Consider the following 70,267-nt stretch of genomic DNA (forward strand, 5'->3'; position numbering starts at 1 on the left):
ATGCAACACGTCCTCCAGACATAGAGGATTGTGGGTCCTGGGTCAATCAGGCTTCAACACAATGTTCAGAAGGTAGACAGCAGCAGTGGTCGGCCTCCTACACAATGAGTAAATTATTCATGATCATGAGGCCATCCACCTCCTTAGCTTTCTGTTCCTTGGAATGCAAGCGCATGTATGTAGTAGCAGCTAGGCCTGAGGTGGTCAGCATTTTGGCGCATATTCTACCTCCTTCGAGGATTGCTGGATGTTTTCCTGCTACTATCCCAGTTCTATGACTCCCGTTAAAACAAAGCTTCAGGTGATGAATGATGGATGAGGTGGTGCAAAGGAGAAAGAGCAGGAGGAACAGGGACCATTCACATCAATATCAGGCCAGTCAACCAGATATGTCTTGTAGGATATATTTCTGTAACAAAAGGAGCTGTTCGGCTACACAGTTATAGGGCATACAGTGAGTGCAATGCCTACCAAAAATTTCGAGCCACTCCAATGCCCCTTGGAAATGACATGGAGGTCAGAGGGCGTTAACTAAACCTTTTTTTAGATTTATAGCAACTGGATCTCCCGTGCACTGTTGGCCTAAGCAGTGAATGGAAGGCTTTCCAAAAATTATGAAGAACTGCAATGCCCCTTACAAGAGCCATGTGGGGCACCCCAGGGGTCTGGTCACCACAGTAATAGAGATATTACGTCGGAGAGCAAGTGGGAGGTTTCCTGGTCAGGATCCCTTAAACATGCAACATCCTCCTGCCCCAGTCCTGGGAGGGGAGAATTCTGCCCTTATAAACTGGATCTGGGGCGGGGTTGAGTGAGTCAGAGAACAGTCAGAGTCAGAGTGAGAGCAAGGGAAAGTAACAGCAAGGAGCTCTGTAGGAGCTAGGAGCTAAAGACCAGGGGCTGGAAGCTGAGCAGAGCTCGCCCTGGCAGAAGACAATAGGAACCGGACACAGGAGTCCAAAGCTGTGAGTGTTAGAACCTTGCTGTTAGGTTTTTTTTCCTTTGCTGGTCACATGACCTTGTTGGCCTATTTAATCCTGCTCCGCCCTTCTGGCTTTGCTGGACTTCATTGTATATCTACTTTCTAGCTAGCCTGTGCTCTGTATCTAACTCTGTTAGTTTGCTTGGTCTACGGACCTCTAGGTTCTATCTATTTTGTTTGTTCGTCTGTCTGCTGCTATTTCTGTTAGGAGGTGTCCCATATTCCTCCCAGTCCTTAGTACTTGTAGGGATTCCCTCCCCAAATCTATAGGTCTCCGTACAGACTAGATTAGGACTTTAGCAGGTCTGATCGCAGGATCAGGTTACCTGTTACATCGTAGGGATTCAGCTGAGTCTTATAGTAGGGACAGATCTCCTCTCTTTCCTTAGCTTTGGTAGCAGAACATAACAGTAAGTCCAGCCTGTAAATTCTCTAAGGAAAGATTTTTTTTTGTTCCATCATGGTGTCGGTTCAGGATTTGGCTAAACACCTGCAGGGACTCTCTCTGGAAGTGGCCGAGCTCCGTCAGCACGTGAGTAACTGTCCTGGAGCATATTTCTTGGAGCCTAAGGTATGTTTGCCGGATTTATTTTTTGGTGAACATCGAGAATTTTTTTCATTTAAAAATGCTTGCTTATTGTATTTTCGTTTGAGACCCAAGTCCTCTGGGGATGAATCCCAGCGCGTAGGGTTCATAATGTCACTTTTGCGCAAAGAGCCTCAGGAGTGGGCCTTTTCTTTGCAACCTAGTGATACATGCTTCAGATCAGTGGATAGTTTTTTTTCTGCTTTAGGACTATTATATGATGATCCTGACCGTGTGGCATCAGCTGAGACTGAGTTGAGACGTTTAAAAGAAGGATCAGGTAATATGGAAAAATATTGTACACATTTTCGTCGTTGGTCCACTCAAACAGGGTGGAACGATTCTGCTCTGAAAAGTCTATTTCTTGCTGGGCTCAGTGAAAAGGTTAAAGACCTGCTAATTGCTTATCCTACACCTGAGGATTTGCAACAGGCTATGCAATTAGCTATACGGGTGGACAGAAGACTGCGTGCTAGGGTTAATGAGAGCAAATCCTCTGCTATGTCAGTTTCTGGTTATGATAATGTGTGTACTAACAGTGGTGAACCGATGGAGATTGGATCGGTGGCACCTCGCTCTCAAGAAAAACACCGTCGTTTTTCAGAAGGCTTGTGTTTCTATTGTGGAAAATCTGGTCATTTGATTAAAGGCTGTGAGCTTCGTATGAAGAAAGAAAAAAAAATGGTCAGTCACGCCCGTATTGCCTGTTTAAATTCCAAGGGTATATTTTTAGCTGCTTCCACGATTGCTCAGGAAAAATTAATGGAATTTCGGGTGTTTGTTGATTGCGGGTCTACACTGAATGTTATTGATGGGGGATTCGTGGAAAAACTCAATTTAAAACCTGAACCTTTATCATCCCCCATTGCTGTGGTTTCTGTGGATGGCTCCCCTTTGAAGAATATTACTCTCAAGGTCAGTGAATTTCCTCTCACTATTAATGGTGTTCACCATGAGAAATTGGATTTGGTAGTGTTGAATAACTTGCCTTCTCCAGTAATATTGGGTTTGCCCTGGTTAAAATTTCACAATCCTGTACTGGATTGGTCTACCAGTGAAATTAAATCCTGGAGCCATAAATGTTATGACAAGTGTTGTAACGGGCGTATTGCAGCTTTGGATAGGGGAGAATTGCCTGTTCCTATTCAGGATTTTTGGAGAGTTTTTTCTGAGAAAGAATCGCAGGTTTTGCCTCCCCATAGAGACTATGATTGTTCTATTGAATTTGTCCCTGGAGCGACTCTTCCTAAAAGTCGTTTATTTAACCTTACTATTCCTGAGAGGAAGGCTTTGGAGGAATACATACAGACAAGTTTGGCCGCCGGTCACATTAGGCCCTCTAAGTCTCCTGTGGCGGTTGGATTTTTTTTTGTAAAAAAAAAGGACGGCGGTTTACGTCCTTGTCTGGATTTTCGTGAGATTAACAAAATTACGGTACGCAATCCTTACCCACTGCCATTGATTCCTGATCTGTTTAACCAGTTATTGGGGGCCAAGTGGTTCTCTAAAATTGACCTTAAGGGGGCATACAATCTGTTGCGCATGAAGGAGGGTGATGAATGGAAGACTGCTTTTAACACTCCTGTGGGTCATTTTGAGAATCTGGTTATGCCTTTTGGTCTTACTAATGCTCCTGCATTTTTTCAGAATCTGATTAATGACATCCTTAGACCTTTGATCGGTAAAAATGTGGTTGTGTATTTGGATGACATTTTGATTTATTCGCCAGATCTGGAGTCTCATTGGCGGACCGTGCGTGAGGTATTACAGTTATTAATGGACAATTCGCTTTTTGCTAAGCTGGAGAAATGTGAGTTCGCTGTACAGAGAATTAGTTTTTTGGGCTACATTATCTCCAGCAAAGGTTTTGAGATGGATCCGGTTAAGGTTCAGGCTGTGCAGGAATGGCCTAGGCCTATTGGTTTGAAATCAATACAGAGGTTTTTGGGTTTCGCCAATTACTATAGAAAATTCATAAAAAATTTTTCTAGTATTGTCAAACCTCTGACTGATCTCACCAGGAAAGGTGCTGATGCGGTTCAGTGGTCTTCTGAGGCCATTGAAGCTTTTGTGTATCTCAAGGAGAGGTTCACCTCTGCTCCCATCCTTATGCAGCCTGATGTTACTAGGCCGTTTTTGGTTGAGGTTGATGCTTCCTCTGTGGGGGTTGGCGCAGTATTGTCTCAGGATAACGGGGATGGATTACATCCCTGTGCATTTTTTTCAAAAAAATTTTCGGAGACTGAATTGAATTACGATATTGGTAATCGGGAATTATTGGCTATTAAACTCGCATTTGAACACTGGCGCCACTTCTTGGAAGGTGCGGAATTTCCCGTTCAGGTTCTTACGGATCATAAAAATCTGATATATCTTGACGCTGCCAAGCGCCTGAATGCCCGTCAGGCTAGGTGGGCACTGTTTTTCTCGCGGTTTAATTTCTCCGTTACTTACATCCCTGGTACTAAGAATGTTAAGGCGGATGCCTTGTCTCGCAGTTTTTCTCCCATAGTCGGTGCTGAGAAAGAGGAAAACATTTTACAAGAAGGTGTTGTGATAGCTGCTTTAGACTCCGTTTTGGAAGATGAGATTCTTAAAGCTCAGGAGAATGCCCCATCTAACACTCCTCATGGGAGGTTGTTTGTGCCTGGGACCTTTAGGAGAGATTTGTTTGTTGAGTGTCACGAATCTCGGTTGGCAGGTCATCCCGGAATCTCTGAGACCAAGAGACTGGTGGGTCGCAGTTTTTGGTGGCCTGGATGGCAGAAGGAAGTCATTAAGTGGGTGCGCCAATGTACTATATGTGCTAGATCTAAGTCCTCACATACTCCTGCTGCGGGGTTGCTTTGTCCTTTGGAGGTCCCCAGTGCTCCTTGGACACATTTGGCTATGGACTTTATAACTGACCTTCCCCCCTCTGAGGGTTTTACTGTCATCTGGGTGGTCGTGGACCGTTTTAGCAAGATGTGTCACTTGGTTCCCTTCGTCAAACTGCCCTGCGCTAAAACTCTCGCTAAGGCCTTTGTCAAGGAAATTGTCAGACTTCATGGCGTTCCTACTGACATTGTTTCTGATAGGGGTCCTCAGTTCGTGGCTCGTTTTTGGCGTGCCTTTTGTGACAGGTTGGGAATTCATTTGTCGTTTTCGTCCGGATATCATCCTGAATCTAATGGCCAGACAGAAAGGAAAAACCAGGATGTTGAGCAGTTCTTGCATTGTTTTGTGGCAGACAATCAAGAGGGGTGGTCTGAGTTTCTGCCACTTGCCGAATTTGCTCTGAACAATCATACATCTTCTTCTGCTGGTTGTTCGCCTTTTTTTTGTTGTTCTGGGAGACATCCGTCGTTTGGGTCGTTCTCCAAGTTGGGATCTGCCGTGCCTGAGGAGGAGAATTTTTCCGGTGATTTGGAAAGAGTTTGGACGGATATGCGTGGTAATCTTCAGGAGGCCAACAGAAAATCTAAAGACTACTTTGATAGGAAACGACAGGAGGTTTTGTTCGCTGTTGGTGACATGGTTTGGTTGTCCTCTAGGAATCTGCGGTTGAGGATTCCTTCTAAGAAATTGGGTCCCAAGTTTGTAGGGCCCTTTAAGGTGCTTCAGGTTGTCAACCAATCTGCTGTTAGGTTGGAGGTTCCTACCTCCTGGAGAATTAATCCGGTCTTTCATGTCTCTCTGTTAAAAAAAGCTGTTGTGTCGGATGGTGACGCCTCTGCCTCTGTTCCTCCGGTGGTGGAGGACGGGGAATATGAAATTTCTCGCATCCTTGACTCTAGACGGTATAGAGGTAGTTTGCAGTATCTTGTGGCCTGGAAAGGTTTCGGACCCGAGGATAACTCTTGGGTGAGGTCAGATGATGTTTCCGCGTCCAGACTTATCAGAGCGTTTCACAGGAGATTTCCTGATAAGCCTGGTCCTAGGGGATCCGGAGGATCCTCTTAGAAGGGGGGGTACTGTTAGAACCTTGCTGTTAGGTTTTTTTTCCTTTGCTGGTCACATGACCTTGTTGGCCTATTTAATCCTGCTCCGCCCTTCTGGCTTTGCTGGACTTCATTGTATATCTACTTTCTAGCTAGCCTGTGCTCTGTATCTAACTCTGTTAGTTTGCTTGGTCTACGGACCTCTAGGTTCTATCTATTTTGTTTGTTCGTCTGTCTGCTGCTATTTCTGTTAGGAGGTGTCCCATATTCCTCCCAGTCCTTAGTACTTGTAGGGATTCCCTCCCCAAATCTATAGGTCTCCGTACAGACTAGATTAGGACTTTAGCAGGTCTGATCGCAGGATCAGGTTCCCTGTTACATCGTAGGGATTCAGCTGAGTCTTATAGTAGGGACAGATCTCCTCTCTTTCCTTAGCTTTGGTAGCAGAACATAACAGTGAGGACTTATATATCCAGCAGCAGAAACCAGCCGGCAGGGGATTTCAGGTCCTCTGGCCATAGAAGCCCGGAGGCTCAGTCACAAGCAAGGGATCAGCACCGCCATCGTGGAGTGGAGGCTAACAGAAGGCCCCAAGTCACCAGCCATACGGGTGAGCACTACACGGTACACTCAGGGACGTGGGCTACTTCTACCCGCTTACAGCAAGGTAGCCAGGAAGAGTGCAGACAGACGGGGAGGCCTACAACTCCACCTGGCCAGGGGAACTCCTGTTTGCTCACAGACTGACCAGGTCTCTTATGCTAGCCAGTACTCCCGGGAGGGTCTACCTTATATTCATCAGTAAAGACCCTGAACTGCACTGCAAAGACTCTGAGTCGTTCCTGCTGCGCTCTTGCACCATCACCCCCATCATCCACACTCACTGCCCTGAGGCTATACTCCTCCCGAGGGGAGTTATCCCATTCTATGATGCGCACACAACACCAGCCTCAGCGGTCTGCCTCGCAGCGGTGGTACTCCCTAACCGCAATCCACGGGTGGCGCAGTCGGACAATTAACCTCAAAACCTAAGAAAGACTGCCACTGGTTTGACCAGCCTGAGCCACGGGACCGGGTCAACGCCACGGAGACTACAGACCCCAGAGACCCGGCACCGGGTATCCCACACACGTGTAAACACGGCCCAGGGGGCGCGTCACATGCAGTACAGCATATTACAAACATAAGTCCCATTATTGGGGAGTGGGTGTCCCATAGTATTTGCTTATGCCTTGCAAGCAAAAGCTGCCAAAAATTAGGACGGAGCAACTTGCAATGCCCCTTACAAGAGCCATGCAGTACAGCATATTACAAACATAAGTCCCATTATTGGTGAGTGGGTCTCCCATAGTTTTTGCTTATGCCTTGCAAGCAAAAGCTGCCAAAAATTAGGACGGAGCAACTTGCAATGCCCCTTACAAGAGCCATGCAGTACAGCATATTACAAACATAAGTCCCATTATTGGGGAGTGGGTCTCCCATAGTATTTGCTTATGCTTTCCCAGCAAAAGCTGCCAAAAATTAGGATGGAGCAACTTGCAATCCCCCTTACAAGAGCCATGCAGTACAGCATATTACAAACATAAGTCCCATTATTGGGGAGTGGGTGTCCCATAGTATTTGCTTATGCCTTGCAAGCAAAAGCTGCCAAAAATTAGGAAGGAGCAACTTGCAAGGCCCCTTACAAGAGCCATGCAGTACAGCATATTACAAACATAAGTCCCATTATTGGGGAGTGGGTGTACCATGGTATTTGCTTATGCTTTCCCAGCAAAAGCTGCCAAAAATTAGGACGGAGGAACTTGCAATGCTGGCACCCTGGTGGTATAGTGGTGGTGGAGGCTGAGGATAAGGAGAAGAAGATTAAACAGCCAAAACGAGGAAGCGTATACCCATGTGTGGGAGTGAAGCGGTGCATGTGAATACACCTCCCGAAATAACACAGTGGATTTGACTTTATGTTACTCTGCTGTCATTTGGTGGTGATGAGAAGTCTAGCCCAATCCAGCCCTTGTTCATTTTGATAAGGGTCAGCTTGTCAGCATTGTCAGTTGACAGGCGAGTGCACTTATCAATTATAATTCCCCCAGCGGCACTAAAAACACGCTCCGATAACACGCTAGCGGCAGGGCAGGCCAGGACCTCCAAGGCGTACAGAGCGAGTTCATTCCAAGTGTCCAGCTTGGATACCCAATAATTAAAAGGCACAGAGGAATCACGGAGGACGCTGGTACGATCGGCAAGGTACTCCCTCACCATCTTTTGAAACTTCCCACTCCTTGTGAGAGTACCCCGCACCTCAGGGCCTGTAAGCTGGGGGGGTGTCAGAAAACTGTCCCAGAACATTGACAGTGTTCCCCTGCCTCTGCTGGATTGGAGTTGCATCTCTCTCGCCTGTACGCCTTGGTTGGGCAACGAACTGTGACCTCTGCCGCTAGCGTGTTCAGATAGGAATTTTTTTAAGAGTTCTGCAGCAAGGGCCTTCTGGTATTGCCCCATTTTTGCAGACCTCTCCACCTCAGGAATAAGAAAGTGAAAGTTCTCCTTGTAGCGGGGGTCTACAAGTGTCACCAACCAGTAATGACTGTCACCCAACATTTTGACAACGCGAGGGTCACGGTTAAGGCAGCGTAACATAAAGTCAGCCATGCGTGCCAGACTGGTAATGGGCAAGATTTCCGTGTCCTCACCAAGATGACGACTGACCATGCTCTCCTATTCCTCCTCCTCTTCCTCCTCCCCCCTGTCCTCAGGCCACCCACGCTGAACCGACGGTATGACACTTGTACAGGTACTACCGTCTACAAAGCATGATAGCAGCTCCTGTTCTTCCTCCTCCTCCTCCTCCTCCTTCTCTCCGTCATTGTCCCCCAATGCACGTTGGGATGAGATGAGGCTGGGCTGTGTGTAATCGCCCGCTATAGCTTCTTGATCCAACTCATCATACTCTGGCTGCAATGCCTCCTCTTTAATTCTCTGCAGAGAGCGTTGCAAAAGACAGACAAGTGGGATGCTGACACTAATGATGGCGTCATCGCCACTCACCATCTTGGTGGCCTCCTCAAAGTTTGTCAGGATGGTACATATGTCAGACATCCAGGTCCACTCCTGAGGTCTTATGTGTGGAGTCTGACCTGAATATCGACGGCCTTGTTGCAGCTGGTACTCCACAACTGCTCTCTTCTGCTCACAAATCCTTTGCAACATGTGGAGGGTAGAGTTCCAACGTGTGGGGACATCACACACCTGTTGGTGTGCCGGAAGCTGCAAACGCTGCTGCAACACAGCAAGGGCGGCGGAAGCTGTAGCCGACTTGCGAAAATGAGCTGACATGCGGCGTACTTTCACGAGCAGATCTGGCAACTCGGGGTACGATTTAAGAAAACGCTGAACCACGAGGTTAAGCACATGAGCCAGGCATGCTACGTGTGTGATCTCACCTCGCCTCAGAGCCGCCACCAGGTTACGGCCATTGTCACACACGACCATGCCGGGATGTAGGTTCAGCGGTCTCAGCCACAGATCTGCCTGCTCTTTCACAGCTGTCCACAACTCACAAGCAGTGTGAGGTTTATCACCTAAGCTTATGAGTTTCAGCACAGCCTGTTGCCGCTTGGCGAAGGCAGTACTGCAATGCTTCCAACTTGTAACTGACGTGGTGATATCTGAGATGGAGGCTGAAAATGAGGAGGAGGAGGAGAAGGAGGATGCGCAGGAGCTGTACACTGTGGGGGCAACTCTGATTGACATAGGGCCCGCAATCCTCGGTGTGGGGAGGATGTGTTCCGTCCCAAGGTCCGACTGGGTCCCGGCTTCCGCTATGTTTACCCAGTGTGCCGTCAGAGAGATGTACCGTCCCTGGCCACAAGCACTTGTCCACGTGTCCGTTGTCAGGTGGACTCTCCCAGTAACTGCGTTGTTGAGGGCACGGCAGATGCTTTGGGACACGTGCTTGTGTAGTGCGGGGATGGCACACCTGGCAAAATAGTGTCGGCTGGGGACCGAGTACCGAGGGACGGCCACCGCCATAAGATTGCGGAAGGATTCCGTCTCCACCAGCCTAAAAGGCAGCATTTCCAATGCAAGCAGTCGTGAAATGTGCGAATCTAGGACTGTGGCCTGTGGGGCGTTAGCTGCGAATTTCCGCTTTCGTTCAAAGGTCTGGGATATGGACAATTGAACGCTGCGATGGGACGTGGACGCGGACGTTGATGCTGTTTATTGATAAACTGCCATAACAAGTGAAGACTGAGAGGAGGGTTCATCTTTACATGCAGTATGGACAGGGGATTGCCTTGCACACACAACCGGGGGTTCTATTGCACGCACAACAGTGGAAGAAGCAGTGGTGACACCCGCTGACACTGGTCGTGGACCCTGGGTTTCGCCCCATAAAGTCGGGTGCTTTGCTGCCATGTGCCTGATCATGCTGGTGGTGATCAGGCTGGTAGTTTTGACACCCCTGCTGATGCTGGCATGGCAGGTGAAACATATGGCCGTTTTGGGGTTATCAGCAGAGTCTTTAAAAAAATCCCAGACTCTGGAAGACCTACTGGCAACGTCCCTCGTGTTGGTGTTACGGGGAACGGTTGCCTGCCTTCTGTCTGCGGCCACCACACTGCTTCTTCCTGCCTGTTGGGGTACTCTGCCTCCCTCCCCCTGTGTGCTGCTGGCCTCACTCTGCATGTCCTCCTTCCACGTTGGGTCAGTTACTAGATCATCCACCACCTCCTCCTCTTCCACTTGCGCACCACGATCCTCCTCCTCACTTCCTGGCAATTGTGTCTCGTCATCGTCCACCTCTTGTGACAGATTGCCAACGTCGACTTCCTGTGGCCGTGGCTGTTCAAATATTTGGGCATCGCAACATGGGATCTCCTCTTCCACCACTTCAAGCGTATCAGGCGAGGGGCCCAAATATGGAAATGGACCAGTGAACAGCTCTTCAGAGTGTCCAAGTGTGGGATCACTTGCTGTCTGACGACACTCGGCATGCTGGGAGGAAGGAGCATCAGGGTGAGGAGGAGTATGCAGTCGAGACTCATGGCTACTAAGAGTTGACCGTGTGGAAGACAGACCGGAGGTGGTGGTGCCCAGGTAACTGGAAGTATTGTCTGTTATCCAATTAATAACCTATTCACACTGATCAGTTCTCAATACTGGTGTTGCTCTGTGCTTCCCTAGTAATTCGGTCAAGAAGTGGGAGCGAGAAGATGTGGCTGTTGGTTGTGGCACATTTTCACCTTGGCCACGGCCCACCTTCTGCACGAACAATCACCAGAACGTTCACTTCCACGTCCCTTGCCACGTGCCTTGCCCATTGTAAATGAAGTAAAATAGCTTACACTTGCACTATCAATGGAAAAAGGGTAATAAAGAGTAGATTAGGACCGTGGAAGAGGAAAACCACAGTTATTGTTTACTGGGGTATACCACACTTTTTTAAATAGAGATATTTGCGGCTGAACAGTGAGCGACACACTCAAACTGCTTTTTTTTTAGATACCAAAGGCCCAAAAGTGGATAGTACAGCGATTTGACCCGTGGAACTGCGAAACCACACTGGGATGTCGGGCCTACACAAGACTATTTTCAACAGATATATTTTTGTGTCACAACAGTCAGGAGACACTACTGTTTTTCTTTACGGATAAAACTACCAAAACCTGAATAATAGAGATTTTTTACCATGGGATGGAAAAACCACAGTTATTGTTTACTGGGTATACCACGCTTTTTTAAATAGAGATATTTGCGGCTGAACAGTGAGCGACACACTCAAACTGTTTTTTTTAGATACAAATGGCCCAAAAGTGGATAATACAGAGGTTTGTACCGTGGAACTGCAAAACCACACTTGTATTTCTCGGGCCTACACCAGACTATTTTCAACAGATATATTTGTGTCTGAAAAATCAGGGAGACACTATTATTATTTTTTTACAGCAAAAAATGCCAAAAACAGGATAATAGAGATGTTTTACCGTGGAACATCAAAACCACAGTAATAATTTACTGGTGTATACCAGACTTTTTTAAATATATATATTTGCGGCTGAACAGTGAGCGACACACTGAAACTGTTTTTTTTAGATACAAATGGCCCATAGAACTGCAAGACCACACTTCTATTTCTCTGGCCTACACCAGACTATTTTCAACAGATATATTTGTGTCTGAAAAATCAGAGGCACACTTTTTTTTTTTTGGGGGGGGGGGGGGACACCAAAAGGTTAATAAGATGGGTATTTGTACATTGTGTAGGAGGAAAAAAAAAGAGGATTTAGATTAAAAAAAAGGATTTTTCCTGGCCCCCGGGACCTGGAGCTAAGTCCAGCAATTTCAGCAACAGGAGCAGCACACAGGACTGTAATGTAGCGTTTGCTGGTATAACCACTGCGTCTCCTATACAGCCTGCCTGCCTGCCTGCCTGATATACCTGGGATGGATATTAGTCCTGAGAAGGACTGCTTGTTTGATCTGGCAGCCTTTACAGACCCTACACTAACTATTTTGCAGGATATATCTCTCCCTAAATCAGCAGCGCTGTCCCTACACTGTCTGATCCGGAGCGACTGTGTCCAAGATGGCGGCACCCGGTTTTAAATACTCGAGGTGACGCTGTGCGGCAAGCCAATCACTGTAATGCCCATAAACAACATGGCTGCGGCATTACAGTGACTGGCTGGCAATCCCTGCATGTTCATTGGCTCTGTAAAGAGCGCCAAACATGCAGGGCGGAGACCCGAGCTCCCGCCCGAGAATCCCGGAAATGCTCAGTGCTCGCTGAACATCCTGAGTAGTGTGATGCTCGGGCGAGTACCGAGCAGTGTCGAGCATATTTGCTCAACACTAGTTCTAATCTCAGTGGAACCTGGGAAATTCATGCATTATGATGAAAACTGGTTCTAAAGCTTTTCTGCAAATGTATATCTAATACACATTGGTAAATTAATATCTCCTCCCTTTTCATTCCACAAGTGTGCTTAAAGTTCCATGATATCACAACAAGGACAGATTTAAAATGTTGATGAAATCTGGCTAATAATTAGCGTGCTGGATCTATTAGCTGCAAAAAGAGTGAGAAAAAAAGAAATTGCAAAACTTCTGCTCATCCAGAAGTCACTAAAGATTTTTCATGGTGTGCTAAAAGGTTCCATCGGAAAGATAATTCAAGTAGAGTTGGTGCAAATCAAAGTTCATATCCCAGTCCATCAGTCACGGCAGTGATCTGTGTTCGCTGGAAAAAAGGAGAATTTGCACCACATACCTGTTGGCACCCTCTGAGCTTAGTTTGATTGGTGGTGTAATGCACAAGTGACATCTCACCCGGCTGACTAATCAAAAGGAGATCTACAGATTCTGTTAAGCTGGTTCTACAAATACAATCCATAGATTACAGACCATTTCTGTGGGGGATAGACTTGGGAATGTGGAAATTGATCTACTCAGATAATTCGTCAAAATGTTGCATGAAGTTAAACGTAGTTGGCAGGATTTGAACCTACACGGGAAGAACCCAATGGATTTCTAGTCCATCGCCTTACCCACTCGGCCACAACTACTCAGACACTGTTTCATTCTTATGAGTTTCACACCTTTTCTTATAGCACCATGATCACTATCAGTGATTATCCTTCTGGAAGACATTTCAGAAAATGGAAGATTTCAATTGGAAACAAAATTCCAGGCCTCACTGAAATGTAAAAATCTGATTTAAAGGTATCATCAATTGGAACCTTTTACAGTTCAAGGTTTATTAAAATTCATAAGGCGGATTTAGAGTGACTTTGTTCCAAACACCTCCTGAAAAAGGCTTTGAAAATGCTCAATAGTTTGAACAGATTCATTTCCATGCAAAAAGACTTGCTGTTCATATGATCAGGTATTGAGCGTCTTTTAACCTCATTAAGTTTCCCAAAACGCCAAGCGGTTAACAGAAGTGAGCATATCATTTTTCAGGTATATTTTGCTTGCTTTATACTTGCTATACAAGTCAATGAGTAGGTTAGAAAGACCCCTGGAAGGTTCCTGAGTGACGTTCACAGCATTTTGCGAGCAAAAAAGAAACTTAAGCAAACTCATTTGATGCCCAAAACAATACTTAGAAAAACATCACCAAACTATGTTTACAAAAATGCTGGAAAACACTAAAAAGGGTGATTCAGGAAAAGAATCGCTGTCGTTTCTTGAGGCCGTTTCGGCTTGAAATCCTGGTCAGTTTCAACCATCTGGAAAAAGTGTCATGCGAACATTGGCACAAGTCATAGAGTACGATTGCTTGGTGTGACATAGATGATATGAGTTTTGCTTCATGAAGTCAAGTTTAACTTTTGAGTTAAACTTTCTTGATAGATCTTTTTGCCATGTGGATTTTAACTTTCTCTTTTTATGTTAAACCATGTGCATTGGCAAATTGAGTGTGAGCAGAAAAGATAAAACTGATATGCACAAAGAATTTCTCCGGTTCCACTGAGATTTGAACTCAGATCGTTGGATTCAGAGTCCAAAGTGCTAACCATTACACCATGGAACCACATGACCAATGAAGCTGGCTGGATTTTCTTTTGAAAACAGTAAAAGAGCATGTGTAAATAGTGGAAATGTGAGAAATTCACTCTTAATCCAGTGATCTGAGTTCTAATCTCAGTGGAACATGGGAATTCATGCATTATGATGAAAACTGGTTCTAAATCTGTTCCGCAAATGTATATCTAACACACGTTGCTAAATTAATATCTCCTCCCTTTTTATTCCACAAGTGTGCTTAAAGTTCCATGATATCACAACAAGGACAGTTTTAAAATGTTGATGAAATCTGGCTAATAATTAGCGTGCTGGATCTATCAGCTGGAAAAAGGGTGAGAAAAAAAGAAATTGCAAAACTTCTGCTCATCCAGAAGTCACTAAAGATTTTTCATGGTGTGCTAAAAGGTTCCATCGGAAAGATAATTCAAGTAGAGTTGGTGCAAATCAAAGTTCATATCCCAGTCCATCAGCCACGGCAGTGGTCTGTGTTCGCTGGAAAAAAGGAGGATTTGCACCACATACCTGATGGCACCCTCTGAGCTTTGTTTGATTGGTGGTGTGATGCACAAGTGACATCTCACCCGGCTGACTAATCAAAAGAAGATCTACAGATGCTGTTAAGCTGGTTCTACAAATACAATCCATAGATTACAGACCATTTCTGTGGGGGATAGACTTTGGAATGTGGAAATTGATCTACTCCGATAATTCTTCAAAATGTTTCATGAAGTTAAATGTAGTTGGCAGGATTTGAACCTATGCGGGAAGACCCCAATGGATTTCTAGTCCATTGCCTTAAGCAGTCGGCCACAACTACTCAAACGCTGTTTCACTTTTATGAGTTTCAAACCTTTTCTTATAGCACCATGATCAATATCAGTGATTATCCTTCTGGAAGACATTTCAGAAAATGGAAGATTTCAATTGGAAACAAAATTCCAGGCCTCACTGAAATGTAAAAATCTGATTTAAAGGTATCATCAATTGGAACCTTTTACAGATCAAGGTTTATTAAAATTCATAAGGTGGATTTAGAGTGACTTTGTTCCAAACACCTCCTGAAAAAGGCTTTGAAAATGCTCAATAGTTTGAACAGATTCATTTCCATGCAAAAAGACTTGCTGTTCATATGATCAGGTATTGAGCGTCTTTTAACCTCATTAAGTTTCCCAAAATGCCAAGCGGTTAACAGAAGTGAGCATATCATTTTTCAGGTATATTTTGCTTGCTTTATACTTGCTATACAAGTCAATGAGTAGGTTAGAAAGACCCCTGGAAGGTTCCTGAGTGACTTCACAGCATTTTGCGAGCAAAAAAGAAACTTAAACAAACTCATTTGATGCCCAAAACAATACTTAGAAAAACATCACCAAACTATGTTTACAAAAATGCTGGAAAACACTAAAAAGGGTGATTCAGGAAAAGAATCGCTGTCGTTTCTTGAGGCCGTTTCGGCTTGAAATCCTGGTCAGTTTCAACCACCTGGAAAAAATGTCATGCGAACATTGGCACAAGTCATAGAGTACGATTGCTTGGTGTGACATAGATGATATGAGTTTTGCTTCATGAAGTCAAAATTAACTTTTGAGTTAAACTTTCTTGATAGATAGATCTTTTTGCCATGTGGAATTTTACTTTCTCTTTTTATGTTAAACCATGTGCATTGGCAAATTGAGTGTGAGCAGAAAAGATAAAACCACTATGCACAAAGAAATTCTCAGGTTCCACTGAGATTTGAACTCAGATCGCTGGATTCAGAGTCCAAAGTGCTAACCATTACACCATCGAACCTCATGACCAATGAAGTTGGCTGGATTTTCTTTTGAAAACAGGAAAAGAGCATGTGTAAATAGTGGAAATGTGAGAAATTCCCTCTTAATCCAGTGATCTGAGTTCTAATCTCAGTGGAACCTAGGAATTCATGCATTATGATGAAAACTGGTTCTAAAGCTGTTCCGCAAATGTATATCTAACACATATTGCTAAATTAATATCTCCTCCCTTTTTATTCCACAAGTGTGCTTAAAGTTCCATGATATCACAACAAGGACAGTTTTAAAATGTTGATGAAATCTGGCTAATAATTAGCGTGCTGGATCTATCAGCTGGAAAAAGGGTGAGAAAAAAAGAAATTGCAAAACTTCTGCTCATCCAGAAGTCACTAAAGATTTTTCATGGTGTGCTAAAAGGTTCCATCGGAAAGATAATTCAAGTAGAGTTGGTGCAAATCAAAGTTCATATCCCAGTCCATCAGCCACGGCAGTGGTCTGTGTTCGCTGGAAAAAAGGAGGATTTGCACCACATACCTGATAGCACCCTCTGAGCTTTGTTTGATTGGTGGTGTGATGCACAATTGACATCTCACCTGGCTGACTAATCAAAAGAAGATCTACAGATGCTGTTAAGCTGGTTCTACAAATACAATCCATAGATTACAGACCATTTCTGTGGGGGATAGACTTTGGAATGTGGAAATTGATCTACTCAGATAATTTGTCAAAATGTTTCATGAAGTTGAAAGGATTTGAACCTACGCGGGAAGACCCCAATGGATTTCTAGTTCATCGCCTTAACCACTCGGCCACAACTACTCAGACACTGTTTCATTCTTATGAGTTTCACACCTTTTCTTATAGCACCATGATCAATATCAGTGATTATCCTTCTGGAAGACATTTCAGAAAATGGAAGATTTCAATTGTAAACAAAATTCCAGGCCTCACTGAAATGTAAAAATCTGATTTAAAGGTATCATCAATTGGAACCTTTTACAGTTCAAGGTTTATTAAAATTCATAAGGCGGATTTAGAGTGACTTTGTTCCAAACACCTCCTGAAAAAGGCTTTGAAAATGCTCAATAGTTTGAACAGATTCATTTCCATGCAAAAAGACTTGCTGTTCAAATGATCAGGTATTGAGCGTCTTCTATCTTCATTAAGTTTCCCAAAACGCCAAGCGGTTAACAGAAGTGAGCATATCATTTTTCAGGTATATTTTTCTTGCTTTATACTTGCTATACAAGTCAATGAGTAGGTTAGAAAGACCCCTGGAAGGTTCCTGAGTGACGTTCACAGCATTTTGCGAGCAAAAAAGAAACTTAAACAAACTCATTTGATGCCCAAAACAATACTTAGAAAAACATCACCAAACTATGTTTACAAAAATGCTGGAAAACACTAAAAAGGGTGATTCAGGAAAAGAATCGCTGTCGTTTCTTGAGGCCGTTTCGGCTTGAAATCCTGGTCAGTTTCAACCATCTGGAAAAAGTGTCATGCGAACATTGGCACAAGTCATAGAGTACGATTGCTTGGTGTGACATAGATGATATGAGTTTTGCTTCATGAAGTCAAGTTTAACTTTTGAGTTAAACTTTCTTGATAGATCTTTTTGCCATGTGGATTTTAACTTTCTCTTTTTATGTTAAACCATGTGCATTGGCAAATTGAGTGTGAGCAGAAAAGATAAAACTGATATGCACAAAGAATTTCTCCGGTTCCACTGAGATTTGAACTCAGATCGTTGGATTCAGAGTCCAAAGTGCTAACCATTACACCATGGAACCACATGACCAATGAAGCTGGCTGGATTTTCTTTTGAAAACAGTAAAAGAGCATGTGTAAATAGTGGAAATGTGAGAAATTCACTCTTAATCCAGTGATCTGAGTTCTAATCTCAGTGGAACATGGGAATTCATGCATTATGATGAAAACTGGTTCTAAATCTGTTCCGCAAATGTATATCTAACACACGTTGCTAAATTAATATCTCCTCCCTTTTTATTCCACAAGTGTGCTTAAAGTTCCATGATATCACAACAAGGACAGTTTTAAAATGTTGATGAAATCTGGCTAATAATTAGCGTGCTGGATCTATCAGCTGGAAAAAGGGTGAGAAAAAAAGAAATTGCAAAACTTCTGCTCATCCAGAAGTCACTAAAGATTTTTCATGGTGTGCTAAAAGGTTCCATCGGAAAGATAATTCAAGTAGAGTTGGTGCAAATCAAAGTTCATATCCCAGTCCATCAGCCACGGCAGTGGTCTGTGTTCGCTGGAAAAAAGGAGGATTTGCACCACATACCTGATGGCACCCTCTGAGCTTTGTTTGATTGGTGGTGTGATGCACAAGTGACATCTCACCCGGCTGACTAATCAAAAGAAGATCTACAGATGCTGTTAAGCTGGTTCTACAAATACAATCCATAGATTACAGACCATTTCTGTGGGGGATAGACTTTGGAATGTGGAAATTGATCTACTCCGATAATTCTTCAAAATGTTTCATGAAGTTAAATGTAGTTGGCAGGATTTGAACCTATGCGGGAAGACCCCAATGGATTTCTAGTCCATTGCCTTAAGCAGTCGGCCACAACTACTCAAACGCTGTTTCACTTTTATGAGTTTCAAACCTTTTCTTATAGCACCATGATCAATATCAGTGATTATCCTTCTGGAAGACATTTCAGAAAATGGAAGATTTCAATTGGAAACAAAATTCCAGGCCTCACTGAAATGTAAAAATCTGATTTAAAGGTATCATCAATTGGAACCTTTTACAGATCAAGGTTTATTAAAATTCATAAGGTGGATTTAGAGTGACTTTGTTCCAAACACCTCCTGAAAAAGGCTTTGAAAATGCTCAATAGTTTGAACAGATTCATTTCCATGCAAAAAGACTTGCTGTTCATATGATCAGGTATTGAGCGTCTTTTAACCTCATTAAGTTTCCCAAAATGCCAAGCGGTTAACAGAAGTGAGCATATCATTTTTCAGGTATATTTTGCTTGCTTTATACTTGCTATACAAGTCAATGAGTAGGTTAGAAAGACCCCTGGAAGGTTCCTGAGTGACTTCACAGCATTTTGCGAGCAAAAAAGAAACTTAAACAAACTCATTTGATGCCCAAAACAATACTTAGAAAAACATCACCAAACTATGTTTACAAAAATGCTGGAAAACACTAAAAAGGGTGATTCAGGAAAAGAATCGCTGTCGTTTCTTGAGGCCGTTTCGGCTTGAAATCCTGGTCAGTTTCAACCACCTGGAAAAAATGTCATGCGAACATTGGCACAAGTCATAGAGTACGATTGCTTGGTGTGACATAGATGATATGAGTTTTGCTTCATGAAGTCAAAATTAACTTTTGAGTTAAACTTTCTTGATAGATAGATCTTTTTGCCATGTGGAATTTTACTTTCTCTTTTTATGTTAAACCATGTGCATTGGCAAATTGAGTGTGAGCAGAAAAGATAAAACCACTATGCACAAAGAAATTCTCAGGTTCCACTGAGATTTGAACTCAGATCGCTGGATTCAGAGTCCAAAGTGCTAACCATTACACCATCGAACCTCATGACCAATGAAGTTGGCTGGATTTTCTTTTGAAAACAGGAAAAGAGCATGTGTAAATAGTGGAAATGTGAGAAATTCCCTCTTAATCCAGTGATCTGAGTTCTAATCTCAGTGGAACCTAGGAATTCATGCATTATGATGAAAACTGGTTCTAAAGCTGTTCCGCAAATGTATATCTAACACATATTGCTAAATTAATATCTCCTCCCTTTTTATTCCACAAGTGTGCTTAAAGTTCCATGATATCACAACAAGGACAGTTTTAAAATGTTGATGAAATCTGGCTAATAATTAGCGTGCTGGATCTATCAGCTGGAAAAAGGGTGAGAAAAAAAGAAATTGCAAAACTTCTGCTCATCCAGAAGTCACTAAAGATTTTTCATGGTGTGCTAAAAGGTTCCATCGGAAAGATAATTCAAGTAGAGTTGGTGCAAATCAAAGTTCATATCCCAGTCCATCAGCCACGGCAGTGGTCTGTGTTCGCTGGAAAAAAGGAGGATTTGCACCACATACCTGATAGCACCCTCTGAGCTTTGTTTGATTGGTGGTGTGATGCACAATTGACATCTCACCTGGCTGACTAATCAAAAGAAGATCTACAGATGCTGTTAAGCTGGTTCTACAAATACAATCCATAGATTACAGACCATTTCTGTGGGGGATAGACTTTGGAATGTGGAAATTGATCTACTCAGATAATTTGTCAAAATGTTTCATGAAGTTGAAAGGATTTGAACCTACGCGGGAAGACCCCAATGGATTTCTAGTTCATCGCCTTAACCACTCGGCCACAACTACTCAGACACTGTTTCATTCTTATGAGTTTCACACCTTTTCTTATAGCACCATGATCAATATCAGTGATTATCCTTCTGGAAGACATTTCAGAAAATGGAAGATTTCAATTGTAAACAAAATTCCAGGCCTCACTGAAATGTAAAAATCTGATTTAAAGGTATCATCAATTGGAACCTTTTACAGTTCAAGGTTTATTAAAATTCATAAGGCGGATTTAGAGTGACTTTGTTCCAAACACCTCCTGAAAAAGGCTTTGAAAATGCTCAATAGTTTGAACAGATTCATTTCCATGCAAAAAGACTTGCTGTTCAAATGATCAGGTATTGAGCGTCTTCTATCCTCATTAAGTTTCCCAAAACGCCAAGCGGTTAACAGAAGTGAGCATGTCATTTTTCAGGTATATTTTTCTTGCTTTATACTTGCTATACAAGTCAATGAGTAGGTTAGAAAGACCCCTGGAAGGTTCCTGAGTGACGTTCACAGCATTTTGCGAGCAAAAAAGAAACTTAAACAAACTCATTTGATGCCCAAAACAATACTTAGAAAAACATCACCAAACTATGTTTACAAAAATGCTGGAAAACACTAAAAAGACTAATTCAGGAAAAGAATCGCTGTCGTTTCTTGAGGCTGTTTCGGCTTGAAATCCTGGTCAGTTTCAACCACCTGGAAAAAGTGTCATGCGAACATTGTCACAAGTCATAGAGTACAATTGCTTGGTGTGACATAGATGATATGAGTTTTGCTTCATGAAGTTTTGCTTTCTTGATAGATAGATCTTTTTGCCTTTTGGATTTTAACTTTCTCTTTTTATGTTAAACCATGTGCATTGGCAAATTGAGTGTGAGCAGAAAAGATAAAACTGCTATGCACAAAGAATTTCTCAGGTTCCACTGAGATTTGAACTCAGATCGTTGGATTCAGAGTCCAAAGTGCTAACCATTACACCATGGAACCACATGACCAATGAAGCTGGCTGGATTTTCTTTTGAAAACAGTAAAAGAGCATGTGTAAATAGTGGAAATGTGAGAAATTCACTCTTAATCCAGTGATCTGAGTTCTAATCTCAGTGGAACCTGGGAATTCATGCATTATGATGAAAACTGGTTCTAAATCTGTTCCGCAAATGTATATCTAACACACATTGCTAAATTAATATCTCCTCTCTTTTTATTCCACAAGTGTGCTTAAAGTTCCATGATATCACAACAAGGACAGTTTTAAAATGTTGATGAAATCTGGCTAATAATTAGCGTGCTGGATCTATCAGCTGGAAAAAGGGTGAGAAAAAAAGAAATTGCAAAACTTCTGCTCATCCAGAAGTCACTAAAGATTTTTCATGGTGTGCTAAAAGGTTCCATCGGAAAGATAATTCAAGTAGAGTTGGAGCAAATCAAAGTTCATATCCCAGTCCATCAGCCACGGCAGTGGTCTGTGTTCGCTGGAAAAAAGGAGGATTTGCACCACATACCTGATGGCACCCTCTGAGCTTTGTTTGATTGGTGGTGTGATGCACAAGTGACATCTCACCCGGCTGACTAATCAAAAGAAGATCTACAGATGCTGTTAAGCTGGTTCTTCAAATACAATCCATAGATTACAGACCATTTCTGTGGGGGATAGACTTTGGAATGTGGAAATTGATCTACTCAGATAATTCGTCAAAATGTTTCATGAAGTTAAACATAGTTGGCAGGATTTGAACCTATGTGGGAAGACCCCAATGGATATCTAGTCCATCACCTTAACCACTCGGCCACAACTACTCAAATGCTGTTTCACTTTTATGAGTTTCAAACCTTTTTTTATAGCACCATGATCAATATCAGTGATTATCCTTCTGGAAGACATTTCAGAAAATGGAAGATTTCAATTGTAAACAAAATTCCAGGCCTCACTGAAATGTAAAAATCTGATTTAAAGGTATCATCAATTGGAACCTTTTACAGTTCAAGGTTTATTAAAATTCATAAGGCGGATTTAGAGTGACTTTGTTCCAAACACCTCCTGAAAAAGGCTTTGAAAATGCTCAATAGTTTGAACAGATTCATTTCCATGCAAAAAGACTTGCTGTTCAAATGATCAGGTATTGAGCGTCTTTTATCCTCATTAAGTTTCCCAAAATGCCAAGCGGTTAACAGAAGTGAGCATATCATTTTTCAGGTATATTTTGCTTGCTTTATACTTGCTATACAAGTCAATGAGTAGGTTAGAAAGACCCCTGGAAGGTTCCTGAGTGACGTTCACAGCATTTTGCGAGCAAAAAAGAAACTTAAACAAACTCATTTGATGCCCAAAACAATACTTAGAAAAACATCACCAAACTATGTTTACAAAAATGCTGGAAAACACTAAAAAGGGTAATTCAGGAAAAGAATCGCTGTCGTTTCTTGAGGCCGTTTCGGCTTGAAATCCTGGTCAGTTTCAACCACCTGGAAAAAGTGTCATGCGAACATTGGCACAAGTCATAGAGTATAATTGCTTGGTGTGACATAGATGATATGAGTTTTGCTTCATGAAGTCAAGTTTAACTTTTGAGTTAAACTTTCTTGATAGATAGATCTTTTTGCCATGTGGATTTTAACTTTCTCTTTTTATGTTAAACCATGTGCATTGGCAAATTGAGTGTGAGCAGAAAAGATAAAACCACTATGCACAAAGAAATTCTCAGGTTCCACTGAGATTTGAACTCAGATTGCTGGATTCAGAGTCCAAAGTGCTAACCATTACACCATGGAACCTCATGAACAATGAAGCTGGCTGGATTTTCTTTTGAAAACAGTAAAAGAGCATGTGTAAATAGTGGAAATGTGAGAAATTCACTCTTAATCCAGTGATCTGAGTTCTAATCTCAGTGGAACTTGGGAATTCATGCATTATGATGAAAACTGGTTCTAAAGCTGTTCCGCAAATGTATATCTAACACATATTGCTAAATTAATATCTCCTCCCTTTTTATTCCACAAGTGTGCTTAAAGTTCCATGATATCACAACAAGGACAGTTTTAAAATGTTGATGAAATCTGGCTAATAATTAGCGTGCTGGATCTATCAGCTGGAAAAAGGCTGAGAAAAAAAGAAATTGCAAAACTTCTGCTCATCCAGAAGTCACTAAAGATTTTTCATGGTGTGCTAAAAGGTTCCATCGGAAAGATAATTCAAGTAGAGTTGGTGCAAATCAAAGTTCATATCCCAGTCCATCAGCCACGGCAGTGGTCTGTGTTCGCTGGAAAAAAGGAGGATTTGCACCACATACCTGATGGCACCCTCTGAGCTTTGTTTGATTGGTGGTGTGATTCACAATTGACATCTCACCCGGCTGACTAATCAAAAGAAGATCTACCGATGCTGTTAAGCTGGTTCTACAAATACAATGCATAGATTACAGACCATTTCTGTGGGGGATAGACTTGGGAATGTGGAAATTGATCTACTCAGATAATTCATCAAGATGTTACATGAAGTTAAACGTAGTTGGCAGGATTTGAACTTACGCGGGAAGACCCCAATGGATTTCTAGTTCATCGCCTTAACCACTTGGCCACAACTACTCAGACACTGCTTCATTCTTATGAGTTTCACACCTTTTCTTATAGCACCATGTTCAATATCAGTGATTATCCTTCTGGAAGACATTTCAGAAAATGGAAGATTTCAATTGGAAACAAAATTCCAGGCCTCACTGAAATGTAAAAATCTGATTTAAAGGTATCATCAATTGGAAACTTTTACAGTTCAAGGTTTATTAAAATTCATAAGGCGGATTTAGAGTGACTTTGTCACAAACACCTCCTGAAAAAGGCTTTGAAAATGCTCAATAGTTTGAACAGATACATTTCCATGCCAATAGACTTGCAGTTCATATGATCAGGTATTGATCGTCTTTTAACCTCATTAAGTTTCCCAAAACGCCAAGCGGTTAACAGAAGTGAGCATATCATTTTTCAGGTATATTTTGCTTGCTTTATACTTGCTATACAAGTCAATGAGTAGGTTAGAAAGACCCCTGGAAGGTTCCTGAGTGACGTTCACAGCATTTTGCGAGCAAAAAAGAAACTTAAGCAAACTCATTTGATGCCCAAAACAATACTTAGAAAAACATCACCAAACTATGTTTACAAAAATGCTGGAAAATACTAAAAAGGGTGATTCAGGAAAAGAATCGCTGTCGTTTCTTGAGTCCGTTTCGGCTTGAAATCCTGGTCAGTTTCAACCACATGGAAAAAGTGTCATGCGAACATTTGCACAAGTCATAGACTACGATTGCTTGGTGTGACATAGATGATATGAGTTTTGCTTCATGAAGTCAAGTTTAACTTTTGAGTTAAACTTTCTTGATAGATAGATCTTTTTGCCATGTAGATTTTAACTTTCTCTTTTTATGTTAAACCATGTGCATTGGCAAATTGAGTGTGAGCAGAAAAGATAAAACTGCTATGCACAAAGAAGTTCTCAGGTTCAACTGAGCTTTGAACTCAGATCACTGGATTCAGAATCCAGAGTGCTAACCATTACAACATAAAACCACATGACCAACGAAGCTGGCTGGATTTTCTTTTGAAAACAGTAAAAGAGCATGTGTAAATAGTGGAAATGTGAGAAATTCCCTCTTAATCCAGTGATCTGAGTTCTAATCTCAGTGGAAAGTAGGAATTCATGCATTATGATGAAAACTGGTTCTAAAGCTGTTCCGCAAATGTATATCTAACACATATTGCTAAATTAATATCTCCTCCCTTTTTATTCCACAAGTGTGCTTAAAGTTCCATGATATCACAACAAGGACAGTTTTAAAATGTTGATGAAATCTGGCTAATAATTAGCGTGCTGGATCTATCAGCTGGAAAAAGGGTGAGAAAAAAAGAAATTGCAAAACTTCTGCTCATCCAGAAGTCACTAAAGATTTTTCATGGTGTGCTAAAAGGTTCCATCGGAAAGATAATTCAAGTAGAGTTGGTGCAAATCAAAGTTCATATCCCAGTCCATCAGCCACGGCAGTGGTCTGTGTTCGCTGGAAAAAAGGAGGATTTGCACCACACACCTGATGGCACCCTCTGAGCTTTGTTTGATTGGTGGTGTGATGCACAATTGACATCTCACCTGGCTGACTAATCAAAAGAAGATCTACAGATGCTGTTAAGCTGGTTCTACAAATACAATCCATAGATTACAGACCATTTCTGTGGGGGATAGACTTTGTAATGTGGAAATTGATCTACTCAGATAATTTGTCAAAATGTTTCATGAAGTTGAATGTAGTAGGCAGGATTTGAACCTACGCGGGAAGACCCCAATGGATTTCTAGTTCATCGCCTTAACCACTCGGCCACAACTACTCAGACACTGTTTCATTCTTATGAGTTTCACACCTTTTCTTATAGCACCATGATCAATATCAGTGATTATCCTTCTGGAAGACATTTCAGAAAATGGAAGATTTCAATTGTAAACAAAATTCCAGGCCTCACTGAAATGTAAAAATCTGATTTAAAGGTATCATCAATTGGAACCTTTTACAGTTCAAGGTTTATTAAAATTCATAAGGCGGATTTAGAGTGACTTTGTTCCAAACACCTCCTGAAAAAGGCTTTGAAAATGCTCAATAGTTTGAACAGATTCATTTCCATGCAAAAAGACTTGCTGTTCAAATGATCAGGTATTGAGCGTCTTTTATCCTCATTAAGTTTCCCAAAATACCAAGCGGTTAACAGAAGTGAGCATATCATTTTTCAGGTATATTTTGCTTGCTTTATACTTGCTATACAAGTCAATGAGTAGGTTAGAAAGACCCCTGGAAGGTTCCTGAGTGACGTTCACAGCATTTTGCGAGCAAAAAAGAAACTTAAGCAAACTCATTTGATGCCCAAAACAATACTTAGAAAAACATCACCAAACTATGTTTACAAAAATGCTGGAAAACACTAAAAAGGGTGATTCAGGAAAAGAATCGCTGTCGTTTCTTGAGGCCGTTTCGGCTTGAAATCCTGGTCAGTTTCAACCACCTGGAAAAAGTGTCATGCGAACATTGGCACAAGTCATAGAGTACGATTGCTTGGTGTGACATAGATGATATGAGTTTTGCTTCATGAAGTCAAGTTTAACTTTTGAGTTAAACTTTATTCATAGATAGATCTTTTTGCCATGTGGATTTTAACTTTCTCTTTTTATGTTAAACCATGTGCATTGGCAAATTGAGTGTGAGCAGAAAAGATAAAACTGCCACGCACTAAGAATTTCTCAGGTTCCACTGAGATTTGAACTCAGATCGTTGGATCCAGAGTCCAAGGTCCTAACCATTACGCCATGGAACCACATGATCAATGAAGCTGGCTGGATTTTCTTTTGAAAACAGTAAAAGAGCATGTGTAAATAGTGGAAATGTGAGAAATTCACTCATAATCCAGTGATCTGAGTTCTAACCTCAGTGGAACCTGGGAATTCATGCATTATGATGAAAACTGGTTCTAAAGCTGTTCCGCAAATGTATATCTAACACACATTGCTAAATTAATATCTCCTCCCTTTTTATTCCACAAGTGTGCTTAAAGTTCCATGATATCACAACAAGGACAGTTTTAAAATGTTGATGAAATCTGGCTAATAATTAGCGTGCTGGATCTATCAGCTGGAAAAAGGGTGAGAAAAAAAGAAATTGCAAAACTTCTGCTCATCCAGAAGTCACTAAAGATTTTTCATGGTGTGCTAAAAGGTTCCATCGGAAAGATAATTCAAGTAGAGTTGGTGCAAATCAAAGTTCATATCCCAGTCCATCAGCCACGGCAGTGGTCTGTGTTCGCTGGAAAAAAGGAGGATTTGCACCACATACCTGATGGCACCCTCTGAGCTTTGTTTGATTGGTGGTGTGATGCACAAGTGACATCTCACCCGGCTGACTAATCAAAAGAAGATCTACAGATGCTGTTAAGCTGGTTCTACAAATACAATCCATAGATTACAGACCATTTCTGTGGGGGATAGACTTGGGAATGTGGAAATTGATCTACTCAGAAAATTCGTCAAAATGTTACATGAAGTTAAACGTAGTTGGCAGGATTTGAACCTACGTGGGAAGACCCCAATGGATTTCTAGTCCATCGCCTTAACCACTCAGCCACAACTACTCTGACACTGTTTCATTCTTATGAGTTTCACACCTTTTCTTATAGCACCATGATCAATATCAGTGATTATCCTTCTGGAAGACATTTCAGAAAATGGAAGATTTCAATTGGAAACAAAATTCCAGGCCTCACTGAAATGTAAAAATCTGATTTAAAGGTATCATCAATTGGAACCTTTTACAGTTCAAGGTTTATTAAAATTAATAAGGCGGATTTAGAGTGACTTTGTTCCAAACACCTCCTGAAAAAGGCTTTGAAAATGCTCAATAGTTTGAACAGATTCATTTCCATGCAAAAAGACTTGCTGTTCATATGATCAGGTATTGAGCGTCTTTTAACCTCATTAAGTTTCCCAAAATGCCAAGCGGTTAACAGAAGTGAGCATATCATTTTTCAGGTATATTTTGCTTGCTTTATACTTGCTATACAAGTCAATGAGTAGGTTAGAAAGACCCCTGGAAGGTTCCTGAGTGACGTTCACAGCATTTTGCTAGCAAAAAAGAAACTTAAACAAACTCATTTGATGCCCAAAACAATACTTAGAAAAACATCACCAAACTATGTTTACAAAGATGCTGGAAAACACTAAAAAGGGTGATTCAGGAAAAGAATCGTTGTCGTTTCTTGAGGCCGTTTCGGCTTGAAATCCTGGTCAGTTTCAACCACCTTGAAAAAGTGTCATGCGAACATTGGCACAAGTCATAGAGTACGATTGCTTGGTGTGACATAGATGATATGAGTTTTGCTTCATGAAGTCAAGTTTAACTTTTGAGTTAAACTTTATTCATAGATAGATCTTTTTGCCATGTGGATTTTAACTTTCTCTTTTTATGTTAAACCATGTGCATTGGCAAATTGAGTGTGAGCAGAAAAGATAAAACTGCCACGCACTAAGAATTTCTCGGGTTCCACTGAGATTTGAACTCAGATCGTTGGATCCAGAGTCCAAAGTCCTAACCATTACACCATGGAACCACATGACCAATGAAGCTGGCTGGATTTTCTTTTGAAAACAGTAAAAGAGCATGTGTAAATAGTGGAAATGTGAGAAATTCACTCATAATCCAGTGATCTGAGTTCTAACCTCAGTGGAATCTGGGAATTCATGCATTATGATGAAAACTGGTTCTAAAGCTGTTCCGCAAATGTATATCTAACACACATTGCTAAATTAATATCTCCTCCCTTTTTATTCCACAAGTGTGCTTAAAGTTCCATGATATCACAACAAGGACAGTTTTAAAATGTTGATGAAATCTGGATAATAATTAGCGTGCTGGATCTATCAGCTGGAAAAAGGGTGAGAAAAAAAGAAATTGCAAAACTTCTGCTCATCCAGAAGTCACTAAAGATTTTTCATGGTGTGCTAAAAGGTTCCATCGGAAAGATAATTCAAGTAGAGTTGGTGCAAATCAAAGTTCATATCCCAGTCCATCAGCCACGGCAGTGATCTGTGTTCGCTGGAAAAAAGGAGGATTTGCACCACATACCTGATGGCACCCTCTGAGCTTTGTTTGATTGGTGGTGTGATGCACAAGTGACATCTCACCCGGCTGACTAATCAAAAGAAGATCTACAGATGCTGTTAAGCTGGTTCTACAAATACAATCCATAGATTACAGACCATTTCTGTGGGGGATAGACTTGGGAATGTGGAAATTGATCTACTCAGATAATTCGTCAAAATGTTACATGAAGTTAAACGTAGTTGGCAGGATTTGAACCTACGTGGGAAGACCCCAATGGATTTCTAGTCCATCGCCTTAACCACTCAGCCACAACTACTCTGACACTGTTTCATTCTTATGAGTTTCACACCTTTTCTTATAGCACCATGATCAATATCAGTGATTATCCTTCTGGAAGACATTTCAGAAAATGGAAGATTTCAATTGGAAACAAAATTCCAGGCCTCACTGAAATGTAAAAATCTGATTTAAAGGTATCATCAATTGGAACCTTTTACAGTTCAAGGTTTATTAAAATTAATAAGGCGGATTTAGAGTGACTTTGTTCCAAACACCTCCTGAAAAAGGCTTTGAAAATGCTCAATAGTTTGAACAGATTCATTTCCATGCAAAAAGACTTGCTGTTCATATGATCAGCTATTGAGCGTCTTTTAACCTCATTAAGTTTCCCAAAATGCCAAGCGGTTAACAGAAGTGAGCATATCATTTTTCAGGTATATTTTGCTTGCTTTATACTTGCTATACAAGTCAATGAGTAGGTTAGAAAGACCCCTGGAAGGTTCCTGAGTGACGTTCACAGCATTTTGCTAGCAAAAAAGAAACTTAAACAAACTCATTTGATGCCCAAAGCAATACTTAGAAAAACATCACCAAACTATGTTTACAAAGATGCTGGAAAACACTAAAAAGGGTGATTCAGGAAAAGAATCGCTGTCGTTTCTTGAGGCCGTTTCGGCTTGAAATCCTGGTCAGTTTCAACCACCTTGAAAAAGTGTCATACGAACATTGGCACAAGTCATAGAGTACGATTGCTTGGTGTGACATAGATGATATGAGTTTTGCTTCATGAAGTCAAGTTTAACTTTTGAGTTAAACTTTCTTGATAGATAGATCTTTTTGCCATGTGGATTTTAACTTTCTCTTTTTATGTTAAACCATGTGCATTGGCAAATTGAGTGTGAGCAGAAAAGATAAAACCACTAAGCTTAAAGAATTTCTCAGGTTCCACTGAGATTTGAACTCAGGTCGCTGGATTCAGAGACCAGAGTGCTAACCATTACACCATAGAACCACATGACAAATGAAGCTGGCTGGATTTTCTTTTCAAAACAGTAAAAGAGCATGTGTAAATAGTGGAAATGTGAGAAATTCACTCTTAATCCAGTGATCTGAGTTCTAATCTCAGTGGAACCTGGGAATTCATGCATTATGATGAAAACTGGTTCTAAAGCTGTTCCGCAAATGTATATCTAACACACATTGGTAAATTAATATCTCCTCCCTTTTTATTCCACAAGTGTGCTTAAAGTTCCATGATATCACAACAAAGACAGTTTTAAAATGTTGATGAAATCTGGCTAATTATTAGCGTGCTGGATCTATCAGCTAGAAAAAGGGTGAGAAAAAAAGAAATTGCAAAACTATTGCTCATCCAGAAGTCACTAAAGATTTTTCATGGTGTGCTAAAAGGTTCCATCGGAAAGATAATTCAAGTAGAGTTGGTGCAAATCAAAGTTCATATCCCAGTCCCTCAGCCACGGCAGTGGTCTGTGTTCGCTGGAAAAAAGGAGGATTTGCACCACATACCTGATGGCACCCTCTGAGCTTTGTTTGATTGGTGGTGTGATGCACAAGTGACATCTCACCCGGCTGACTAATCAAAAGAAGATCTACAGATGCTGTTAAGCTGGTTCTACAAATACAATCCATAGATTACAGACCATTTCTGTGTGGGATAAACTTGGGAATGTGAAAATTGATCTACTCACATAATTAGTCAAAATGTTACATGAAGTTAAACGTAGTTGGCAGGATTTGAACCTACACGGAAAGACCCCAATGTATTTCTAGTCCTTCGACTTAACCACTCGGACACTGTTTAATTCTTATGAGTTTCACACCTTTTCTTATAGCACCATGATCAATATCAGTGATTATCCTTCTGGAAGACATTTCAGAAAATGGAAGATTTCAATTGGAAACAAAATTCCAGGCCTCACTGAAATGTAAAAATCTGATTTAAAGGTATCATCAATTGGAACCTTTTACAGTTCAAGGTTTATTAAAATTCATAAGGCGGATTTAGAGTGACTTTGATCCAAACACCTCCTGAAAAAGGCTTTGAAAATGCTCAATAGTTTGAACAGATTCATTTCCATGCCAATAGACTTGCAGTTCATATATGATCAGGTATTAAGCGTCTTTTAACCTCATTAAGTTTCCCAAAACGCCAAGCGGTTAACAGAAGTGAGCATATCATTTTTCAGGTATATTTTGCTTGCTTTATACTTGCTATACAAGTCAAAGAGTAGGTTGGAAAGACCCCTGGAAGGTTCCTGAGTGACGTTCACAGCATTTTGCGAGCAAAAAAGAAACTTAAACAAACTCATTTGATGCCCAAAACAATACTTAGAAAAACATCACCAAACTATGTTTACAAAATTGCTGGAAAACACTAAAAAGGGTGATTCAGGAAAAGAATCGCTGTCGTTTCTTGAGGCCGTTTCGGCTTGAAATCCTGGTCAGTTTCAACCACCTGGAAAAAGTGTCATGCGAGCATTGGCACAAGTCATAGAGTACGATTGCTTGGTGTGACATACATGATATGAGTTTTGCTTCATGAAGTCAAGTTTAACTTTTGAGTTAAACTTTCTTGATAGATAGATCTTTTTGCCATGTGGATTTTAACTTTCTCTTTTTATGTTAAACCATGTGCATTGGCAAATTCAGTGTGAGCAGAAAAGATAAAACTGATATACACAAAGAATTTCTCAGGTTCCACTGAGATTTGAACTCAGATCGCTGGATTCAGACTCCAAAGTGCTAACCATTACACCATGGAACCACATGACCAATGAAGCTGGCTGGATTTTCTTTTGAAAACAGTAAAAGAGCATGTGTAAATAGTGGAAATGTGAGAAATTCACTCTTAATACAGTGATCTGAGTTCTAATCTCAGTGGAACCTGGGAATTCATGCATTATGATGAAAACTGGTTCTAAAGCTGTTCCGCAAATGTATATCTAACACACATTGCTAAATTAATATCTCCTTACTTTTTATTCCACAAGTGTGCTTAAAGTTCCATGATATCACAACAAGGACAGTTTTAAAATGTTGATGAAATCTGGCTAATAATTAGCGTGCTGGATCTATCAGCTGGAAAAAGGGTGAGAAAAAAAGAAATTGCAAAACTTCTGCTCATCCAGAAGTCACTAAAGATTTTTCATGGTGTGCTAAAAGGTTCCATCGGAAAGATAATTCAAGTAGAGTTGGTGCAAATCAAAGTTCATATCCCAGTCCATCAGCCACAGCAGTGGTCTGTGTTCGCTGGAAAAAAGGAGGATTTGCACCACATACCTGATGGCACCCTCTGAGCTTTGTTTGATTGGTGGTGTGATGCACAAGTGACATCTCACCCGGCTGACTAATCAAAAGAACATCTACAGATGCTGTTAATCTGGTTCTACAAATACAATCCATAGATTACAGACCATTTCTGTGGGGGATAGACTTGGGAATGTGGAAATTGATCTACTCAGATAATTCGTCAAAATGTTACATGAAGTTAAATGTAGCTGGCAGGATTTGAACCTACGCAGGAAGATCCCAATGGATTTCTAGTCCATCGCCTTAACCACTCGGCCACAACTACTCAGACACTGTTTCATTCTTATGAGTTTCACACCTTTTCTTATAGCACCATGATCAATATCAGTGATTATCCTTCTGGAAGACATTTCAGAAAATGGAAGATTTCAATTGGAAACAAAATTCCAGGCCTCACTGAAATGTAAAAATCTGATTTAAAGGTATCATCAATTGGAACCTTTTACAGTTCAAGGTTTATTAAAATTCATAAGGCGGATTTAGAGTGACTTTGTTCCAAACACCTCCTGAAAAAGGCTTTGAAAATGCTCAATAGTTTGAACAGATTCATTTCAATGCAAAAAGACTTGCTGTTCAAATGATCAGGTATTGAGCGTCTTTTAACCTCATTAAGTTTCCCAAAACGCCAAGCGGTTAACAGTAGTGAGCATATCATTTTTCAGGTATATTTTGCTTGCTTTATACTTGCTATACAAGTCAATGAGTAGGTTAGAAAGACCCCTGGAAGGTTCCTGAGTGACGTTCACAGCATTTTGCGAGCAAAAAAGAAACTTAAACAAACTCATTTGATGCCCAAAACAATACTTAGAAAAACATCACCAAACTATGTTTACAAAAATGCTGGAAAACACTAAAAAGGTTGATTCAGGAAAAGAATCGCTGTAGTTTCTTGAGGCCGTTTCTGCTTGAAATCCTGGTCAGTTTCAACCACCTGGAAAAAGTGTCATGCGAACATTGGCACAAGTCATAGAGTACGATTGCTTGGTGTGACATAGATGATATGAGTTTTGCTTCATGAAGTCAAGTTTAACTTTTGAGTTAAACTTTCTTGATAGATAGATCTTTTTGCCATGTGGATTTTAACTTTCTCTTTTTATGTTAAACCATGTGCATTGGCAAATTGAGTGTGAGCAGAAAAGATAAAACCGCTATGCACAAAGAATTTCTCAGGTTCCACTGAGATTTGAACTCAGATCACTGGATTCAAATTACAGAGTGCTAACCATTACACCATAGAACCACATGACCAACGAAGCTGGCTGGATTTTCTTTTGAAAACAGTAAAAGAGCATGTATAAATAGTGGAAATGTGAGAAATTCACTCTTACTCCAGTGATCTGAGTTCTAATCTCAGTTGAACCTGGGAATTCATGCATTATGATGAAAACTGGTTCTAAAGCTGTTCCGCAAATGTATATCTAACACACATTGGTAAATTAATATCTACTCCCTTTTTATTCCACAAGTGTGCTTAAAGTTCCATGATATCACAACAAAGACAGTTTTAAAATGTTGATGAAATCTGGCTAATAATTAGCGTGCTGGATCTATCAGCTGGAAAAAGGGTGAGAAAAAAAGAAATTGCAAAACTTCTGCTCATCCAGAAGTCACTAAAGATTTTTCATGGTGCGCTAAAAGGTTCCATCGGAAAGATAATTCAAGTAGAGTTGGTGCAAATCAAAGTTCATATCCCAGTCCATCAGCCACGGCAGTGGTCTGTGTTCGCTGGAAAAAAGGAGGATTTGCACCACATGCCTGATGGCACCCTCTGAGCTTTGTTTGATTGGTGGTGTGATGCACAAGTGACATCTCACCCGGCTGACTAATCAAAAGAAGTTCTACAGATGCTGTTAAGCTGGTTCTACAAATACAATCCATAGATTACAGACCATTTCTGTGGGGGATAGACTTGGAAATGTGGAAATTGATCTACTCAGATAATTCATCAAAATGTTACATGAAGTTAAACGTAGTTGGCAGGATTTGAACCTACGCGGGAAGACCCCAATGGATTTTTAGTCCATCGCCTTAACCACTCGGCCACAACTACTCAGACACTGTTTCATTCTTATGAGTTTCACACCTTTTCTTATAGCACCATGATCAATATCAGTGATTATCCTTCTGGAAGACATTTCAGAAAATGGAAGATTTCAATTGGAAACAAAATTCCAGGCCTCACTGAAATGTAAAAATCTGATTTAAAGGTATCATCAATTGGAACCTTTTACAGTTCAAGGTTTATTAAAATTCATAAGGCGGATTTAGAGTGACTTTGATCCAAACACCTCCTGAAAAAGGCTTTGAAAATGCTCAATAGTTTGAACAGATTCATTTCCATGCCAATAGACTTGCAGTTCATATATGATCAGGTATTAAGCGTCTTTTAACCTCATTAAGTTTCCCAAAACGCCAAGCGGTTAACAGAAGTGAGCATATCATTTTTCAGGTATATTTTGCTTGCTTTATACTTGCAATACAAGTCAATGAGTAGGTTAGAAAGACCCCTGGAAGGTTCCTGAGTGACGTTCACAGCATTTTGCGAGCAAAAAAGAAACTTAAGCAAACTCATTTGATGCCCAAAACAATACTTAGAAAAACATCACCAAACTATGTTTACAAAAATGCTGGAAAACACTAAAAAGGGTGATTCAGGAAAAGAATCGCTGTCGTTTCTTGAGGCCGTTTCGGCTTGAAATCCTGGTCAGTTTCAACCACCTGGAAAAAGTATCGTGCGAGCATTGGCACAAGTCATAGAGTACGATTGCTTGGTGTGACATAGATGATATGAGTTTTGCTTCATGAAGTCAAGTTTAACTTTTGAGTTAAACTTTCTTGATAGATAGATCTTTTTGCCATGTGGATTTTAACTTTCTCTTTTTATGTTAAACCATGTGCATTGGCAAATTGAGTGTGAGCAGAAAAGATAAAACTGATATGCACAAAGAATTTCTCAGGTTCCACTGAGATTTGAACTCAGATCGCTGGAATCAGAGTCCAAAGTGCTAACCATTACAGCATGGAACCACATGACCAATGAAGCTGGCTGGATTTTCTTTTGAAAACAGTAAAAGAGCATGTGTAAATAGTGGAAATGTGAGAAATTCACTCTTAATCCAGTGATCTGAGTTCTAATCTCAGTGGAACCTGGGAATTCATGCATTATGATGAAAACTGGTTCTAAAGCTGTTCCGCAAATGTATATCTAACACACATTGGTAAATTAATATCTACTCCCTTTTTATTCCACAAGTGTGCTTAAAGTTCCATGATATCACAACAAAGACAGTTTTAAAATGTTGATGAAATCTGGCTAATAATTAGCGTGCTGGATCTATCAGCTGGAAAAAGGGTGAGAAAAAAAGAAATTGCAAAACTTCTGCTCATCCAGAAGTCACTAAAGATTTTTCATGGTGCGCTAAAAGGTTCCATCGGAAAGATAATTCAAGTAGAGTTGGTGCAAATCAAAGTTCATATCCCAGTCCATCAGCCACGGCAGTGGTCTGTGTTCGCTGGAAAAAAGGAGGATTTGCACCACATGCCTGATGGCACCCTCTGAGCTTTGTTTGATTGGTGGTGTGATGCACAAGTGACATCTCACCTGGCTGACTAATCAAAAGAAGTTCTACAGATGCTGTTAAGCTGGTTCTACAAATACAATCCATAGATTACAGACCATTTCTGTGGGGGATAGACTTGGGAATGTGGAAATTGATCTACTCAGATAATTCATCAAAATGTTACATGAAGTTAAACGTAGTTGGCAGGATTTGAACCTATGCAGGAAGACCCCAATGGATTTTTAGTCCATCGCCTTAACCACTCGGCCACAATTACTCAGACACTGTTTCATTCTTATGAGTTTCACACCTTTTCTTATAGCACCATGATCAATATCAGTGATTATCCTTCTGGAAGACATTTCAGAAAATGGAAGATTTCAATTGGAAACAAAATTCCAGGCCTCACTGAAATGTAAAAATCTGATTTAAAGGTATCATCAATTGGAACCTTTTACAGTTCAAGGTTTATTAAAATTCATAAGGCGGATTTAGAGTGACTTTGATCCAAACACCTCCTGAAAAAGGCTTTGAAAATGCTCAATAGTTTGAACAGATTCATTTCCATGCAAAAAGACTTGCTGTTCAAATGATCAGGTATTGAGCGTCTTTTAACCTCATTAAGTTTCCCAAAACGCCAAGCGGTTAACAGAAGTGAGCATATCATTTTTCAGGTATATTTTGCTTGCTTTATACTTGCTATACAAGTCAAAGAGTAGGTTAGAAAGACCCCTGGAAGGTTCCTGAGTGACGTTCACAGCATTTTGCGAGCAAAAAAGAAACTTAAACAAACTCATTTGATGCCCAAAACAATACTTAGAAAAACATCACCAAACTATGTTTACAAAAATGCTGGAAAACACTAAAAAGGGTGATTCAGGAAAAGAATCGCTGTCGTTTCTTGAGGCCGTTTCGGCTTGACATCCTGGTCAGTTTCAACCACCTGGAAAAAGTGTCATGCGAGCATTGGCACAAGTCAAAGAGTACAATTGCTTGGTGTGACATAGATGATATGAGTTTTGCTTCATGAAGTCAAGTTTAACTTTTGAGTTAAACTTTCTTGATAGATAGATCTTTTTGACATGTGGATTTTAACTTTCTCTTTTTATGCTAAACCATGTGCATTGGCAAATTGAGTGTGAGCAGAAAAGATAAAACTGATATGCACAAAGAATTTCTCAGGTTCCACTGAGATTTGAACTCAGATCACTGGATTCTGAGTCCAAAGTGCTAACCATTACACCAAGGAACCACATGACCAATAAAGCTGGCTGGATTTTCTTTTGAAAACAGTAAAAGAGCATGTGTAAATAGTGGAAATGTGAGAAATTCACTCTTAATCCAGTGATCTGAGTTCTAATCTCAGTGGAACCTGGGAATTCATGCATTATGATGAAAACTGGTTCTAAAGCTGTTCCGCAAATGTATATCTAACACACATTGCTAAATTAATATCTCCTTCCTTTTTATTCCACAAGTGTGCTTAAAGTTCCATGATATCACAACAAGGACAGTTTTAAAATGTTGATGAAATCTGGCTAATAATTAGCGTGCTGGATCTATCAGCTGGAAAAAGGGTGAGAAAAAAAGAAATTGCAAAACTTCTGCTCATCCAGAAGTCACTAAAGATTTTTCATGGTGTGCTAAAAGGTTCCATCGGAAAGATAATTCAAGTAGAGTTGGTGCAAATCAAAGTTCATATCCCAGTCCATCAGCAATGGCAGTGGTCTGTGTTCGCTGGAAAAAAGGAGGATTTGCACCACATACCTGATGGCACCCTCTGAGCTTTGTTTGATTGGTGGTGTGATGCACAAGTGACATCTCACCCGGCTGACTAATCAAAAGAAGATCTACAGATTAGAGATGAGCGTTGTTCTACTCGAACTGTTCACCAATCTCAAATTCGAGCTGTTTTGGGCGGTGTTCGAGCCGGTCGGCGAACACGAACAATTTGAGAAAAATTCGGCTGTTCAATAACTGTTCGTGCACCAAAATCTTAACTGGATTTTTTCTCAGTAATGATGAAAATTAATGTTAATACGCAGTTTGAGTGTACAGCGGGGCGGGGGGAGGGGCAGGGGATGGATCTCTGCAGGAACAATGAAGATCTCCATTTTTTTTTCTCTTTCCCGCATTTGCATTGGGGAGGTGCAATCTGTCAGCCTATCAGCAGCGCACACACGGAGCGAAGTGCTTTTTTTCACACAAGCAAGGGCATGTGTGATTGGCAGTGTATGTCACATGTCCTTGCCCTATAAGACCAAGCCATTTTCCCCGTCGCCACCATTTTCTCACTGCTGCAGCTGCGTGTTAGACGGCACCGCTGTTGCTGTGTGCGCTATACCTTGTTAATTTCAAGCCAATTTTCGCACAAATATACAGATAGCTTGGGAGTAGGGAATAGTTGTGATTGCAGTCCTTTTAAGGACTAGGTTACAGCATTTCCTACGACTTTTATCAGGCAGGTCTGTGCTCTTAAATAGATAGATTGTGGGAGTAAAGACTAATTGTAATTGGAGTCCTTTTCAGGACTAGGTTACATCAGTTCCTATCAGTTTTTGCCAGGCAGGTCTGTGCCAGTGCTGTGCAAGTTTTTTTCACAGCATTTGGCTGAATCTAGCAAAGCTAATCCTTTTTGGCCTATTGCAGAGTGTGTTAGTCAGTGGAGTAGCCTATCTGTGTTGCAAGATATACCACCTGTGTATAGAATACCAATTTTTTTACTGCACCTAGTGAAGTAAAATCTTTTGGGCATAGCATCATTCTATTAGTCCATCTATACTGACGTCCATCAGGTTGCAAACTGAATATAATTTTTTTCTGCATCTAGCTCTGAAAAAATATTTGGGCTTCTAGCAGTGTGTGGGACTTGGTCTATTAGTCCATCTATACTGACCTCCATCAGGTTGCAAATTAAAAATAATTTTTTTCTTCATTTAGCTCTGAAAAAATATTTGGGCTTCTAGCAGTGTGTGGGACTTGTTCTATTAGTCCTTCTATACTGACCTCCAGCAGGTTGCAAATTGAATATAATTTTTTTCTGCATCTAGCTCTGAAAAAATATTTGGGCTTCTAGCGGTGTGTGGGACTTGGTCTATTAGTCCATCTATACTGACCTCCATCAGGTTGCAAATTAAAAATAATTTTTTTTCTGCATCTAGCTCTGAAAAAATATTTGGGCTTCTAGCAGTGTGTGGGACTTGGTCTATTAGTCCATCTATACTGACCTCCATCAGGTTGCAAATTAAAAATAATTTTTTTCTTCATTTATCTCTGAAAAAATATTTGGGCTTCTAGCAGCATGTGGGACTTGTTCTATTAGTCCATCTATACTGACCTCCATCAGGTTGCAAATTAAAAATAATTTTTTTCTGCATCTAGCTCTGAAAAAATATTTGGGCTTCTAGCAGTGTGTGGGACTTGGTCTATTAGTCCATCTATACTGACCTCCATCAGGTTGCAAATTAAAAATAATTTTTTTCTGCATCTAGCTCTGAAAAAATATTTGGGCTTCTAGCAGTGTGTGGGACTTGGTCTATTAGTCCATCTATACTGACCTCCATCAGGTTGCAAATTGAATAAAAAAATTTTCTGCAACTAGCTCTGAAAAAATATTTGGGCTTCTAGCGGTGTGTGGGACTTGGTCTATTAGTCCATCTATACTGACCTCCATCAGGTTGCAAATTGAATAAAAAAATTTTCTGCATCTAGCTCTGAAAAAATATTTGGGCTTCTAGCGGTCTGTGGGACTTGGTCTATTAGACCATCTATACTGACCTCCATCAGGTTGCAAATTAAAAATAATTTTTTTCTGCATCTAACCCAGCCAATAGTTTTGGCCTAATACCACAGTTTGGCCACTCAGCTCTGCTCGGTTACCATCCATTGTTTTTTTGTGCAAACAACTCCAGAGTTGTGAATTAGTTAACCACCAAAATGAGTGGAAAAAGGCCTGCTGCTGGTGGAAAGGGGAATAGGCGTGTTGGGAAGGGGAAAAAAGGTTGTGTCCGTGGGGTAGGTGCAGAAGAAAGACCATCTTCCAGCCAAACTAAAATGTCTACTCCTTTTAGCGGACAATGTGATAAGATCCCTTTCTTACGGCCACGCCAATCGCTACAAATTCCAGATGAGGCACAAAAACAGCAGGTGCTTCAACGGATATCAAGTGCTCCTTTAAGTGGGCTCTCCTCCACGTCAACTTCAACATCACAAATACTCCAGTCCTCAAAGGTGTCACCCAAATCGCACTTGCTTCCTCACAGCTCCCAAATCTCCAGCTGCCCGTCTGAGTATGAGGTAGAACAGATGGTTGAGTCTGCAGAGCTGTTTACTCATACTATAGCCTGGGAATCAGAGGTCGACTCCAGCGCTTCTGTGAATCCAGACGAGGAAATGATCTGCACTGATGCCCAGAATCTTTATGAGTCGGATCCAGGACCAGACGCAGAAGGTTCTGACCATAATGTAGACCCTCATTCCCAAACTGTAACTCCTGTTGGTGGAGACAATGAGGAAGACGATGATAAGACTCAAATACCTGATTGGAGCGACAACTTTAGTTTTTTGTCAGGGCAGGAACAGGTTGGCTCTGAGGACGACGGGTGTGATAACGCACAGGGTGATGATGATGAGGTCGGAGATCCCACTTACTGTCAACCCACAGTCAGCCAAGAGATGAGGTCAGCAGAGGAGGTGGAGGAAGATGCTAGTGACGACGAGGTCAGGTTGCGCCTTCCTGGACAGAGACGTAGTACTGGAAGCACGTCAACAACTGCATCCTCAAACACAACTCTGCCTCTCACCACAAGTCGTGGTGGCTCTTCAGGTCGCATGGGTGCTAAGCCTTGCATAGCCTGGGCATTTTTTCAGATCGATAAAGATGACCCAACTCGTGTTATCTGTAACATTTGTCAGCAAAAGCTAAGTAGAGGCCAAAAAATACATAGTTTGAGTACTTCATGCATGAACCGGCACATGGACATGAAGCATAAGTTGCAGTGGGAAGCTCAGTGTGCTACAATGCGGTCTAGCCGGCCGGGCCAACCACCGTCTGCCATATCTTGTGCATCCGCGGCCTCTTCATCCTCTGTGACTGGGGGGACAGCAGTCACACCTGTTTTGGGGCGCAGACCTGCCACCTCTTTACCCGCAACAGCCAGCGTGATTGGCAGGTCATCATTTTCTTTGGAGGTGGTAACACCAGCTGGTCTTGAGCGCTGTCCGACATCGATAGCACCACCTTTGGATCAAGGCAACCTAACATGTCCGCCTGCATCTTCCTCACAGACCGGCAGTTTGCCGGGGACATCCTTATCAACCCCGTCTAAGCACAATAGCCAGCCCTCGGTCCCTCAGATGTGGACAAGTAAAAGACCATTTCCTCCTAGCCATGAGAAAGCTAAGAGGTTGAATTTCACCATCTGCAAGCTCTTGGCTACAGAAATGCTGCCTTTCCGCCTGGTGGACACAGAGGATTTTCGAGACCTTATGTCCGTCGCAGTGCCCCAGTACCAGATGCCCAGTCGGCACTACTTCTCAAAGAAAGGTGTGCCTGCGCTCCACCAGCATGTCGCACACAACATCACCGCTTCTTTGAGAAACTCTGTGTGTGACAGGGTGCATTTCACCACAGACACTTGGACGAGTAGGCATGGACAGGGGCGTTACATGTCGCTGACTGGGCACTGGGTAACTATGGTGACAGCAGGACAAGGGGCTGCTGTCCAAGTCTTGCCGTCCCCACGAGTTGTGCGTCAATCCTCTTTATGTCATTTTTCCTCCACTGCTTCTGCCTCCTCAACCTCCTCTCGGTCTTCCACCTGCACCCAAAGCCTGTCTGGTCATGCCACAAGCTTTCTAACTGCGCAGAAGGGATCCTGCACACCTCCTTACTATGCTGGCAGTAGGGCTCAACGTCATCAGGCGGTTTTTACATTGAAATGTCTGGGAAATGTGAGTCACACAGCTGAGGAGTTGTGGTCAGCTCTGGAGAACCAATTTCATGAATGGTTGTCTCCACTGGACCTGAAACCAGGGAAGGCCGTGTGCGACAATGCTGCAAACCTGGGTGCGGCCCTTCGCCGGGGCAATGTCACACACGTGCCTTGTATGGCTCACGTGTTGAACCTGGTTGTCCAGCAATTTTTAGCCCACTATCCCAGACTAGATGGCCTTCTGCAGAGGGCACGGTCGCTGTGTGCTCACTTCCGCCGTTCGCATCCCGCAGCTCAGCGACTTACATCTCTACAGAAGTCGTTGGGCCTGCCACTTCACCGGCTAAAATGCGATGTGCCTACCCGGTGGAATTCAACTCTGCACATGTTGCAGCGACTGTGGCAGCACCGACAAGCCCTGGTGCAATACGTTCTGACGTATAGCCTGGGCCAACGAGATTCAGAGGTGGGGCAAATTACGCTGGAGGAGTGGTCTCAGATCAGGGACCTATGCACCCTTCTGCACAGTTTTGAAATGGCGACGAAGATGTTTAGTGCTGACGATGCCATTATCAGCATGACTATTCCGGTGATTTACATGCTGGAGCACATGTTAAACAGAATTCGGAGTCAGGTGGTGGCACAAGAGGAGGTGGAGGAAGTAGAGGAGGAGGAGTTGTATGCGGAAGGGCTAACATCTGCAAGGTCCAGACGGTCGGCAGCACCAGGGCGGCAGGCATGTGAGGGTGGGGGAGATGATTTTACCAGGGCGCATGGTAGCAGCCAAACTAGTGAGGAAGGTGCAGGAGCCCAGGAAGAAGTGGAGGACGAACTGATGGAAGACTCATCAGATGAGGGAGACCTTGATCACATTTCTGTTGTGCGAGGTTAGGGGGAGAGGACAGAGGAAGGAAGCATGATTGTTACCTCGCCACCAACACAACAGGGACTTGGTGCTCCTGGATGCGCAACACACATGAGTGCCTTCTTGCTGCACTACCTGCAACATGACCCTCGAATTGTGAGAATTAGAAATAATCCTGACTACTGGGTTGCCACACTGTTAGATCCCCGGTACAAAAGTAAATTTGCAGAAATTATTCCTGCCATAGAAAGGGATGCACGCATGCAGGAGTATCAGCAGAGACTGTTGCAGAATCTTACATGTGCTTTTCCACAAAATACCAGTGGTGCACGTAGTGAATCTCACAGTTCCAACTTGCCAACCGTGGGACCGTCAAGTGTTCAGCACTCAAACCGTAACAGAACCACAGTATCTGCTGGTAACATCAATTTTGCGGAATCATTTCACCACTTTTTTAGCCCATCCTTTGCAAGGCCACAGGAGACAAGAAGTCTGACACATAGTCAGCGCCTAGAGACGATGGTACAGGAGTATCTCCAAGTAAACATTGAAGCCACGACTGTGTCACTGGACCCTTGCTCTTTTTGGGCTTCCAATCTGGATAAATGGCCGGAGCTAGCCACTTACGCCTTGGAGATCTTGTCATGCCCCGCAGCCAGCGTTCTGTCTGAACGTGTGTTCAGCGCTGCTGGTGGTGTGCTGACAGATAAGCGCACGCGGCTCTCCACTGATAATGTAGACAGACTCACGTTCATAAAGATGAACAAATCATGGATCCGAAACGACTTTTCTACCCCTGTGTCATCCTGGGGAGAGTAAAAGCTTGATGATTGGTTAAAATCACCCTACCAACCGTTTTAAGCTTTCAAATTACTAATCATGTTTATCTGTATCTTGACTGGAAAATAATTTGGGCTTTGTAGCAGTGTGCAGCACTGATCCTATTAGGCCATCTATAATAAGCTTCACCAGATTTAAAATTAAAAATAATTTTTAGCTGCATCTAGCCCGGAAAATAATTTTGGGGCTCCGAGATGCGCAAGACACATAAGTGCCTTCTTGCTGCACTACCTGCAGCATGACCCTCATATTGTCAGAATTCGAAGTAATCATGACTACTGGGTTGCCACACTCTTAGATCCCCCAAACTTTTCGATCAACCTTTTCATTTTAATAAAGACCAAAAAAATGGTCATTTTTGAAATTATAAGCATTAGCAGGTTGTTAGAAACTGAAATCAAACAGTTTTCAACTCAAAACTTTATTCTAGGTGATGTTACATTTTCACATAGGACCCCTTGTTCGAAAGGAGCTTCTGAACTCTCTCGTCCATTGAATTTGTCAGGTTTTGGATGGTTTCTGCTTCAATTGTTTTGCATGAGGACAGAATACCCTCCCAGAGCTGTTGCTTAGATGTGAACTGCCTCCCGCCATCATAGACACTCCTTTTAATGATGCTCCAAAGGTTCTGAATGGGGTAGAGGTCAGGGGAGCATGGGGGTCACACCATAAGTTTGTCCCCTTTTATGCCCATATCAGCCAGAGATGCAGATGTTTTATGTGCAGCATGAGATGGTGCATTATCATGCAGAAAAATGATCTTGCTGTGAAATACACGGTTCTTCTTCTTGAACCATGGCAGGAAGTGCTGTTTGAGAAAATCCACATACATTATGGAGTTCATCTTTAGCGCCTTCAGGGATCCTAAAGGGGCCGACAATCTCTCTCCCCATGATTCCAGCCCAAAACATTACTCCACCTCCTCCTTGTTGGCGCTGTAGCCGTGTTTGCGTGGGGTGTCCATCAACCAGCCATCCTCCACTCCATTCATCTGGACCATCGAGCGCTGCACGGCACTCATCCGTGAACAAAACAGTTTTGAAATCAGTCTTCATGTAATGTTTGGCCCATTGGAGCCGTTTCTGCTTGTGTGAAGTGGATAGAGGAGGTCGACAGGATGGCGTATGCACAGCTGCAAACCTCTGAAGGACCCTGCATCTTGTTGTTCGGGGGACGTTGGAGGCACAAGCAGCTTCAAAAACTTGTCTGCTGCTATGACAAGGCTTTTTTGCCGCTGCTCTTTCAACCTGACGTAATTGCCCGTAGGAAAGAGTCCTCAATTTGCCCTTATCAGCACGCACACGTGTGTACTGTGAATCAGCTACATACTTCTTGATTGCCAAGACACTTCATCCTGATCATCGCACAATGTTGATTGTAGTCATGCCTTGACCTAAACACTCCACAATTTGTTGCTTCTCAGCAGCCGACACATCCTTTTTCTTTCCCATTTTGGCAGAAAATGTAGGCTGCTTAATAATGTGAGAGAGCCTTCTTAAGTAGTCTTGCCTTTCATTGGACACACCTGCCAAACTAATTAGCACAGGTGTCTGCAATTGCTTACAGTGATATAAAGAGCCCTGACACACATCACCATCAATGAGTTTAACTGACAAACACTTTTTGCATAATAATTTGGAACGCGGTGTACATGTGCTTTTCCACAAAACACCAGTGGTTCACGTAGTGAATCTTACAGTTCTAACTTGCCAACCGTGGTCTGTATGGAATTGTTCAATAAAGGGCCCAAAATTAAGATAACATAGATGGGAGAGGTCTCTATGAATAGGAATTCCTAAGTATTTGATACCCTGTGAGGGCCAGGCAAAGGGAAAGTTGGACTGGATGGAATCCTATATGGATTTAGGGAGGGAGACATCGAGGGCCTCAGACTTCGCTGCATTGATTTTAAAATTTTACCATGTAACAAAGTGATCTATTTCAGCCATAACAGCAGGGATGGATATATGTGATTGAGTGATATATACTAGGACATCATCAGCAAATAGAGAGCACTTGTACTCGGTGCCTCCCACCTCAATCCACCTAATATTGGGGTTATGGCGAATTGATGAGAGCAGGTGCTCCGTCACTAGGATGTATAAGAGAGGGGACAGAGGACATCCCTGCCTTGTCCCATTGGTGATTGTGAAAGGTGATGAAAATGTTCTGACGCACCCCCTGGGCCTTGGGACACCCGGAGCCGGACCCTTTTTGGTGGATGCTGGTGGTTGTAGTCTTCGTGGCGGCGATCCGGTTCCGTGGCTCAGGGCGGTCAAACCAGTGGCGGAACTATTTATGTGGTTTTGATGTTTAAATGTCCGACTACGCCACCCATGGATTGCGGTCAGAGTGAACCGCCGCTACAGGGCAGACCGCTAAGGCTGGTGTTGTGGGTGCAGCAGAGCGTAGCATAACTCCCCACGGGAGGAGCATAGCCTCAGGGCAGTGTATGCAGAGGATGGGGGTGATGGTGCAGGGCAGCAGCAGTAACGACACGGAGTCAGTGATGCAGTTCAGGGCCTTTACTCACAGTTCTTATTATCCAGACCACGTCTGCAGGTAACGGCTGCCCACGTCGTACTGTGCTCACCAGGTGAGGGGCTCAGACAACTCCCAGATAACTTTGGAGCGCTTCACAGGACCCCCTTTGTGTGTCCTTTGTCTGGCCTTTCTTACCAACACTTCTGTCCGGCTGCCTCGGGCCTCCTCTTGGTAAACTTGGCGCCAGTTTCCCTGACCCTATGTGGTGCCTTCCTAGCGGGTGGAGCAAGGGGCTGCGCCACATAAAATGTCAGAGCCTCCGGTTTCTAGCTGAGGGTCGTTTCCTGCCTCCACTAGTTCGGGGACCGGTCTCCCCCTTTGGCCTGACCCCTCCACGCAGGTGGATTCGGGCGTGCGGTGGCGACTCGCCCGTCCGCACCCCTGGGATCCCTTCATTCCTCGTTCCTGGAGCCTTCTCCGCTCCTCTTCCTTCCTTCTCCCTCTTGCAGGCCTGGGCCTCTGTTACTAGGCCCGCCTCCGGAGCAGAGCTCATGCAGAGCCCCTGCTCCCTGCCACTTCTGCTCAGACTTCTCTGCACTGAACTAAGATGGTGCCCACCTTTTATACTCCCTTCTCAATGCACCCAGGAACTGCTTCCTCCCTGCTCCTGCACTGCAGGGTTCCCCTTCCTCAGTGTTCCCTCCCCCCACTCCAGCCAGGGACAGGGACTGTCGTGCCCATCTCAGGGGCATATTGGTCGCCCTGCCCCACGGAAATGTGGTGTAATGCATGCAGGTGTCGGGTCCTGATCCACACTCCATCCTTATCTGAGAGTGAGATATCACACCTCTGGGTGAGGTGCAATACGTCTGTAGCAACCGAGCCCTCGGTGCTACAGTTCCATTTATCTTCAGCCTAGGTGACGTATTGTGATACAGGGCCGTGATTTTGGCTATAAAAGGGTCCCCTAGACCCCTACCCCAAGCTTTTTAAGAGAATCATATATGGCGTGCCAGGAGACTCTATGGAATGCTTTCTCAGCATCCAACGAGAGTATCTACTTACAAATTTTTAACTGCATCTAGCCCAGGAAATACTTTGTGCCTAGTAGCAGTGTCTGCTAGTCAGCGGATTATCCCGGCTGTTAAGCAAGCTACACCACCTGTAGTTTGGACACTTAATTTTTTCAAAGGAAATGCTTCGGGACCACGGGATACTTAGTGAAGAGCATCAGGAGGCACCCCAAGGCATAGGGGCTGGGACTGGCACTAGGATGCCTTGCGGTGGACAGCCGAGCTCGATCCTTATAAAAGCTTTTTAACTGCAGCAGCTTTAGTGGACGCTACTGGAGCTGGAATTACGCGGCTGCTGGCATGAGACTTGCCCTCCAATAGATCCTTGTAAATGGATTTAAAGTGTATTCATTCAAATTAGAGGGACAATTTAAATTAAAAAGCTTAGAGCTGCCTCCACCACAGGGGGGCTCTCTCGACCCACCAGCGGACAGGCACCAGTATTGGGAGAGGGGGGCTGGCCGTCAGGGTTCACCGCGGCTCTGGCACAAACCCGGCGACACGGAGGTGGCACGGGCAGGAGCGGACTGGCCGTCTCGGCTTCTCACTTTTTGGATTTTAGAAGGGCATGACATGCCTATATCTGTGTCTCCCCCTCCTTTTACTCCTCCACCTCTTTTCTTTTCGCATGACTATATGTACTTGTCACTTTTCCATGTGTTAGTTGTGTCTTCTGAGCATTTTGTCAGCTTTTGGACACCTTTGAAGGTGTTTTCTATGTGTTTCTATGTGTTTTTGTTTGCCTGCCATTGGTTTTAACGGTGTTCGAAGGTGTTCGACGAACACACGGGTGTTCGACGAACCGAACCGTACTCGAAAACTACGGGGGTGGCTCAACACTACTACAGATACTGTTAAGTTGGTTCTACAAATACAATCCATAGATTACAGACCATTTCTGTCGGGGATAGACTTGGGAATGAAAAAATTGATCTACTCAGATAATTCGTCAAATGTTACATGAAGTTAAATGTAGTTGGCAGGATTTAGAACCTACGCGGGAAGACCCCAAAGAATTTCTAGTCCATCGCCTTAACCACTCGGCCACAACAACTCAGACGCTGTTTCTTTCTTATGAGTTTCACACCTTTTCTTATAGCACCATGATCAATATCAGTGATTATCCTTCTGGAAGACATTTCAGAAAATGGAAGATTTCAATTGGAAACAAAATTCCAGGCCTCACTGAAATTTAAAAATCTGATTTAAAGGTAGCATCAATTGGAACCTTTTACAGTTCAAGGTTTATTAAAATTCATAAGGCAGATTTAGAGTGACTTTGTTCCAAACACCTCCTGAAAAAGGCTTTGAAAATGCTCAATAGTTTGAACAGATTCATTTCCATGCAAAAAGACTTGCTGTTCATATGATCAGGTATTGAGCGTCTTTTAACCTCATTAAGTTTCCCAAAACGCCAAGCAGTTAACAGAAGTGAGCATATCATTTTTCAGGTATATTTTGCTTGCTTTATACTTGCTATACAAGTCAATGAGTAGGTTAGAAAGACCCCTGGAAGGTTCCTGAGTGACGTTCACAGCATTTTGCGAGCAAAAAAGAAACTTAAACAAACTCATTTGATGCCCAAAACAATACTTAGAAAAACATCACCAAACTATGTTTACAAAAATGCTGGAAAACACTAAAAAGGGTGATTCAGGAAAAGAATCGCTGTCGTTTCTTGAGGCCGTTTCGGCTTGAAATCCTGGTCAGTTTCAACCACCTGGAAAAAGTGTCATGCGAACATTGGCACAAGTCATAGAGTACGATTGCTTGGTGTGACATAGATGATATGAGTTTTGCTTCATGAAGTCAAGTTTCACTTTTGAGTAAAACTTTCTTGATAGATAGATCTTTTTGCCATGTGGATTTTAACTTTCTCTTTTTATGTTAAACCATGTGCATTGGCAAATTGAGTGTGAGCAGAAAACATAAAACTGCTATGCACAAAGAATTTCTCAGGTTCCACTGAGATTTGAACTCAGATTGCTGGATTCAGAGTCCAGAGTGCTAACCATTACACCATGGAACCACATTACCAATGAAGCTGGCTTGATTTTCTTTTGAAAACAGTAAAAGAGCATGTGTAAATAGTGGAAATGTGAGAAACTCACTCTTAATCCAGTGATCTGAGTTCTAATCTCAGTGGAACCTGGGAATTCATGCATTATGATGAAAACTGGTTCTAAAGCTGTTCCGCAAATGTATATCTAACACACATTGGTAAATTAATATCTCCTCCCTTTTTATTCCACAAGTGTGTTTAAAGTTCCATGATATCACAACAAGGACAGTTTTAAAATGTTGATGAAATCTGGCTAATAATTAGCGTTCTGGATCTATCAGCTGGAAAAAGGGTGAGAAAAAAAGAAATTGCAAAACTTCTGCTCATCCAGAAGTCACTAAAGATTTTTCATGGTGTGCTAAAAGGTTCCATCGGAAAGATAATTCAAGTAGAGTTGGTGCAAATCAAAGTTCATATCCCAGTCCATCAGCCACGGCAGTGGTCTGTGTTCGCTGGAAAAAAGGAGGATTTGCACCACATACCTGATGGCACCCTCTGAGCTTTGTTTGATTGGTGGTGTGATGCACAAATGACATCTCACACGGCTGACTAGTCAAAAGAAGATCTACAGATGCTGTTAAGCTGGTTCTACAAATACAATCCATAGATTACAGACCATTTCTGTGGGGGATAGACTTGGGAATGTGGAAATTGATCTACTCAGATAATTCGTCAAAATGTTACATGAATAGTGTTGAGCATTCCGATACTGTAATATCGGGTATCGGCCGATATTCGCAGTATCGGAATTCCGATACTTAATTCCGATACTTTTACAATATCGAATACCGGAATCGGAAGTTCCCATAATGCCTGCGCTCTGCAGTGTCTGTGAAGGATGACAAGCTGGATGGCAGCGCGATCCAGCCTGTCATCAGAATGCCATCCCAGCGGGGGAGAATTCTCCTGATTGTTTAAAAGCCGGCGCGCGGTAAAAAGCCGCCGGCTTTTAAACAATCACACAGCCCCATACTGCTTCCCCACAGCCTCCCACCCCGATCCTCCGCTCCCCTCGCCACCTCCCATCCCGATCGTAAGTTAGGACCGGGCAGGGAGCGCAGCACCAAGGAGCGAAGGACCCGGGCGGGGAAGCCGGCAGTGAAAAGACTTCACCGCCGGCTTTCCCGTTCTGTGCTGCGCTTTCCCGCCGGTTATTTCAAATGAACAGCTGATGCCGATCAGCTGTTCATTTGAAGTAGCCGCGGTGCCCTCAGAGGGTTCATGTGAGTTCATGCTTGACTGCATGAACTCACATGAACTTTCCCACGACCGCACAGGTCAGCCACACCTCACAGACCATCAGACCGGTCATGATTAGTGTGTGTGCGGGGTGTCTGTGCGTGGTGTCTGTGTGCGGGGTGTCTGTGTGCGGGGTGTCTGTGTGCGGGGTGTCTGTGCGATGTTTGTGCGGGTGTCTGTGCGGGTGTCTGTGCGTGCAGGCAGACATAGGCCGATGTGACACTACTACTCCCATCGGCCTATGTCTGTCCCCCGTCCACTCGTGCCAGCAGGATCAGCTCGATGGGAGCAGTAGTTCCCATCAGTCTGATCCTGCTATTTAAATTGCCCTACTGTGCCCCAATAAATGTTAAATACATGTCATTGGTGGTCAGTGGTTACCTACAATAAATTAGTTCATACATTACCTGTCCCCGCCGATCGCCACCTAAAATAAAGTAAAAAATAAAAAACTACACCTATACTCACCTAGACACCTAATTCCCCGAAGCCATCGATCTCCTGTAATAAAATATAAAATAATAAACCACAACCTTATCCTTACCCCTCCGGAGTAGTCCACGAGTGTCCCACGAAGATCTCCAGTTCAGAGCAGCCACATAGAATGTGACCGCTCTGAACCGCTGCCGCCGCTAGAATGACGGGGCCGTAAAGCAGCCCCGTCATTGCATAAGCGGGTTCACCGGAGTTCAGGCAGCGCTGCTCCGGTTAGCTGCTTTACGGCCCTGCTGTATCGTGAGAAATTCCCATGGTACAGCACTGCCGTAAAGGAGGTCTCCGGAGCTGCGCTGCCTGAATGCACTCCGGTGACCTCAGTCAGTGGCTCCCGCTGCCGGGAGCGGACGTGTTCCCGGCAGTGTGAGCTTACAGCAGCCATTTTCCGGGGCGGCTGCGGACTGCAATTTTCAGCGGGGGGGGGGAGGGGGGCAGAAAGCTTGGGCCTCCCTGCGCTGCGGATTCCAGCCCCCAGCTGCCTAGCTGTACCTGGCTGGACACAAAAATAGGGAGAAGCTCCACGTTTTTTTTTTTTTTCATTATTTCATGAAATTCATGGAATAATTAAGAAAAAAAGGGCTTCCCTATATTGTTGTGTCCGGCTAGGTACAAATAGGCAGCTGGTGGTTGGGGGCAGCCCGTTCCTGCCTGCTGTACCTGGCTGGACACAAATATAGTGCAAAGCCCCACGTCAATTTTTTTTAATTATTTCAGGAAATTCATGAAATAATTAAAAAAAAATTGACGTGGGGCTTCGCTCTATATTTGTGTCCAGCCAGGTACAGCAGGCAGGAACGGGCTGCCCCCAACCACCAGCTGCCTATTTGTACCTAGCCGGACACAACAATATAGGGAAGCCCTTTTTTTCTTAATTATTCCATGAATTTCATGAAATAATTAAAAAAAAAAAATGCGTGGGGCTTCGCCCTATTTTTGTGTCCAGCCAGGTACAACAAGGCAGCTGGGGGCTGGAATCCGCAGCGCAGGGAGGCCCAAGCTTTCTGGGCCCCACCCGCTGCAAATTGCAGTCCGCAGCCGCCCCGGAAAATGGCGCGTTCATAGAAGCGCCATCTTCTGGCGCTGTACCCAACTCATCCAGGGCCCTGGTGCGGTGGCTCACTGGGTAATAAAGGGGTTAAGGCCAGCTTGGCATTATCAGCTGGCCCTAAGCCCGAAATTCATGGGGTCACGCCAATATTAGACATGACCGCCATGAATTTCTAGTAAAGTATTTAAAAAAAACACAAACACCCAGAAAAAAGTCCTTTAATTGAAATAAAGACACAATTCTTTATTGTTCTAAATTAAACCATACTTACCGTCACGCCCATTCCAGCTGAAGCCAACGATCTCCTGCAATAAAAGTAAAATAATAAAGCAACATCATCCTTACCTTTCCATGGCTCCCACGACAGCTTCAGCTCTGCTTCATCGAGATGACAGCCTGGATCGCAGCAGAAAGTTGCCATCCAGCCTGTCATCCCGCAGACACTGAGAAGCGCAGGCATGCTTGCGCTCCTCAGTGTCAGGCTGTGACGGCATCCCGATAAGCCGAGTCTCTCACGCTCACCGCATGCGCAGGAGAATTTTCCCACGCTGTCAGTGACGTGCATGAGGTGAGCTGAGTTCATTGGACATGACCTCGGCTCATCTGGATGCCGTCACAGCCAGACACTGAGGAGCGCAAGCATGCCTGCGCTTCTCAGTGTCTGCGGGATGATAGGCTGGATGGCAGCGTTCTGCTGCGGTCCAGCCTGTCATCTCGATGTAGCAGAGCTGAAGCTGTCGTGGGAACCATGGAAAGGTAAGGATGATGTTGGTTTATTATTTTTCTTTTATTTCAGGAGATCGTTGGCTTCAGCTGGAATGGGTGTGATGGTAAGTATGGTTTAATTTAGAACAATAAAGAATTGTGTGTTTATTTCAATTAAAGGACTTTTTTCTGGGTGTTTGTGTTTTTTTTAAATACTTTACTAGAAATTCATGGTGGTCATGTCTAATATTGGCGTGACCCCATGAATTTCGGGCGTAGGGCCAGCTGATAATGCCAAGCTGGCCTTAACCCCTTTATTACCCAGTGAGCCACCGCACCAGGGCCCTGGATGAGTTGGGTACAGCGCCAGAAGATGGCGCTTCTATGAACGCGCCATTTTCCGGGGCGGCTGCGGACTGCAATTTGCAGCGGGGGTGGCCCAGAAAACTTGGGCCTCCCTGCGCTGCAGATTCCAGCCCCCAGCTGCCTAGTTGTACCTGGCTGGACACAAAAATAGGGCGAAGCTCCACGTATTTTTTTTTTAAATTCATGAAATTCATGTAATAATTAAGAAAAAAAGGGCTTCCCTATATTGTTGTGTCCGGCTAGGTACAAATAGGCAGCTGGTGGTTGGGGGCAGCCCGTTCCTGCCTGCTGTACCTGACTGGACACAAATATAGGGCTAAGCCCCACATCAATTTTTTTTAATTATTTCATGAATTTCCTGAAATGATTTTAAAAAAATTGACGTGGGGCTTCGCACTATATTTGTGTCCAGCCAGGTACAGCAGGCAGGAACGGGCTGCCCCCAACCACCAGCTGCCTATTTGTACCTGGTTGGACACAACAATATAGGGAAGCCCTTTTTTTCTTAATTATTTCATGAATTTCATGAAATAATTAAAAAAAAAAATGCGTGGGGCTTCGCCCTATTTTTGTGCCCAGCCAGGTACAACTAGGCAGCTGGGGGCTGGAATCCGCAGCGCAGGGGGACCCAAGCTTTCTGGGCCACCCCCGCTGCAAATTGCAGTCCGCAGCCGCCCCAGAAAATGGCGCGTTCATAGAAGCGCCATCTTCTGGCGCTGTACCCAACTCATCCAGGGCCCTGGTGCGGTGGCTCACTGGGTAATAAAGGGGTTAAGGCCAGCTTGGCATTATCAGCTGGCCCTAAGCCCCAAATTCATGGGGTCACGCCAATATTAGACATGACCACCATGAATTTCTAGTAAAGTATTTAAAAAAACACAACACCCAGAATAAAGTCCTTTAATTGAAATAAACACACAATTCTTTATTGTTCTAAATTAAACCATACATACCATCACGCCCATTCCAGCTGAAGCCAACGATCTCCTGCAATAAAAGTAAAATAATAAAGCAACCTCATCCTTACCTTTCCATGGTTCCCACGACAGCTCCAGCTCTGCTACATCGAGATGACAGGCTGGACCGCAGCAGAACGCTGCCATTCAGCCTGTCATCCCGCAGACACTGAGAAGCGCAGGCATGCTTCCACTCCTCAGTGTCTGGCTGTGACGGCATAAAGATGAGCCGAGGTCATGTCCAATGAACTCAGCTCACCTCATGCACGTCACTGACAGCGTGGGAAAATTCTCCTGCACTCAGCACTTCAGCGTGAGAATTTTCCCACGCTGTCAGTGAAGTGCATGAGGTGCGCCGAGTTCATTGGACATGAGCTCACCTCATGTACGTCACTGACAGCGTGGGAAAATTCTCCTGCACTCAGCACTTCAGCGTGAGAATTTTCCCACGCTGTCAGTGACGTGCATGAGGTGAGCTGAGTTCATTGGACATGAGCTTACCTCATGCACGTCACTGACAGCGTGGGAAAATTCTCCTGCACTCAGCGCTTCAGCGTGAGAATTTTCCCACGCTGTCAGTGACGTGCATGAGGTGAGCTGAGTTCATTGGACATGAACTCGGCTCATCTGGATGACGTCACAGAGAGACACTGAGGAGCGCAAGCATGCCTGCGCTTCTCAGTGTCTGCGGGATGACAGGCTGGATGGCAGCGTTCTGCTGCGGTCCAGCCTGTCATCTCGATGTAGCAGAGCTGAAGCTGTCGTGGGAACCATGGAAAGGTAAGGATGAGGTTGCTTTATTATTTTTCTTTTATTGCAGGAGATCGTTGGCTTCAGCTGGAATGGGCGTGACGGTAAGTATGGTTTAATTTAGAACAATAAAGGATTGTGTCTTTATTTCAATTAAAGGACTTTTTTCTGGGTGTTTGTGTTTTCTTTTAACTTTGACTATGGGGTTAGTAATGGGGGTGTCTTATAGACGCCTCTCCATTACTAACCTGGGCTTGATGTCAGCTGGCATTATAAGCTGACATCAACCCCAGCCCTATTACCCCACTGCCACCGCTACAGGGCAGTGGGAAGAGCGAGGCTAAGTGCCAGAATTGGCGCATCCTATGGATGCGCCATTTCTGGGGCGGCTGACGGCTGGTGTTTCTAGCCTGGGAGGGGGCCAATATTCATGGCACCCTTCCTGGGCTATTAAAATCAGCCCCCAGCTGTCTGCCTAGCCTTTGCTAGCTATTAAATTAGGGGGGACCCCACGTTATTTTTTTGGGGGGGTCCCCCATTTTAATAGCTAATAAAAGCTAGGTATTCAGCTGGGGGCTGATATTAGTAGCCTGGGAAGCTCCGTGGATATTACCCCCTTCCCAGGCTTCAAACATCTGCCCCAGCTGTCTGCTTAACCTCCGCTAGAGCCTAAAATTAAGGGGAACCCCACGCCAATTTTTTTTTTAAATAAATCCTTTATTTTAACAGTAAATGACAAGTACAGTAATCAACACTGTCACTGTACTTCATATATATGTGACTGACATGTTTCTATCTATCTAATCTATGTGTGATTCTCTATTCTTTCTATTCTAAATTGTCGGCTACAGATGCTGAATTGCCGGCCGGCTTTTTTAAAGAGACGGTGCATGAAAACACTATAATTTTTTAAATAAATCCTTTACACTAAATGACAAGTACAGTAAGCAACACTGTCACTGTACTTCATATATATGTGACTGACATGTTTCTATCTATCTAATCTATGTGTGAAGCTCTATTCTGTCTGTTATAAATTGTCGGGTACCGCTGCTGAATTGCCGGCCGGCTTTTTTAAAGAGACGGTGCACGAAAACACTAATATTTTTTAAAATAAATCCTTTACACTAAATGACAAGTACAGTAAGCAACACTGTCACTGTACGTCTTATATATGTGACTGACATGTTTCTATCTACCTAATCTATGTGTGAAGCTCTATTCTTTCTGTTGTAAATTGTCGGGTACCGGTGAATGCCGCTGATGAATTGCCGGCTTTTCATGTCATTCTACATTATTCTTAGTTGTTTTACTTCATGTAGAATTAACCTACAAGGAAAGAAAGGGTTTATTTTCATTCCGATATTTGTGTCCCATTGACTTGCATTGGTTTCCGGTATCGGAATCGGCGATATCCGATAGTTTTTGGGTATCGGCCCGATCCAATCCGATACGATATTTCCTGATATCGGAAGGTATCGCTCAACACTATACATGAAGTTAAACATAGTTGGCAGGATTTGAACCTACGCGGGAAGACGCCAATGGATTTCTAGTCCAGCGCCTTAACCACTCGGCCACAACTACTCAGACACTGTTTCATTCTTATGAGTTTCACACCTTTTCTTATAGCACCATGATCAATATCAGTGATTATCCTTCTGGAAGACATTTCAGAAAATGGAAGATTTCAATTGGAAACAAAATTCCAGGCCTCACTGAAATGTAAAAATCTGATTTAAAGGTATCATCAATTGGAACCTTTCACAGTTCAAGGTTTATTAAAATTCATAAGGTGGATTTAGAGTGAGTTTGTTCCAAACACCTCCTGAAAAAGGCTTTGAAAATACTCAATAGTTTGAACATATTCATTTCCATGCAAAAAGACTTGCTGTTCATATGATCAGGTATTGAGCGTCTTTTAACCTCATTAAGTTTCCCAAAACGCCAAGCGGTTAACAGAAGTGAGCATATCATTTTTCAGGTATATTTTGCTTGCTTTATACTTGCTATACAAGTCAATGAGTAGGTTAGAAAGACCCCTGGAAGGTTCCTGAGTGACGTTCACAGCATTTTGCGAGCAAAAAAGAAACTTAAACAAACTCATTTGATGCCCAAAACAATACTTAGAAAAACATCACCAAACTATGTTTACAAAAATGCTGGAAAACACTAAAAAGTTTGATTCAGGAAAAGAATCGCTGTCGTTTCTTCAGGCCGTTTCGGCTTGAAATCCTGGTCAGTTTCAACCACCTGGAAAAAGTGTCATGCGAACATTGGCACAAGTCATAGAGTACGATTGCTTGGTGTGACATAGATGATATGAGTTTTGCTTCATGAAGTCAAGTTTAACTTTTGAGTTAAACTTTCTTGATAGATAGATCTTTTTGCCATGTGGATTTTAACTTTCTCTTTTTATGTTAAACCATGTGCATTGGCAAATTGAGTGTGAGCAGAAAACATAAAACCGCTATGCACAAAGAATTTCTCAGGTTCCACTGAGATTTGAACTCAGATCACGGGATTCAGAGTACAGAGTGCTAACCATTACACCATGGAAACACATTACCAATGAAGCTGGCTTGATTTTCTTTTGAAAACAGTAAAAGAGCATGTGTAAATAGTGGAAATGTGAGAAACTCACTCTTAATCCAGTGATCTGAGTTCTAATCTCAGTGGAACCTGGGAATTCATGCATTATGATGAAAATTGGTTCTAAAGCTGTTCCGCAAATGTATATCTAACACACATTGGTAAATTAATATCTCCTCCCTTTTTATTCCACAAGTGTGTTTAAAGTTCCATGATATCACAACAAGGACAGTTTTAAAATGTTGATGAAATCTGGCTAATAATTAGCGTTCTGGATCTATCAGCTGGAAAAAGGGTGAGAAAAAAAGAAATTGCAAAACTTCTGCTCATCCAGAAGTCACTAAAGATTTTTCATGGTGTGCTAAAAGGTTCCATCGGAAAGATAATTCAAGTAGAGTTGGTGCAAATCAAAGTTCATATCCCAGTCCATCAGCCACGGCAGTGGTCTGTGTTCGCTGGAAAAAAGGAGGATTTGCACCACATACCTGATGGCACCCTCTGAGCTTTGTTTGATTGGTGGTGTGATGCACAAATGACATCTCACACGGCTAACTAGTCAAAAGAAGATCTACAGATGCTGTTAAGCTGGTTCTACAAATACAATCCATAGATTACAGACCATTTCTGTGGGGGATAGACTTGGGAATGTGGAAATTGATCTACTCAGATAATTCGTCAAAATGTTACATGAAGTTAAACATAGTTGGCAGGATTTGAACCTACGCAGGAAGACGCCAATGCATTTCTAGTCCAGCGCCTTAACCACTCAGCCACAACTACTCAGACACTGTTTCATTCTTATGAGTTTCACACCTTTTCTTATAGCACCATGATCAATATCAGTGATTATCCTTCTGGAAGACATTTCAGAAAATGGAAGATTTCAATTGGAAACAAAATTCCAGGCCTCACTGAAATGTAAAAATCTGATTTAAAGGTATCATCAATTGGAACCTTTCACAGTTCAAGGTTTATTAAAATTCATAAGGTGGATTTAGAGTGAGTTTGTTCCAAACACCTCCTGAAAAAGGCTTTGAAAATACTCAATAGTTTGAACATATTCATTTCCATGCAAAAAGACTTGCTGTTCATATGATCAGGTATTGAGCGTCTTTTAACCTCATTAAGTTTCCCAAAACGCCAAGCGGTTAACAGAAGTGAGCATATCATTTTTCAGGTATATTTTGCTTGCTTTATACTTGCTATACAAGTCAATGAGTAGGTTAGAAAGACCCCTGGAAGGTTCCTGAGTGACGTTCACAGCATTTTGCGAGCAAAAAAGAAACTTAAACAAACTCATTTGATGCCCAAAACAATACTTAGAAAAACATCACCAAACTATGTTTACAAAAATGCTGGAAAACACTAAAAAGTTTGATTCAGGAAAAGAATCGCTGTCGTTTCTTGAGGCCGTTTCGGCTTGAAATCCTGGTCAGTTTCAACCACCTGGAAAAAGTGTCATGCGAACATTGGCACAAGTCATAGAGTACGATTGCTTGGTGTGACATAGATGATATGAGTTTTGCTTCATGAAGTCAAGCTTAACTTTTGAGCTAAACTTTCTTGATAGATAGATCTTTTTACCATGTGGATTTTAACTTTCTCTTTTTATGTTAAACCATGTGCATTGGCAAATTGAGTGTGAGCAGAAAACATAAAACCGCTATGCACAAAGAATTTCTCAGGTTACACTGAGATTTGAACTCAGATCGCTGGATTCAGAGTCCAGAGTGCTAACTATTACACCATGGATCCACATTACCAATGAAGCTGGCTGGATTTTCTTTTGAAAACAGTAAAAGAGCATGTGTAAATAGTGGAAATGTGAGAAATTCACTCTTAATCCAGTGATCTGAGTTCTAATCTCAGTGGAACCTGGGAATTCATGCATTATGATGAAAACTGGTTCTAAAGCTGTTCCGCAAATGTATATCTAACACACATTGGTAAATTAATATCTCCTCCCTTTTTATTCCACAAGTGTGCTTAAAGTTCCATGATATCACAACAAGGACAGTTTTAAAATGTTGATGAAATCTGGCTAATAATTAGCGTGCTGGATTTATCAGCTGGAAAAAGGGTGAGAAAAAAAGAAATTGCAAAACTTCTGCTCATCCAGAAGTCACTAAAGATTTTTCATGGAGTGCTAAAAGGTTCCATCGGAAAGATAATTCAAGTAGAGTTGGTGCAAATCAAAGTTCATATCCCAGTCCATCAGCCACAGCAGTGGTCTGTGTTCGCTGGAAAAAAGGAGGATTTGCACCACATACCTGATGGCACCCTCTGAGCTTTGTTTGATTGGTGGTGTGATGCACAAGTGACATCTCACGCGGTTGACTAATCAAAAGAAGATCTACAGATGCTGTTAAGCTGGTTCTACAAATACAATCCATAGATTACAGACCATTTCTGTGGGGGATAGACTTGGGAATGTGAAAATTGATCTACTCAGATAATTCGTCAAAATGTTACATGAAGTTAAACGTAGTTGGCAGGATTTGAACCTACGCGGGAAGACCCCAATGGATTTGTAGTCCATCGCCTTAACCACTCGGCCACAACTACTCAGACGCTTTTTCATTCTTATGAGTTTCACTCCTTTTCTTATAGCACCATGATCAATATCAGTGATTATCCTTCTGGAAGACATTTCAGAAAATGGAAGATTTCAATTGGAAACAAAATTCCAGGCCTCACTGAAATGTAAAAATATGATTTAAAGGTATCATCAATTGGAACCTTTTACAGTTCAAGGTTTATTAAAATTCATAAGGCGGATTTAGAGTGACTTTGTTCCAAACACCTCCTGAAAAAGGCTTTGAAAATGCTCAATAGTTTGAACAGATTCATTTCCATGCAAAAAGACTTGCTGTTCAAATGATCAGGTATTCAGCGTCTTTTAACCTCATTAAGTTTCCCAAAACGCCAAGCGGTTAACAGAAGTGAGCATATCATTTTTCAGGTATATTTTGCTTGCTTTATACTTGCTATACAAGTCAATGAGTAGGTTAGAAAGACCCCTGGAAGGTTCCTGAGTGACGTTCACAGCATTTTGCGAGCAAAAAAGAAACTTAAACAAACTCATTTGATGCCCAAAACAATACTTAGAAAAACATCACCAAACTATGTTTACAAAAATGCTGGAAAACACTAAAAAGTTTGATTCAGGAAAAGAATCGCTGTCGTTTCCTGAGGCCGTTTCGGCTTGAAATCCTGGTCAGTTTCAACCACCTGGAAAAAGTGTCATGCGAACATTGGCACAAGTCATAGAGTACGATTGCTTGGTGTGACATAGATGATATGAGTTTTGCTTCATGAAGTCAAGTTTAACTTTTGAGTTAAACTTTCTTGATAGATAGATCTTTTTGCCATGTGGATTTTAACTTTCTCTTTTTATGTTAAACCATGTGCATTGGCAAATTGAGTGTGAGCAGAAAACATAAAACCGCTATGCACAAAGAATTTCTCAGGTTCCACTGAGATTTGAACTCAGATCACGGGATTCAGAGTACAGAGTGCTAACCATTACACCATAGAACCACATGACCAACGAAGCTGGCTGGATTTTCTTTTGAAAACAGTAAAAGAGCTTGTGTAAATAGTGGAAATGTGAGAAATTTACTCTTAATCCAGTGATCTGAGTTCTAATCTCAGTGGAACCTGGGAATTCATGCATTATGATAAAAACTGGTTCTAAAGCTGTTCCGCAAATGTATATCTAACACACATTGGTAAATTAATATCTCCTCCCTTTTTATTCCACAAGTGTGATTAAAGTTCCATGATATCACAACAAAGACAGTTTTAAAATGTTGATGAAATCTTGCTAATAATTAGCGTTCTGGATCTATCAGCTGGAAAAAGGGTGAGAAAAAAAGAAATTGCAAAACTTCTGCTCATCCAGAAGTCACTAAACATTTTTCATGGTGTGCTAAAAGGTTCCATCGGAAAGATAATTCAAGTAGAGTTGGTGCAAATCAAAGTTCATATCCCAGTCCATCAGCCATGGCAGTGGTCTGTGTTCGCTGGAAAAAAGGAGGATTTGCACCACATACCTGATGGCACCCTCTGAGCTTTGTTTGATTGGTTGTGTGATGCACAAGTGACTAGAGATGAGCGTTGTTCTACTCGAACTGTTCGCCAATCTCAAATTCGAGCTGTTTTGGGCGGTGTTCGAGCCGGTCGGCGAACACGAACAATTTGAGAAAAATTCGGCTGTTCGAGGTTATGTTCGATAACTGTTCGTGCACCAAAATCATAACTGGATTTTTTCTCAGTAATGATGAAAATTAATGTTAATACGCAGTTTGAGTGTACAGCGGGGCAGGGGATGGATCTCTGCAGGAACAATGAAGATCTCCATTTTTTTTTCTCTTTCCCGCATTTGCAGTGGGGAGGTGCAATCTGTCAGCCTATCAGCAGCGCACACACGGAGTGAAGTGCTTTTGTTCACACAAGCAAGGGCATGTGTGATTGGCAGTGTATGTCACATGTCCTTGCCCTATAAGACCAAGCCATTTTCCCCGTCGCCACCATTTTCTCACTGCTGCAGCTGCGTGTTAGACGGCACCGCAGTTGCTGTGTGCGCTATACCTTGTTAATTTCAAGCCAATTTTCACACAAATATACAGATAGCTTGGGAGTAGGGAATAGTTGTGATTGCAGTCCTTTTAAGGACTAGGTTACAGCATTTCCTACGACTTTTATCAGGCAGGTCTGTGCTCTTAAATAGATAGATTGTGGGAGTAAAGACTAATTGTAATTGGAGTCCTTTTCAGGACTAGGTTACATCAGTTCCTATCAGTTTTTGCCAGGCAGGTCTGTGCCAGTGCTGTGCAAGTTTATTTCACAGCATTTGGCTGAATCTAGCAAAGCTAATCCTTTTTGGCCTATTGCAGAGTGTGTTAGTCAGTGGAGTAGCCTATCTGTGTTGCAAGATATACCACCTGTGTATAGAATACCATTTTTTTTACTGCACCTAGTGAAGTAAAATCTTTTGGGCATAGCATCATTCTATTAGTCCATCTATACTGACCTCCATCAGGTTGCAAACTGAATATAATTTTTTTCTGCATCTAGCTCTGAAAAAATATTTGGGCTTCTAGCAGTGTGTGGGACTTGGTCTATTAGTCCATCTATACTGACCTCCATCAGGTTGCAAATTAAAAATAATTTTTTTCTTCATTTAGCTCTGAAAAAATATTTGGGCTTCTAGCAGTGTGTTGGACTTGTTCTATTAGTCCTTCTATACTGACCTCCAGCAGGTTGCAAATTGAATATAATTTTTTTCTGCATCTAGCTCTGAAAAAATATTTGGGCTTCTAGCGGTGTGTGGGACTTGGTCTATTAGTCCATCTATACTGACCTCCATCAGGTTGCAAATTAAAAATAATTTTTTTCTGCATCTAGCTCTGAAAAAATATTTGGGCTTCTAGCAGTGTGTGGGACTTGGTCTATTAGTCCATCTATACTGACCTCCATCAGGTTGCAAATTAAAAATAATTTTTTTCTGCATCTAGCTCTGAAAAAATATTTGGGCTTCTAGCAGTGTGTGGGACTTGGTCTATTAGTCCATCTATACTGACCTCCATCAGGTTGCAAATTAAAAATAATTTTTTTCTTCATTTAGCTCTGAAAAAATATTTGGGCTTCTAGCAGTGTGTGGGACTTGTTCTATTAGTCCTTCTATACTGACCACCAGCAGGTTGCAAATTGAATATAATTTTTTTCTGCATCTAGCTCTGAAAAAATATTTGGGCTTCTAGCGGTGTGTGGGACTTGGTCTATTAGTCCATCTATACTGACCTCCATCAGGTTGCAAATTAAAAATAATTTTTTTCTGCATCTAGCTCTGAAAAAATATTTGGGCTTCTAGCAGTGTGTGGGACTTGGTCTATTAGTCCATCTATACTGACCTCCATCAGGTTGCAAATTAAAAATAATTTTTTTCTTCATTTATCTCTGAAAAAATATTTGGGCTTCTAGCAGCGTGTGGGACTTGTTCTATTAGTCCATCTATACTGACCTCCATCAGGTTGCAAATTAAAAATTATTTTTTTCTGCATCTAGCTCTGAAAAAATATTTGGGCTTCTAGCAGTGTGTGGGACTTGGTCTATTAGTCCATCTATACTGACCTCCATCAGGTTGCAAATTAAAAATAATTTTTTTCTGCATCTAGCTCTGAAAAAATATTTGGGCTTCTAGCAGTGTGTGGGACTTGGTCTATTAGTCCATCTATACTGACCTCCATCAGGTTGCAAATTGAATAAAAAAAATTTCTGCATCTAGCTCTGAAAAAATATTTGGGCTTCTAGCGGTGTGTGGGACTTGGTCTATTAGTCCATCTATACTGACCTCCATCAGGTTGCAAATTAAAAATAATTTTTTTCTGCATCTAGCTCTGAAAAAATATTTGGGCTTCTAGCAGTGTGTGGGACTTGGTCTATTAGTCCATCTATACTGACCTCCATCAGGTTGCAAATTAAAAATAATTTTTTTCTTCATTTAGCTCTGAAAAAATATTTGGGCTTCTAGCAGTGTGTGGGACTTGTTCTATTAGTCCTTCTATACTGACGTCCAGCAGGTTGCAAATTGAATATAATTTTTTTCTGCATCTAGCTCTGAAAAAATATTTGGGCTTCTAGCGGTGTGTGGGACTTGGTCTATTTTTCCATCTATACTGACCTCCATCAGGTTGCAAATTAAAAATAATTTTTTTCTGCATCTAGCTCTGAAAAAATATTTAGGCTTCTAGCAGTGTGTGGGACTTGGTCTATTAGTCCATCTATACTGACCTCCATCAGGTTGCAAATTAAAAATAATTTTTTTCTGCATCTAGCTCTGAAAAAATATTTGGGCTTCTAGCAGTGTGTGGGACTTGGTCTATTAGTCCATCTATACTGACCTCCATCAGGTTGCAAATTAAAAATAATTTTTTTCTTCATTTAGCTCTGAAAAAATATTTGGGCTTCTAGCAGTGTGTGGGACTTGTTCTATTAGTCCTTCTATACTGACCTCCAGCAGGTTGCAAATTGAATATAATTTTTTTCTGCATCTAGCTCTGAAAAAATTTTTGGGCTTCTAGCGGTGTGTGGGACTTGGTCTATTAGTCCATCTATACTGACCTCCATCAGGTTGCAAATTAAAAATAATTTTTTTCTGCATCTAGCTCTGAAAAAATATTTGGGCTTCTAGCGGTGTGTGGGACTTGGTCTATTAGTCCATCTATACTGACCTCCATCAGGTTGCAAATTAAAAATAATTTTTTTCTGCATCTAGCTCTGAAAAAATATTTGGGCTTCTAGCAGTGTGTGGGACTTGGTCTATTAGTCCATCTATACTGACCTTCATCAGGTTGCAAATTGAATAAAAAAAATTTCTGCATCTAGCTCTGAAAAAATATTTGGGCTTCTAGCGGTGTGTGGGACTTGGTCTATTAGTCCATCTATACTGACCTCCATCAGGTTGCAAATTAAAAATATTTTTTTTCTGCATCTAGCTCTGAAAAAATATTTGGGCTTCTAGCAGTGTGTGGGACTTGGTCTATTAGTCCATCTATACTGACCTCCATCAGGTTGCAAATTAAAAATAATTTTTTTCTTCATTTAGCTCTGAAAAAATATTTGGGCTTCTAGCAGTGTGTGGGACTTGTTCTATTAGTCCTTCTATACTGACGTCCAGCAGGTTGCAAATTGAATATAATTTTTTTCTGCATCTAGCTCTGAAAAAATATTTGGGCTTCTAGCGGTGTGTGGGACTTGGTCTATTAGTCCATCTATACTGACCTCCATCAGGTTGCAAATTAAAAATAATTTTTTTCTGCATCTAGCTCTGAAAAAATATTTGGGCTTCTAGCAGTGTGTGGGACTTGGTCTATTAGTCCATCTATACTGACCTCCATCAGGTTGCAAATTAAAAATAATTTTTTTCTGCATCTAGCTCTGAAAAAATATTTGGGCTTCTAGCAGTGTGTGGGACTTGGTCTATTAGTCCATCTATACTGACCTCCATCAGGTTGCAAATTAAAAATAATTTTTTTCTTCATTTAGCTCTGAAAAAATATTTGGGCTTCTAGCAGTGTGTGGTACTTGTTCTATTAGTCCTTCTATACTGACCTCCAGCAGGTTGCAAATTGAATATAATTTTTTTCTGCATCCAGCTCTGAAAAAATATTTGGGCTTCTAGCGGTGTGTGGGACTTGGTCTATTAGTCCATCTATACTGACCTCCATCAGGTTGCAAATTAAAAATAATTTTTTTCTGCATCTAGCTCTGAAAAAATATTTGGGCTTCTAGCGGTGTGTGGGACTTGGTCTATTAGTCCATCTATACTGACCTCCATCAGGTTGCAAATTAAAAATAATTTTTTTCTGCATCTAGCTCTGAAAAAATATTTGGGCTTCTAGCGGTGTGTGGGACTTGGTCTATTAGTCCATCTATACTGACCTCCATCAGGTTGCAAATTAAAAATAATTTTTTTCTGCATCTAGCTCTGAAAAAATATTTGGGCTTCTAGCAGTGTGTGGGACTTGGTCTATTAGTCCATCTATACTGACCTCCATCAGGTTGCAAATTGAATAAAAAAATTTTCTGCATCTAGCTCTGAAAAAATATTTGGGCTTCTAGCGGTGTGTGGGACTTGGTCTATTAGTCCATCTATACTGACCTCCATCAGGTTGCAAATTAAAAATAATTTTTTTCTGCATCTAGCTCTGAAAAAATATTTGGGCTTCTAGCGGTGTGTGGGACTTGGTCTATTAGTCCATCTATACTGACCTCCATCAGGTTGCAAATTAAAAATAATTTTTTTCTGCATCTAGCTCTGAAAAAATATTTGGGCTTCTAGCGGTGTGTGGGACTTGGTCTATTAGTACATCTATACTGACCTCCATCAGGTTGCAAATTGAATAAAAAAATTTTCTGCATCTAGCTCTGAAAAAATATTTGGGCTTCTAGCAGTGTGTGGGACTTGGTCTATTAGTCCATCTATACTGACCTCCATCAGGTTGCAAATTAAAAATAATTTTTTTCTGCATCTAACCCAGCCAATAGTTTTGGCCTAATACCACAGTTTGGCCACTCAGCTCTGCTCGGTTACCATCCATTGTTTTTTTGTGCAAACAACTCCAGAGTTGTGAATTAGTTAACCACCAAAATGAGTGGAAAAAGGCCTGCTGCTGGTGGAAAGGGGAATAGGCGTGTTGGGAAGGGGAAAAAAGGTTGTGTCCATGGGGTAGGTGCAGAAGAAAGACCATCTTCCAGCCAAACTAAAATGTCTACTTCTTTTAGCGGACAATGTGATAAGATCCCTTTCTTACGGCCACGCCAATCGCTACAAATTCCAGATGAGGCACAAAAACAGCAGGTGCTTCAACGGATATCAAGTGCTCCTTTAAGTGGGCTCTCCTCCACATCAACTTCAACATCACAAATACTCCAGTCCTCAAAGGTGTCACCCAAATCGCACTTGCTTCCTCACAGCTCCCAAATCTCCAGCTGCCCGTCTGAGTATGAGGTAGAACAGATGGTTGAGTCTGCAGAGCTGTTTACTCATACTATAGCCTGGGAATCAGAGGTCGACTCCAGCGCTTCTGTGAATCCAGACGAGGAAATCATCTGCACTGATGCCCAGAATCTTTATGAGTCGGATCCAGGACCAGACGCAGAAGGTTCTGACCATAATGTAGACCCTCATTCCCAAACTGTAACTCCTGTTGGTGGAGACAATGAGAAAGACGATGATAAGACTCAAATACCTGATTGGAGCGACAACTTTAGTTTTTTGTCAGGGCAGGAACAGGTTGGCTCTGAGGACGACGGGTGTGATAACGCACAGGGTGATGATGATGAGGTCGGAGATCCCACTTACTGTCAACCCACAGTCAGCCAAGAGATGAGGTCAGCAGAGGAGGTGGAGGAAGATGCTAGTGACGACGAGGTCAGGTTGCGCCTTCCTGGACAGAGACGTAGTACTGGAAGCACGTCAACAACTGCATCCTCAAACACAACTCTGCCTCTCACCACAAGTCGTGGTGGCTCTTCAGGTCGCATGGGTGCTAAGCCTTGCATAGCCTGGGCATTTTTTCAGATCGATAAAGATGACCCAACTCGTGTTATCTGTAACATTTGTCAGCAAAAACTAAGTAGAGGCCAAAAAATACATAGTTTGAGTACTTCATGCATGAACCGGCACATGGACATGAAGCATAAGTTGCAGTGGGAAGCTCAGTGTGCTACAATGCGGTCTAGCCGGCCGGGCCAACCACCGTCTGCCATATCTTGTGCATCCGCGGCCTCTTCATCCTCTGTGACTGGGGGGACAGCAGTCACACCTGTTTTGGGGCGCAGACCTGCCACCTCTTTACCCGCAACAGCCAGCGTGATTGGCAGGTCATCATTTTCTTTGGAGGTGGTAACACCAGCTGGTCTTGAGCGCTGTCCGACATCGATAGCACCACCTTTGGATCAAGGCAACCTAACATGTCCGCCTGCATCTTCCTCACAGACCGGCAGTTTGCCGGGAACACCCTTATCAACCCCGTCTAAGCACAATAGCCAGCCCTCGGTCCCTCAGATGTGGACAAGTAAAAGACCATTTCCTCCTAGCCATGAGAAAGCTAAGAGGTTGAATTTCACCATCTGCAAGCTCTTGGCTACAGAAATGCTGCCTTTCCGCCTGGTGGACACAGAGGATTTTCGAGACCTTATGTCCGTCGCAGTGCCCCAGTACCAGATGCCCAGTCGGCACTACTTCTCAAAGAAAGGTGTGCCTGCGCTCCACCAGCATGTCGCACACAACATCACCGCTTCTTTGAGAAACTCTGTGTGTGACAGGGTGCATTTCACCACAGACACTTGGACGAGTAGGCATGGACAGGGGCGTTACATGTCGCTGACTGGGCACTGGGTAACTATGGTGACAGCAGGACAAGGGGCTGCTGTCCAAGTCTTGCCGTCCCCACGAGTTGTGCGTCAATCCTCTTTATGTCATTTTTCCTCCACTGCTTCTGCCTCCTCAACCTCCTCTCGGTCTTCCACCTGCACCCAAAGCCTGTCTGGTCATGCCACAAGCTTTCTAACTGCGCAGAAGGGATCCTGCACACCTCCTTACTATGCTGGCAGTAGGGCTCAACGTCATCAGGCGGTTTTTACATTGAAATGTCTGGGAAATGTGAGTCACACAGCTGAGGAGTTGTGGACAGCTCTGGAGAACCAATTTCATGAATGGTTGTCTCCACTGGACCTGAAACCAGGGAAGGCCGTGTGCGACAATTCTGCAAACCTGGGTGCGGCCCTTCGCCGGTGCAATGTCACACACGTGCCTTGTATGGCTCACGTGTTGAACCTGGTTGTCCAGCAATTTTTAGCCCACTATCCCAGACTAGATGGCCTTCTGCAGAGGGCACGGTCGCTGTGTGCTCACTTCCGCCGTTCGCATCCCGCAGCTCAGCGACTTACATCTCTACAGAAGTCGTTGGGCCTGCCACTTCACCGGCTAAAATGCGATGTGCCTACCCGGTGGAATTCAACTCTGCACATGTTGCAGCGACTGTGGCAGCACCGACAAGCCCTGGTGCAATACGTTCTGACGTATAGCCTGGGCCAACGAGATTCAGAGGTGGGGCAAATCACGCTGGAGGAGTGGTCTCAGATCAGGGACCTATGCACCCTTCTGCACAGTTTTGAAATGGCGACGAAGATGTTTAGTGCTGACGATGCCATTATCAGCATGACTATTCCGGTGATTTACATGCTGGAGCACATGTTAAACAGAATTCGGAGTCAGGTGGTGGCACAAGAGGAGGTGGAGGAAGTAGAGGAGGAGGAGTTGTATGCGGAAGGGCTAACATCTGCAAGGTCCAGACGGTCGGCAGCACCAAGGCGGCAGGCATGTGAGGGTGGGGGAGATGATTTTACCAGGGCGCATGGTAGCAGCCAAACTAGTGAGGAAGGTGCAGGAGCCCAGGAAGAAGTGGAGGACGAACTGATGGAAGACTCATCAGATGAGGGAGACCTTGATCACATTTCTGTTGTGCGAGGTTGGGGGGAGAGAACAGAGGAAGGAAGCATGATTGCTACCTCGCCACCAACACAACAGGGACTTGGTGCTCCTGGATGCGCAACACACATGAGTGCCTTCTTGCTGCACTACCTGCAACATGACCCTCGAATTGTGAGAATTAGAAATAATCCTGACTACTGGGTTGCCACACTGTTAGATCCCCGGTACAAAAGTAAATTTGCAGAAATTATTCCTGCCATAGAAAGGGATGCACGCATGCAGGAGTATCAGCAGAGACTGTTGCAGAATCTTACATGTGCTTTTCCACAAAATACCAGTGGTGCATGTAGTGAATCTCACAGTTCCAACTTGCCAACCGTGGGACCGTCAAGTGTTCAGCACTCAAACCGTAACAGAACCACAGTATCTGCTGGTAACATCAATTTTGCGGAATCATTTCACCACTTTTTTAGCCCATCCTTTGCAAGGCCACAGGAGACAAGAAGTCTGACACATAGTCAACGCCTAGAGACGATGGTACAGGAATATCTCCAAGTAAACATTGAAGCCACGACTGTGTCACTGGACCCTTGCTCTTTTTGGGCTTCCAATCTGGATAAATGGCCGGAGCTAGCCACTTACGCCTTGGAGATCTTGTCATGCCCCGCAGCCAGCGTTCTGTCTGAACGTGTGTTCAGCGCTGCTGGTGGTGTGCTGACAGATAAGCGCACGCGGCTCTCCACTGATAATGTAGACAGACTCACGTTCATAAAGATGAACAAATCATGGATCCGAAACGACTTTTCTACCCCTGTGTCATCCTGGGGAGAGTAAAAGCTTGATGATTGGTTAAAATCACCCTACCAACCGTTTTAAGCTTTCAAATTACTAATCATGTTTATCTGTATCTTGACTGGAAAATAATTTGGGCTTTG

The 70,267-nt window shown here is 42.5% G+C and overlaps 23 non-coding genes across 23 annotated transcripts; all 23 read right to left on the reverse strand.

Annotated features, from left to right (window-relative positions):
• Positions 1–12,971: 12,971 nt before the first annotated feature.
• TRNAS-AGA (transfer RNA serine (anticodon AGA)) lies at positions 12,972–13,053 on the reverse strand. Its single transcript has one exon. It is a non-coding gene; the product is annotated as a tRNA-Ser (tRNA).
• An 899-nt stretch (positions 13,054–13,952) lies between these two features.
• On the reverse strand, positions 13,953–14,024 carry TRNAQ-CUG (transfer RNA glutamine (anticodon CUG)). Its single transcript has one exon. It is a non-coding gene; the product is annotated as a tRNA-Gln (tRNA).
• Positions 14,025–15,736: 1,712 nt separating this feature from the next.
• On the reverse strand, positions 15,737–15,808 carry TRNAQ-CUG (transfer RNA glutamine (anticodon CUG)). Its single transcript has one exon. It is a non-coding gene; the product is annotated as a tRNA-Gln (tRNA).
• A 1,699-nt stretch (positions 15,809–17,507) lies between these two features.
• Positions 17,508–17,579, reverse strand: TRNAQ-CUG (transfer RNA glutamine (anticodon CUG)). Its single transcript has one exon. It is a non-coding gene; the product is annotated as a tRNA-Gln (tRNA).
• Positions 17,580–19,291: 1,712 nt separating this feature from the next.
• TRNAQ-CUG (transfer RNA glutamine (anticodon CUG)) lies at positions 19,292–19,363 on the reverse strand. The gene has a single exon. It is a non-coding gene; the product is annotated as a tRNA-Gln (tRNA).
• A 1,685-nt stretch (positions 19,364–21,048) lies between these two features.
• TRNAQ-CUG (transfer RNA glutamine (anticodon CUG)) lies at positions 21,049–21,120 on the reverse strand. The gene has a single exon. It is a non-coding gene; the product is annotated as a tRNA-Gln (tRNA).
• A 1,713-nt stretch (positions 21,121–22,833) lies between these two features.
• Positions 22,834–22,905, reverse strand: TRNAQ-CUG (transfer RNA glutamine (anticodon CUG)). Its single transcript has one exon. It is a non-coding gene; the product is annotated as a tRNA-Gln (tRNA).
• Positions 22,906–23,633: 728 nt separating this feature from the next.
• Positions 23,634–23,715, reverse strand: TRNAS-AGA (transfer RNA serine (anticodon AGA)). Its single transcript has one exon. It is a non-coding gene; the product is annotated as a tRNA-Ser (tRNA).
• A 1,703-nt stretch (positions 23,716–25,418) lies between these two features.
• Positions 25,419–25,500, reverse strand: TRNAS-AGA (transfer RNA serine (anticodon AGA)). Its single transcript has one exon. It is a non-coding gene; the product is annotated as a tRNA-Ser (tRNA).
• A 1,703-nt stretch (positions 25,501–27,203) lies between these two features.
• TRNAS-AGA (transfer RNA serine (anticodon AGA)) lies at positions 27,204–27,285 on the reverse strand. The gene has a single exon. It is a non-coding gene; the product is annotated as a tRNA-Ser (tRNA).
• Positions 27,286–28,188: 903 nt separating this feature from the next.
• Positions 28,189–28,260, reverse strand: TRNAQ-CUG (transfer RNA glutamine (anticodon CUG)). The gene has a single exon. It is a non-coding gene; the product is annotated as a tRNA-Gln (tRNA).
• A 728-nt stretch (positions 28,261–28,988) lies between these two features.
• Positions 28,989–29,070, reverse strand: TRNAS-AGA (transfer RNA serine (anticodon AGA)). Its single transcript has one exon. It is a non-coding gene; the product is annotated as a tRNA-Ser (tRNA).
• Positions 29,071–29,973: 903 nt separating this feature from the next.
• Positions 29,974–30,045, reverse strand: TRNAQ-CUG (transfer RNA glutamine (anticodon CUG)). The gene has a single exon. It is a non-coding gene; the product is annotated as a tRNA-Gln (tRNA).
• Positions 30,046–31,746: 1,701 nt separating this feature from the next.
• TRNAQ-CUG (transfer RNA glutamine (anticodon CUG)) lies at positions 31,747–31,818 on the reverse strand. Its single transcript has one exon. It is a non-coding gene; the product is annotated as a tRNA-Gln (tRNA).
• A 728-nt stretch (positions 31,819–32,546) lies between these two features.
• On the reverse strand, positions 32,547–32,628 carry TRNAS-AGA (transfer RNA serine (anticodon AGA)). Its single transcript has one exon. It is a non-coding gene; the product is annotated as a tRNA-Ser (tRNA).
• A 1,703-nt stretch (positions 32,629–34,331) lies between these two features.
• On the reverse strand, positions 34,332–34,413 carry TRNAF-AAA (transfer RNA phenylalanine (anticodon AAA)). The gene has a single exon. It is a non-coding gene; the product is annotated as a tRNA-Phe (tRNA).
• Positions 34,414–35,318: 905 nt separating this feature from the next.
• Positions 35,319–35,390, reverse strand: TRNAQ-CUG (transfer RNA glutamine (anticodon CUG)). The gene has a single exon. It is a non-coding gene; the product is annotated as a tRNA-Gln (tRNA).
• A 728-nt stretch (positions 35,391–36,118) lies between these two features.
• On the reverse strand, positions 36,119–36,200 carry TRNAF-AAA (transfer RNA phenylalanine (anticodon AAA)). The gene has a single exon. It is a non-coding gene; the product is annotated as a tRNA-Phe (tRNA).
• Positions 36,201–37,103: 903 nt separating this feature from the next.
• Positions 37,104–37,175, reverse strand: TRNAL-CAG (transfer RNA leucine (anticodon CAG)). The gene has a single exon. It is a non-coding gene; the product is annotated as a tRNA-Leu (tRNA).
• Positions 37,176–49,075: 11,900 nt separating this feature from the next.
• Positions 49,076–49,147, reverse strand: TRNAQ-CUG (transfer RNA glutamine (anticodon CUG)). Its single transcript has one exon. It is a non-coding gene; the product is annotated as a tRNA-Gln (tRNA).
• A 7,097-nt stretch (positions 49,148–56,244) lies between these two features.
• Positions 56,245–56,326, reverse strand: TRNAS-AGA (transfer RNA serine (anticodon AGA)). The gene has a single exon. It is a non-coding gene; the product is annotated as a tRNA-Ser (tRNA).
• Positions 56,327–59,814: 3,488 nt separating this feature from the next.
• Positions 59,815–59,896, reverse strand: TRNAC-ACA (transfer RNA cysteine (anticodon ACA)). The gene has a single exon. It is a non-coding gene; the product is annotated as a tRNA-Cys (tRNA).
• A 903-nt stretch (positions 59,897–60,799) lies between these two features.
• Positions 60,800–60,871, reverse strand: TRNAQ-CUG (transfer RNA glutamine (anticodon CUG)). Its single transcript has one exon. It is a non-coding gene; the product is annotated as a tRNA-Gln (tRNA).
• Positions 60,872–70,267: the final 9,396 nt, after the last annotated feature.

The sequence above is a fragment of the Phyllobates terribilis genome, unplaced genomic scaffold (genome assembly GCF_046119375.1).
Source record: "Phyllobates terribilis strain yellow unplaced genomic scaffold, ASM4611937v1 Scaffold_13__5_contigs__length_258822181, whole genome shotgun sequence".
In the NCBI taxonomy this organism is placed as follows: domain Eukaryota; kingdom Metazoa; phylum Chordata; class Amphibia; order Anura; family Dendrobatidae; genus Phyllobates; species Phyllobates terribilis.